General features: G+C 43.7%; 1 protein-coding gene and 2 long non-coding RNA genes across 4 annotated transcripts; 2 read left to right on the top strand and 1 right to left on the bottom strand.

The window, feature by feature from the left end:
- The first annotated feature begins 4,277 nt into the window (after window positions 1–4,277).
- LOC144411405 (uncharacterized) lies at window positions 4,278–6,178 on the top strand. The gene is made up of 3 exons (XR_013468565.1): window positions 4,278–4,414; window positions 4,649–4,672; window positions 5,267–6,178. It is a non-coding gene; the product is annotated as an uncharacterized LOC144411405 (long non-coding RNA).
- Window positions 6,179–36,410: 30,232 nt separating this feature from the next.
- Window positions 36,411–42,296, top strand: LOC120824073 (protein shisa-like-2A). The gene is made up of 3 exons (XM_078107564.1): window positions 36,411–36,729; window positions 38,837–38,967; window positions 40,001–42,296. Exons 1-3 carry the CDS (start codon window positions 36,548–36,550, stop codon window positions 40,186–40,188), a joined length of 501 nt encoding a protein of 166 aa, XP_077963690.1. The 5' UTR covers window positions 36,411–36,547; the 3' UTR covers window positions 40,189–42,296.
- A 1,854-nt stretch (window positions 42,297–44,150) lies between these two features.
- LOC144411349 (uncharacterized) lies at window positions 44,151–50,509 on the bottom strand. Of its 2 annotated transcripts, XR_013468496.1 has the most exons (3): window positions 46,565–50,509; window positions 44,662–44,864; window positions 44,151–44,503 (listed from the first exon to the last, which is right to left on the bottom strand). It is a non-coding gene; the product is annotated as an uncharacterized LOC144411349 (long non-coding RNA). The 2 variants fall into 2 exon arrangements; XR_013468495.1 differs by having other exon boundaries at window positions 44,662–50,509.
- Between the last annotated feature and the right edge of the window lie 10,778 nt (window positions 50,510–61,287).

Below are 61,287 nucleotides of genomic sequence, written 5' to 3'. Positions count from 1 at the left end.
TCTCTATCGCTCTCTCTGTCTGTCTGTCTCTGTTTCTCTCCCCCGCTCTCTCTCTCTCTGTGTCTCTCTCTCTCTCTCTCTCTCTCTCTCTCTCTCTATCTCTATCTATGTGTCTCTATATATCTCTGTCTGTCTCTCTCTCTCTCTGTGTCAATCTATGTGTCTGTCTCTCTCTCTCTCTATCTATGTTTCTCTATTGCTCTCTCTGTCTGTCTGTCTCTGTTTCTCTCCCCCGCTCTCTCTCTCTGTGTCTCTCTCTCTCTTTGTGTCTATGTGTCTGTCTCTCTCTCTCTCTCTGTCTATCTCTATCTATGTGTCTCTATCGCTCTCTGTCTGTCTGTCTCTGTTTCTCTCCCCCGCTCTCTCTCTCTCTCTGTGTGTCTCTCTCTCTTTGTGTCTATGTGTCTCTATGTGTCTGTCTCTCTCTCTCTCTCTCTCTGTCTATCTATGTGTCTCTATCGCTCTCTCTGTCTCTCTCTCTCTGTTTCTCTCTCTGTATCTATGTGTCTCTATCTCTATCTCTGTCTGTCTATCTCTATCTATGTGTCTCTATCACTCTCTCTGTCTGTCTGTCTCTGTTTCTCTCCCCCCTCTCTCTCTGTGTCTCTCTCTCTTTGTGTTGCTTACCTGCTGCAGAGTGACGTTCCGCAGCGGAAAGACCTCCCTTTCTTTAGAGATCGGTTTTATCGTGGACAGCTAGAGAAGATGGATTTGTGGGTTAATTCACATTTTATACCATGATCCACAAATTCCTACAATTTGATGTAATGTAAACTTCACTTACTTCGATCACTTCCCCCTCCACGGTCAGAAACCCCTTGGCGTTCCTGCAGGTGCTGAGGGGCGTCAGTGGTGAGAGTGGACGGATGAGGGCCTCCGCCTGCTCTTTTAATTCTTCGGATAGTGCTATAGGAGCACTTCTAAAGAACATAGTGTCCTTATTAACCACTATAATATAGGGTGGAGAGTTCCCTCTCAGGGAATGCCCCTTTATAAAATAATGGCCACCCTCTTTAAATTTCCCCCCGAACTCTTCGTAGGAAGCCAGTTTTCCCACTGACTCCCCATCTGAGACTGCGGCCAGAATATTTTTTTTGGTTGTAACTGGCCTTGCACCTGCGGGATCAAAGTCCCAGACCACCACCTTGCTCTGCTCCACCATCCCCACGACACACAGGTGGATCGGTGGGGGTCGGAAATAAGGGGTGGGGGGCTTTGTCCACAAGAGTGCATGTAACGCCATTCTGAAATAATACAATAAACACAAAGTAAGGATAAATTAAAGAATAGGACAGTATTAAAAAAGGCTTACGCTTCTCTTATATATTATCTTTAGCGTAATAGTGTTATAAACTATATAATGTCCTTTTAAGAGTGCCTTGAATTGACTTAAAACAGGAGAGTGATTGGAAATAACAAGATATATAACTTAGCAATCTTTAAAATGATTATTTGTTAGCAATTTCATGTTTTTTGTAATTAAAATATATATGGACTTAATTAATTTGAGGTATTCTTAATAGTGTTCAAGTTATTATCACATTAGAAAGGAAAAACCCTCTTGAAAGTATTCTAATTATCATCATTATCATTTGAGAGGAAAAACGCTTACCTTTCTCTTATCTTGTCGTACGTTCAATGAAAATCTAAAATGTCAGCGGTGGTGTGAGGCTCACTAAAGCCTTTTGATCTCACCGCTTCGGACGTAGTAACCAGTGAGTGAAGGCTCATCATTGGAGAGAAATGTGCAATGTGACAGTGATTGGCCGACAAACAACAACAACTTACACTCGCGGGTGAGATGAAAGCGCTCGGTGAGGCGCAGATCCTCTCCGCAAACAATGGCTGATGACGCTTAGTATTTGTTCAACCTGATACAATTTGCAAGAGGTGACTCTAAAACTATAAACTATACTTTATTGAGCGATATTAACCCTCCTCTCACATTTGTTTCTCCCACTTTACTTAAGTGTTCCATCTGTTTTAACTGCTCTTATATTAACACAAAAATCGTTACTGATCACCCCATTTAGTATAACATCTTTTTAATTTAAGCTGCAAACAATGTCTCAGACTAGTGGTTTTTACACTTTTCAGCTCACCTGTTTATATTTGTTTATTTATTGGATCTATGTACTGGATTTATATTATCTAGATGTTTTTATTAATAATCCATTGAGCTTTCTGACTGAATTCCACTTTGTGCTTGGTGTGACATTGATTGATTGTTGCAGAAATAGACATGATTTTCTTTTGCGTTCGACTTCTGAATTTCCGAGTGCCCCCTGAACGCCTCAGTGAACACTACAACTGAACTGCGCATGCGCACCCTTCGGTCCTGCCGTCTTCTCTGGTAAGTAATTGTGAGCCGCTAACGGAGAATGATTTAATCGATATAAATACAATATAAGGTTTTAAAAAGCCGTTGAGGTTAGTTGGTAACTCATAGAGTTTATAACTACATGGATGAAAGTGAAATATTACCCATGTATTGCATATGCTGACGCTTGCTTAACACTAGCATAGCAGCTATTGTGACTTTAGCATGTTAAGTTAACGTTACATATGAGTTGGGGGTATGCCACGTTTTTAGTTAACGTTAACTGACGCGGTAGTTAGCTAACTAAGTCACCGGTTAGCTAGCTAACGTTACTATTATCAGTTAACGTGGCTAAAGTCAGTGCTAGCCGATATGCTAGTGTTAGCTGACCGTTAACGTCATGACGCCATGTTCACACCCAACGTGGCGCAAATTTCTTGTGCTATTGTTAAAGCGTAACCTACAACATGACGCGTTTATAGGCTGCTCTTGTTCTTACTATATTGTAGCTTCTTTGTTCACATAGAGCTCTATGAGACATGTTGGTACAGAACGAATTAAACTATGTGCATACCACTATGGTGTATATAATGACGCCGTACGAGTGTTGGTGGAGCTGCTACAATGTTAGCTTAGGCTAGCACTGCTCCATCCAGGCTCCATTCAGAAAACGAGCATTTTAAAGTTCGGTGCTCTTCCGTCTTGCCGACAGAAGTAACAAAACATGAACAAAAAAATCGACATAATTCTGTTATTTCGCTTGTTATTCGTTTATTGCAATTAAGTAAAATCTCTTTATTCTGGGCTCTTACTGCTGCACTGTAACCAGTCGCCATGATCTATACCGTGCTTACGTGTGATAGTGCAGCTCGATCGTCTACGGATGTCGTTACCATCCGTAAAGACCTGGCAAATGTGGGCCTTCCACATCACGTAAAACGCAGAAATTTAGTTAATTTGTCCATAGCTGATCCCCCTCCAGTGCGTCATGACGCCAAAACCCACAAATATTCCCACAGAGAATATCCAGCTCCTCCGGTCATGTTATATAGTTACAGGAAGGAGTTACACACCAATGTCATGCCTTTTAAACCGCCAACACATTAGTAAAAACGTCAGTAGGAACAAGCTAATTTCTAACATGAATACTGTTAATGCTCCTTAGGTCGTTTACCAGCAGTTTAAGCTGTTACCAGCATGTAGTAACATTTATGGCAAGAATAGTGGTATATATGATGAGCAAGAGGCTAGATATTATTATAATTATTATTATGATGTATATTGCATTTGAAATCCTGGCTTGTTTCTTTTAACCAGAGGCTACACACACACAAACTAATGAAGACTTAAACAATGCATGACAACGGTTGAGTTAATTCTTGATTTCCCATATGATGCTGGTAGTAATAAAGAGTAGTATTCTACCTCTGTAATGTATGTATTGAATAGATAATATATTGAATAGACAGGGTTTTTTTTTGTGTGTTTGGCTTGAAGCTTTAACCCGCTTACTGTCTTTTTGTCATATTGTTTCCTCTGGCAGACAACAGAACATCGATCCATATCTCCATTTTGGTTGGTAAGTATAGAAATGCTGTCATTAAATTGAAAACAGACCACAGAACTTCAATGTGAATCACTGTTTAGCATATGTAGATCTTTTTTGTTAAAAAAAAATATGAGTTTCAATATGTATTTCTTTCTATTGTGGATGTATTGTTTTAGCCAGAAATCAGATCTGTTCAATCAGAAAACATTAACATTTAAAAAGCTTGCATAATCTGTAACTAATAATTGATGGTGGCAGCGTTAATGTTGTGTCCTATGCTATAGAACCAGCTGCATTTCTTAAAGTCCTTGACAGGCAATAACACATATTGAAGGGATACGATTGTATGTTGTTGACAACAGTCGGTATCCCCACAGTCACACACACACTTTTATGTCCATTTTAAATTATACATTGATAATAAATAAGGAACCTGAAAGTACTTAAAATGAGCTTTAGGTTGGTTTTCTGAAGTGAATTGAAAATGTCTTTTTCTCTCTTTTCATCCCTCACCTCCTTCCTCTCCTGCAGGCTGACTCTGAAGTGTAAGTTCACACACATTGTTAATGTTAATGCTATAAGTAAATTGATATTACATTGGCTTTTAAATGTCCTCCCATCATAATAATCTGTCTTATCTGTACGTAACAATAATCACCCGACCGTAAGAACAGTTCTGGAGTCAAATGGGATGTGATACACTGGTTTTCTGAGAAGAATGTAAATGTAATGTATTTCTCTCCCGACTCTTCCTGTTTCCTCTCTGTCTTTAACTACAGACCATCACTGCTGGTGACTTCACAGTAAGTTCACACATGAGTGAAAACTGAATACACTTTGTTAAAACACATGGTGAAGTTGTTATGAAAAACTCCAAGCCGCACCTCCTGTGTGAGTCTGAGTCTCTTTTCGAGATTCCTGTCCAGGAATCCCCTTATTAACAAAAGGCTTTTATTCTGAAATAGTTTCAGAACAGTGAACAGGAAAAGGCAGTGACTCTCACGGCTGCATGAATTCAGAGTATCATCTTTTAATTGTGGATTGTTAACATCGTATGAATAAACTCCAATGCTTCTTAAACATTTTATATTTAAAATAAATAAGATGATTTATATAAACAATACTTCAGAATAAAATGAAAACTGGTAATCATTAAAGGCAAACCCTGTAAAAGGAGAGGTGGCAGCAGCGACGCTGTGAAACAACTTGGGAGAGAGACGCAAGCTGTGAGACATCTGAACCAGTCTACTCAATGATCCATTTATGGTCAACATTGTTTTTCATATAAATAAGTGAGGTATTATCGAGGTAGAATGGTTGATATTCTGGTCATTTAGATGTTCCTTAAATTGATCTTCAAACTGCTGTCTAAAGTGTCTTTGTATTGTGTCTTCCAGGTGTCCTGCTGTGCAGCATCTCTCCTCTATCACGTTGGCTCTCTATCTCTCCTATACCTTGTATCCACTCTGTCTACAAGTTGGCTCTCTATCTATCCTGTACCTTGTATCCACTCTGTCTACAAGTTGGCTCTCTATCTATCCTGTCACATCTACCGCTCTGTCTTTTGCATATGGCAACTCACACTTTGTGTCCCCCTCTATCCCACTCTCACGTTGGTAATCTTTGGCAATGGAATGGAACAAACTCTGGAAACCTTTCTCTGAACTGAACTGAATTTTGGACTAAGCTCTGTTGGCTCGACTTGGGTTACTGGTACCTAATCTATCTGACTTGAATACTCTGAGAGACTCTCTTCTCTCACCCTCACCTCTTACCTCTCCTATCTACAACTTATACACTTATCTCTAGAACACTATTGCTGTTTTTGCAACTCGGACAAAGCATTTATACTATTTCCGAGACTTTTTCCCAACACATTGGTTAAACAAAACTGAAAAGTTAATTCAGAAACTGAAAGAAACCACACATAACCTACATATTTTGTTGTAATTGATAAAAAGTACCTTTTATCATTTAGAATTGAATGGTACATTTTCAAATATATATTTCGAGTAAATCATTACATTAACATAATTCAAGAAAGTTGCTCCCTTGTTACTTTACATAAAAACAATTGTAGTAAAAGTCTATATCATATAAAAGGAATAGTTAATTTCCTGATCGTTGTTGCTTTGGAGCTCCGCTGGTTTGTACCCAAAGCTTTGTTTTGGTAGCAGTACTCTAGAAATCTGTAATAACAATTTCCTGTATAAACGTACATTATTTCAAACATTCAGTGTATTTGTGTGTTTAGTTGTTTCACTTTGTTCATACTGAAATAAAACAAAGCCATCTATAAGGAGGAAGTGGATTCATTGGGAGTTGCTGCCTTCTGTCTGCAGGCCCGACGTTCAGAAGCTTTCATCCATCATCACGTTGCCACGACAACGCTTCCTGATTTAATATAAACCCAAGTATTATAAGTTGTTCTCTTGGTGTTCTTGATCAGTAAAAGCAGACAAAGGTTTAATCTATTTTCACATTCTGCTTTGTTAAGTTACTTTTACCATTAATATTGTGTTTAGTACCTTGGTTGTGTACAATACAAGTAAAACAATAACATTTGTGGTTTTGAAACACAACAATGCCCAGAAAGAGTAAGAGGTCACAAGCTCAGAGCCAGCGCTGGCAGCGGACCAAAGAGAATCCCTGTGCAACAACGACTGAAGGAGCAGAATGTGTTGGTCCTGAGAGCAGTGAAGAGGTAAAGATGTCTGCAGAGTCTCATGCTGGAAGTGTGAAACAGGGAGTTCCAAGTGAGTCACAGGTATCATATGCAGACGCAGTAAAGAGTGGACGTCACAGTGAGGATCCATGTACAGCAGGACCTTCTAATGTCAGGCAGGTAAACCTTAGAGGTCAAGGTGATGAGTCATGTGTACCACAGGTATCAGATACTGTAAAGAGAGGACAACCCAGTAAAGAACCATGTGCAGCAGGACCTTCTAATGCAGACCGTGTAGACCCTGGAGATCAGCCTTCTGAACAACATGTCCGTGCATCCCACAGCCAGGCTTCTATCAGATACGGCAGATCCAGAAATCGGCAGTGCACCTGTAACTCACTGACCTTTCTTGCATTCCTCCATGAGAATGAAAGCATCACCAGAGCAGACCTGGACCATGTTTTGGATAAAGGTAACACGATGTATAGAGAGACCAGGAAACAAGTCACTAATCACATCTATCTGACCACCGACGAGCTCACTGATGAAGTTCCTGCACGCAGCGCTACACACCATGCAGACATGACTCAGCTTTCAAGGTACGGCACATTAGGAGAACCTTTACCTGGAGCTGTGGACAGCTTTCTGGACCTGGAGTCAGGACTCAGCTGCTTGTTGTCAGATGTGAAGTACGCTCTGCTGTTGATGAGACTCTTGTGTATCGCAGTGTTCAGAACCAAGTCGGGCAGATACGGTTTCTTTGACCCACACTCCAGAACAGCCAGAGGTTTGCCCCTACCAGCCGGTTCACGCACACCAGGTACTGCTGTCATGGTGACATTCTCACGTCTCAGTGACATGATTGACAGACTCAAGAAGTCCCACAGAATGATGGACACACAGTCCTCCTGTAACTATGAGTTAAAGCCTGTGGAGTTCTACAACGTGAACACAGTCAACCTGAACGGTGGTCTCCCAAACACAGACTGCAGACCTACAGCTGTCCCTGTGGATGAATCAAACTCACCTACAGCCACTGATGAGACCAGTTCACCTGAAACGACTCCTCACACTCCAGCTGTAAATCAACCAGAGGTCTTCATCACAACATCATCACATGATGCTCCTCACAATGAATCAGGATCAACTATTCAAGTGATAAACCCTGTTCTCAGTGATCCATCTGACGACATATTGACAGCAGAGTCCAATGACATCATCTTTACATCATCGGTGAGACAAGAGGTCATAAACTCCAATGAACCAGAACTGTCAAGTCAATCCACTTTCCTCCCATCACATGATGCATCTCTCAATGAACCAAGTATTTCTTCCTCAGTAGAAAATACTGTTGCCAGTGATCTATCTGATGTTCTATTACACGGAATCTCATGCAAACTAACAAAGTGTGATAAAAACGAAAGGAGAAAAATGAAAAGAAGACTGATGATCTCAGTGAAAACTCAACAGAGAAAAGAGATTCAGAAAAGGAAGGAAAGGGAAAAATATGCTTCAAATAAAGCATATAAAGCAGACAAGATATCTCATGCAAAAAGCCAATATCAGAACAACCCTGAATTTAGACAAAAGAAAATAAATAATACAAGAGACAACGTTGACTTGAAGCAAAAACGGAAAGAGTACATTTCCTCCCGGTACACAGAAAATGCTGATTTTAGACAGAAAAAAAAACACATCTTTGTCACTCGTTACAGAAACAATGCTGAATTTAGAGAAAACAAAAGAAAAATCTTGGTCTCTCGTTACAGAAATAATCCTGATTTTAGAGAGAAACAAAAAGAAATCTTGGTCTCTCGCTACAGAAATAATCCTGATTTTAGAGAGAAACAAAAAGAAATCTTGGTCTCTCGCTACAGAAATAATCCTGATTTTAGAGAGAAACAAAAAGAAATCTTGGTCTCTCGCTACAGAAATAATCCTGATTTTAGAGAGAAACAAAAAGAAATCTTGGTCTCTCGCTACAGAAATAATCCTGATTTTAGAGAGAAACAAAAAGAAATCTTGGTCTCTCGCTACAGAAATAATCCTGATTTTAGAGAGAAACAAAAAGAAATCTTGGTCTCTCGCTACAGAAATAATCCTGATTTTAGAGAGAAACAAAAAGAAATCTTGGTCTCTCGTTACAGAAATAATCCAGAATTTAGAGAGAAACAAAAACAGCACTTTACGGACCGCTACCGAGACAATGCTGAGTTTAGAAAGGAAAAAAAAATGTATTTCACTGCTTTTTATAAAAACAGCATTGATTTTAGAGAAAGGAAGAGATCTCACATTATTCAGCGTTACGCTCATGACCAGGCGTTCAGGCTGAGACACAAACAACTAATGAAACAACGAATGAAAGACAGATACAAAAACAATCCTACATATAAGAGTATGCGGAACATGAGATGTGCCATGAAAATAAAAAGGAAATACAGAGGGATAAATAAACCAACAGAAGAAAGTGACAACAGTTTGATCAAAGAGGCCATATCTGTTTTCAGGTCACAAATAAAGTCCGGTCCCACTTATGTTTGCACCGTCAGTCACAAAGCATCATTTCCAAACCAAGTGAAACCCTGTAAACGGTTAAACTATGTACGAAATCCAGACGTGGTTGCAGCATGCCTGACAGGAAAGTACGTCCATGTGTGTGATGATGAGTGCAGAGATGAACAGCAGTGCAATGTGCCTGATGAGAGAAAGGAAGAGTGGATCTGTCACACCTGCCACAATCATCTTAAAGATGGAGTCATGCCGACACTCGCTGTAGCCAACAACTTGGAGCTCGCTGACATTCCACCTGAACTGTGTGACCTCAACATATTGGAGCGACATCTCATAGCCAAGTGCATAGCGTTTGCAAAGATCGTTCCTCTTCCCAAAGGACGCCAGAGAGCGATACATGGCAACGTGGTTTGTGTCCCGTCTGAGGTGCAGGAAACAGTGGAAGCGTTACCCAGACTGAGAAGTGAGTCCCAAGTGATGAGAGTAAAGCTGAAGAGACGATTGTGTTACAGAGGACATCAGCTGTTCCAGACTGTCACCTGGTCTAAACTAGTGCAGGCGCTGCATAAACTCAAACGCATTCATCCACAATATCAGGACATCACTATCAGAGATGAGGCCGAGCTTTGTGACCCAACACTTCCTGATGAAGATGATGATGATGATGATGAGGATGCCACTATGGATGACAACGACTATGATGATGCTGATTTAAAGGAAATTGACATGTGTGAGAAAAGTGCACTGTGTGAGACAGAAACTGAGCTTGATGGAGAGCAGGATGTTGACATGTTGTCTTGTGATGGTGAACAACCAGAGCAGCAAAGAGACGATAAAGAACAGGAAGGTGACATGCCTAACGGTGGTTTTGCTCTAGAATCATGTCTTCAGCCGTGTGATGTTTCAGAGGAGATCTTATGTTTCAGTGAAGGAATCTACTCGGTTGCCCCTGCAGAAAGTAACAGTCCAGTTGGTTTCTTCAAAACTCCTAAACTTGAGGCGATGGCTTTCCCTGTGCAGTTCCCTACAGGCCAAAACACACTGGATGAAGGGAGACGTATGAAAGTAACACCCAGCAGTTATTTCAAAGCGAGGCTTTTCTGTGTTGATGATCGTTTTGCCAGAGATACAAACTACTTGTTCTTTGCTCAGTTTGTGACTGAAATACACTTGGCCACATCCAGCATGACGATACAGTTGAGGAAAGGAAAGCCAATGACTCGAGATGGACGAAAAATAACGTCTGGTATGCTGCAAAACAAACGAGAGGTAGAGAAACTGGTGAGGAACAAAGATGCAGTCAGATTCATGCAGCCGCTGAGAGGAACACCAGCCTACTGGGAGAAAACCACACGAGACCTTTTTGCCATGATCAGACAGTTGGGAACTCCCACATTCTTTTGTACATTTTCTGCAGCTGAGATGCGTTGGCCTGAAGTGATTGAGGCAATAAAAAGACAGCAAGGTGAGGAGGTGAACTTTGAAGGGCTCGACTGGTCAGCAAAGTGTGACATTCTGAGAAGCAATCCCGTGACAACAATGCGCATGTTTGATAAGCGTGTTGAGGCCTTATTCAGAGATGTGCTCTTATCTCCTGCACAGCCTCTTGGCAAAGTCGTTGACTACTTTTACCGAGTTGAGTTTCAGCACAGAGGAAGTCCACACATTCACTGTCTCATATGGGTAGAAGGTGCACCTGTGTTTGAGGAGGATGATGATCACACTGTGTCAGCTTTTGTGTCTAAATACATCACAGCTCAGCTACCTGACCAACTCACACAACCTGAACTGTACAAGAAGGTCACAGAGGTGCAAATACACAGCAAAAAACACTCACGGACATGTTTCAGAAGCCCCAGCTCGGGTTGCAGATTTGGATTTCCTAAACCACCTTCCAGAAAGACAATAATATCGAGACCTGGTGAGGGCGTTGCTCCACTGCAACTGCAAATAGCAAAGTCCAAGCTCCAACCACTGAACTTGTTGCTGAATGAACCTGAAACTGCCTCACTCAGTTTGCAGCAGCTCCTTGCTAAATGCAACTTAACACTCCAAGAGTATGAAGGATGCCTCAATGTCATCAACAAATCCAGTGCAGTGATCCTGAAACGTGAGCCAAAGGACTGCTGGGTAAATGGATATAATGCACATCTACTGGAAGCCTGGGATGCCAATATTGATGTCAGTTATATTCTCAATGCATATTCATGCATCATGTATCTCACCAGCTACATCACCAAAAAGGAATCTGGACTTTCTGAGTACCTCAAAACAGTCATTGAAAACTCCACCAAAGACCACGTCAATGAATGTGATGAAATGAGGGAAATCATGCAGGCGTACTCTAAAAAGAGAGAGGTCAGTGCTCAGGAGTGTGTGACTCGCGCATGTGGAATAAACATGAAGAAGTGTTCACGTGGTGTCATATTCGTACCAACAGATGACAACGCACTGAAAATGAGTCGGCCCATGTCTTACCTGGAGAACACAACATTAGAAAGTGTAAATGTGTGGATGACGTCTTTGACTGACAAATACAAATCCAGACCAGAAACACCAGAGTTTGAGCAGATGTGTTTGGCTGATTTCGCAGCTACTTGCAGAATTGTCTACGGCCAGCAGAAAAAAGGAAAAGATGTGTTGCCTCTCCTCAATGACATGGGATTTGTGCAAAAGCGTAAAAACGATAAGCCTGCCATCATCAGATTTTACCGCTGCTCACAGGAAAAATATCCAGAGAAGTTCTATGGCACATTACTGAAACTGTACATTCCTCACCGATCAGACCTGGAACTGAAAAGACGGCATTTCCCCACGTACGAGTCCTTCTACAAGAGTGGTTGTGTCCAACTACCAGGTTCTGACCATCCTGAGTATGTCCGTCACATTGTGAAACGAAACAAAGACAAATATGAGAAAAACAGTGAGGACATTGAGAATGCAGTGGAAGAATTTGAACAGAACAGAGGAGTGATTGATGAATGGTGCAATCTGGCTCCAGAATCTGAAGTGGAAAGGTTGGAATGTATAGAAGAACTCGAGGCAAGAGAGCCAGATCATGAAAATGTTCAAGAAAATGTTCCAGAATACACTAATCAAGGTAATGCTGCAACAGAAGCCAGAGCCATCAGAGAGCCTCCGGCCTTTGACCCCACACTGCTACGACAAATGTATCAGAACCTGAACCAGAAACAAGCATGTGTGTTCTATGCAGTTAGAGACTGGTGCGTAAAGCGTGTTTGTGGCCTAAATCCTGAGCAGTTTTTCTTTTATGTCAATGGTGGTGCTGGAACAGGAAAGTCACATCTCATTAAATGCATCTACTCAGAAGCATCTAAGATACTGTGCAAACTGCCCAGCCATTCTGAGGAGGTCGACATATCAAACCCCACGGTCCTGTTGACAGCTTTCACTGGAACTGCAGCCTTCAATATATCAGGATCAACACTGCACTCTCTGCTCAAGCTTCCACGAAGTCTGAAACCTCCATTTCAAGGACTTGGTAACCAACTGGATGAAGTCCGATCAGAACTTTTAAATGCTGAAATCCTCATCATTGATGAAGTGTCTATGGTGTCAAAGCCCCTGTTTGCTTATGTGGATGCAAGACTGAAACAGATCAAAGGTAGTACCAAACCCTTTGGAGGAATGTCAGTAATAGCTGTGGGAGACTTTTATCAGCTACCACCAGTGCGACAGTCCAAGACCCTCTGTGTGTACGAGCCATGTGAGATTGACCTATGGCAGGAACACTTTCAGACAATCACCCTGACTGAGATTATGCGGCAGAAGGATGATGTTGCCTTTGCAGAGATGTTGAACCGGATCCGTGTGAAAGGAAAGTCAGATGAGTTGTCTCAAGCAGACAGAGCCTTGTTGTCACAGACCATCACTGAACCATCACTTTGTCCACCTGATGTCCTGCACATCTTTGCGACTAATAAACAGGTTGATTCACACAACTCAGTAACATTAGCTCTGCTCCATTCTAATATCACCAACATCGATGCAGATGACTACAAGAAGGACCCACGAACTGGAAGAATGGCTCGACAAGCCCAACCATACAAAGGAAACAGAAATGAGTTACCAGACACACTAAACGTAGCTGAAGGTGCTCGAGTCATGCTCACCAGGAACATAGACGTGTCTCAGGGATTGGTGAATGGATCGTTTGCTACACTAGTCAGGGTAATAACCGCAGAACAGAGTGGTGTTGCACATGTCACTATGCTCGGGCTCAAGATGGATGATCAAACTGCTGGAAGGAATTACCGTAATAGAGCACCGGGCGGCCCTGATGATGTGGTGTACATAGAGCGAGCAGAGGACAATCTGAAACAGAAAGGAGTTGTACGCAGACAGTTTCCTGTTAGACTTGCCTTTGCCTGCACGATACACAAGGTTCAGGGTATGACCAGGACATCAGCTGTAGTGTCACTGAAACACATTTTTGAACCTGGCATGGCTTACGTAGCCATCAGTAGAGTGACCTCTCTCAGTGGATTGCACATGCTGGATCTGGATGAGAGTAAAATCTATGCCAACCCAGAAATCACTGGAGCCCTCGAGACCATGAGACAAGTCAACTTGGACGACATGATGCCTCTTCTTCGTATCAAAGAGGCCTCGAGCAGACACGACACTCTGACCATTGTTCACCATAACACTGAAGGTTTGCCATCGCACATCATTGACATCAGGAGCCATCATGAACTGTGTCTTGCAGATGTTTTGTGTCTCACAGAAACTCACCTTCAAGGCTCCTTTGTTGCAGAGAGTCTCCATTTAGAGGGCTACAACATGTTCAAACGCAACAGACACCTGTCCTACACAAATGTTCCACAAATAGCCAACAGAGGTGGTGGTGGAGTTGCTGTTTATGTGAAAAGCCACATTCAGGTGCGTGAGAAACAGTACGTACATAATGTGACCGATCTTGAGTTTGTGGCTCTGAAGGTAGAAGCCCCAGTGAGAGCCCTGATTGCAGCTGTGTACAGACCTCCAGACTACAGTGTGAGATCATTCCTGTCCAACCTGGGGAGCCTGCTGGACTCATTGGAGATCATGGACTGTCAGCCCATCATTGTCTGTGGTGATTTCAACGAGAATCTCTTCTCCAACACTGGTAAGCCAATCCTTGAGCTCTTCCAGTCCAGAGGATTTGCACAAGTCATCACTAATGCAACCACTGACAAGAACACACTGCTGGACCTCATTTTCATCTCTCAACCACAACGCTGTCTCCACTCTGGTGTGATGAGAACTTATTACAGTTATCACAACCCTGTTTACTGTGTCATGTCATCTAACAGTCCATAAAGGTATCAGGTGAGTTTTAAAGAAAAATGCAATGTACTTGTATATACATTGATTTAATACAATGCATGATTATACAGAGGAGGGGGATCCGCCATACAGCCGTTTCCATATTTCCACCACAGCAGGGCCTCCACTCTGGTACAGTAAAAAACATGTCACTTGTCACAATCATGTTTTCTGTCTACATTCCTCCAACAGGTCTTAAAATTGTCAGCTAAGACCAAAATCTACTGAGAATCATATACTTTTTTTAAACAATACCACATTGTAATTAGTCTGGGATTATGTAATCTTCAATGTAAAGAAAACTGAACTGAATCATCTGGTCAAACTAGTTGTTGCACTGCAATAAGATTGTAGAATGGGCTAATTTTAAGTGTTCACAATATTGGATAATATTATGGGTCATATAGTTTTCCAGGTAACCATGTTAATTTTAGCAATATTTCTAACACATTCTGGCCTGTGCATTTATCAGGGTGGGTTTGGGTCAGGGTTGATAAATGCACAGGCCAAAACTCTTTCAGCAGCTGTGTACAATGTAAAATTCATTGTACACAGCTGCTGACATTTAGTTTAGCAGACGCACATCAGAAAGTATGTGTTCTAGATGTAACACATACTTTCTGATGCACCTACCAGCTGAAACCCCACACTTCCATCCCCATTAATTTTATTTTAATTACCCTGTGTTTTCTGTAGTGTTACGTTTCCTTTGTATTGAAAGCAGTCACAATTGTCATGTTTCCTATGTAGTGTTAAGTTTCCTTTGTATTGAAAGCAGACACAATTGTAATGTTTCCTATGTAGTGTTAAGTTTCCTTTGTATTGAAAGCAGTCATAATTGTCATGTTTCCTATGTAGTGTTAAGTTTCCTTTGTATTGAAAGCAGACACAATTGTCATGTTTCCTGTGTAGTGTTAAGTTTCCTTTGTAATGGACAGAAGACACAGTCCTCCTGTGTCCTCTATAGTGTTACGTTTCCTTTCCGATGGACAAGAGACAAAGTTCTCATGTGTCTTTGTAGTGTTAAGTTTCCTTTCTGATGGACAGGAGACACAGTCCTCCCTTTTCCTCTGTAAAGACACCTTCCAGTCTTGGCCTCACCTCCTTCTGCACTGTGAGGATCAGCTCACAGCATCTAAGACATGACAAAGACTGCAGCACCAACTGAACTGTCAATCAACCGAGGACCCATCACAGTTAGACCCCATAGGGACACATTTGACTTCCTGCCTGTCCCCGTCATTCTTCAAAGCAAAGGATGAGAAAACACCTGCCTGTCTTTGCCTCACTTCCTGTCTGGCTCTGAGATTCGGGATCAGCTCATACCGACCAGGACATCCTGCCACCACTGCAGCAGCAGAGCAGATGTTGAAGCACCGTGTTAACTGTTCATCATCAGTGGACACTTGCTGGACCACAGAGAGACGTGTTCTCCCTGCCAGTGTTGAGGTTTCTTCACAAAAGATAATAAGGTATTGTGTTCTTATTTCATATGTGATTTCTAATGTTTTGTTTTAATTTTGTTATCATTCACGTATTACTTTTATATGAATGCAATATTCTTAATAACACTAATTGTACATTCAATATAACTTTCTAATTTTATATCCACTTCTTCCTTCAGGTCTTCCTCCTCTGTGATTCCTCCACTTCACAGTGAAGACACTCAGGACTGCAGAGAGGGCTGGACACATAAAAGAAGCTGAACATCATGCAGCGTATTCAGTTTCACTGGACGTATATGTTGATCTGCTCTGCAGCAGAGTTCAAGGTATTTCATTACTGTGAATTATAAACCTTTTTAGAAAGTTGAGTTTCTAACAATAACTTCCTGTTTTATTTTTGTCGGGATCAGGTGTGTGACTGCAAGGAAGAGTCATCAGTCAGTCATCACTGTCCGAGTGACAGCCCCACCTTTATGCAGCTTCAAGCTCCTCCCTAAACCAGCTGTAAAGGTAACAACTAGGATTAGATCTTTTTAAAAATATATCTCTGACCACAACAAAACAATCCCCTGGTAGTCTTACTACTTGCATGTGCTGTTTACATTTTTAACAACATGAATACATTTTCTCCTGTTTCTGTCTTTAAGGCCTCTCCTCCTCCATGTAGCTATAGTAACACTATCCTGACGTGATGACTGGAGCAGTGGATCTACAGCCGCTGCACAGGTCAAAGGTCATAATGTTACAGGTCTTCAAAGCATACACTACTAACTCATGAACAGTATTACTACAGGACACCTGTCTATTTTGTTTGTTTCATTTCTACCGTATTTGATCTAACAATATACGTTTTCCTTATGTTTCATCGCATTTTTTTTGTTGATTGTATTTATTTATTTATTATTTTTTTATTTGTCATTCGTCCCTTTTCAGTCAGATTTATGAGAAAATTAAGGATGAAAATGTTTGTTTGATTGCCTCGTGCATATGAACAAATTAACCTTGAAGAAATGACATATTTGTATCACAATGAGTCATTAGTATGGGGTTTCAGCTGGTAGGTATATTCAAGGTTTTTCACATATGTACACCGATCCTTAGGATAACCTAAACTCTACTGAGACTGCCCAGTGTTAAATTGTAAGACTGTGAAATCCATCAAGTGTTTCATCTTCAGATGGCTAAAACATGACTTGGTGCAAAGAGCCTTGTCAAAAGATTTAATAGGAAAACAAATCCTACAAAGCTTGGGTCCTAACCTTGAGTCAACAAGTGACTCTAACCCAATGTTCCATCAAAGTAAGGAGAACCCAGTGTGTCTGTGAGCCTCAGTAAACTGAGCTTAACGCTGGGATAGTCTAAACGACAATGTTGACAAGACTTGAAGTCTTGAACTGAGTATTAACCTAAGTCTGGAAACGATGTGAAAAACCTTTGATTGTAGGAAATGAACCATATTGTTAACTATTGAAACTATAGTAAATGTATTCATGAATAACACAGAGACCAATGTTCACAAAACTGTGTTGATACATTTCTCACTCTAAGATGTTATCTTTCACGAAATACTCACTCACAAAATAATTATGACCAATACAACAGTACTTGTGCACTGTACTCATCTATATTATTTCTTTATATTTCGATAGAAGATAATGAGTCAAAAAAGAATGTAAAGACGGGATCTTCTTTTGTGTTGTATTTCAACTCTTAGCTTTGTTAAATGCTGCACTTCATCTTCCACACTGCCAATTTTGAAATTAAAATATTATGTTTTCCTGCTGTGCTGGTCTTCACTTTTTGGCATTAACACTTATTCAGCAAAGCCATTGGAAATTTCAATATTTTCAGAAATTGAACTTAATTTCATCTTTGAGCTTGCTGGTAAATTGTCATTTTTATATCATGAGCATTTTTTTTTAAATTCATTTCAGTTTTTCGGCTTGTTGGTACATTTTCGGATTTCTGTATTTTCAGCCGTTTTTGAAATTCATTTTAGCTATTTTTTGCAAGATTTCACATTTATTTCAGCTGTTTTCATTTCTGCTTTTTCAGCAAATCTATTGAAATTCCTTTCAGCTTCTCCCATTTCTGTATTTTCAGCAATTTCAAATTGATTTCAGCTTTTCTAATATCTGTAATTTCAGATGTATTCAAATTCCCTTCAACTTTCTGTATTTTCAGCTATTTTCAAATATTCAGTGCAGCTTTCAGCTTTTTGCATTCCAACGCATTTTCAGCAGGAAATGCCTTTTCTAGTTTCAGCTATTCTTATGCCTCTATCAACAGCAATTTTTCACTATTCATTTCTGTATTTTTTTGCAATATTTCAAATTTATTTCAGCTGTTTTCATTTCTGCTTTTTCAGCAAATCTATTGAAATTCCTTTCAGCTTCTCCCATTTCTGTATTTTCAGCAATTTCAAATTCATTTCAGCTTTTCTAATATCTATAATTTCAGCAAATGTATTCAAATTCCCTTCAACTTTCTGTATTTTCAGCTATTTTAAAAAGTTCATTTCAGCTTTCAGCTTTTTGCATTCCAACGCATTTTCAGCAGGAAATGCATTTTCTAGTTGTTGGAATGCATTAACGATGCATTCCAAGTATTGTTCTTCGAATCTTTATTGTTGGAATGCATTAACGATGCATTCCAAGTATTGTTCTTCGAATCTTTATTCTTCATCTTCTATTTCTTCCGCGGCACCTTTCAACTCCTTCACACTTTCAGCTATTAAAACCGTTCAAATATTAAAATGTTCAGCTCCTTTCTGGCTTGAGGGCTATGACTTTTCAGCTTTCTACCTCTTATGCTTGAATTTATATAAATCAATAATCATTAATATTTTAACATGGTTTTCAAATGGAGTTTGTATTCAAATCCTCCTAAACTTCTTCAACTTTCAGATTTTTCAGCTTCGCAAATCTTTCAGCTACAGACACCATTTAAACTTTCAAATGTTGACACAAGTCTTAACTATTTTATGAAAAAAACTGCTTCTTGATATCTATTGTACTTTTTTCATAATCACTGATTATGTTTCACTAGTTCTTCGCTCCGTTTCTGACTTTTACATGAGTGTGTATTGCGTCTGCTAGAGTGGAGAGCTCGACGGCTAGAGTGTGGGGCATCGCAGGAATCTGGTTAAAAAAAGATGGAACTTCTGTCCTTGCAGCCAAAGTATACACTCTAGAGGCTTCATTTCTTCAGATTAATGAGGGTATGGTTGTGCTGATTGGATTAATGTGTTCATGGAATCCCAGAGTTTTTTAGTTTTGGCGCAAGGAGTGTTTGAGTGACACAACCTCTGCCAAAAGCCCCATAGGCTCCAATACAAATCTGCCGACATATTTCTCACAAAAATCCACAAGGTACACGTTCTGTCAACGGCCATAGGAGCCGTATTCATTACCGGACAGACATAAAAACACATCCACGCGTTCGGTAGAGTCTTGGGTCTCATACAAACGTAGTATTTTTTAGATAGCTGTTATAGTTTTGCGCTGGTTCCCATTTGTTTGAGGTGTGGATTCTGTGTAACTCGCTGTCCTGTGTCTGCACTTTTGCAGCCGCACAGGTGCGTCGTTGTCGTGGTTACGAGCACTCACATGCTGCAGGATCTGTCTGTGGCTCACAGCTGCTCGCTCCTATGACCTGATTAGTGGAGTCACATGACGCAGCTATGCTTTCTGTCAACAGACCAATATGATAAAGACACTCGCCCCCCTCCCCCCTCCACCCTGACCTCTACTTACTGTTAATCACTGTCAGTCAGTCAGTCAGTCTAATTCTCCTCCCCTCTCCCTCTCTTCCTCACCACCATTCCCTTCCTCACCCTCTCACCCTCCCTCCCTCTATCTACACCCCCCCACCCCACCCAATCCAATAGGTGCGCCGTTGCCGTGGTTACTCGTAAACACGCTGCAGTATCTCTGTGTGTGACTCACAGCTGCTCCAATGACGTGATTAGTGGAGTCACATGACGCAGCTATGCTTTCTGTCAACAGACCAATATGATAAAGACACTAGCCCCCCCTCCCCCCTCCCCCCTGACCTCTACTTACTGTTAATCACTCTCAGTCAGTCAGTCAGTCTAATTCTCCTCCCCTCTCCCTCTCTTCCTCACCACCATTCCCTTCCTCACCCTCTCACCCTCCCTCCCTCTATCTACACCCCCCCACCCCACCCAATGCAATAGGTGCGCCGTTGCCGTGGTTACTCGTAAACACGCTGCAGTATCTCTGTGTGTGACTCACAGCTGCTCCAATGACGTGATTAGTGGAGTCACATGACGCAGCTATGCTTTCTGTCAACAGACCAATATGATAAAGACACTCGCCCCCCCTCCCCCCTCCACCCTGACCTCTACTTACTGTTAATCACTCTCAGTCAGTCAGTATGTCTGTCTATTTCTCCTCCTCTCTCTCTCCCTCTATCTCTTCCTCACCACCCCTCCCTTCCTCACCCTCTCACCCTCCCTCCCTCTATCTACACCCCCCCAACCCACCCAATCCAATAATTTCAAAATAAAAGCCACATGGAGGGAATTTTTACTGTAATGTTTGTGATGAGGCCTATTAATTAAAAACTTCTTAGTTTGAATAACAAACATTCTGTCTCCCACTACGAATATTACTCGTACTTCTAGTACTACAACTGATACTTCTACTACCATACTACTAGTATTTCTACTGCTATTAATACTACAACTACTACTAATGTTATTACAAATACGACTATGGCTAATAGTATTACAGCTGTTTCTACTGCTATTGATACTAAACCTACTATTACTGCTAGTACTACTAATACCACAATTATAACTAATACTACTACTAATATTACTACAAACAATTTTAAACAAATTTAAGCTCCTGCAACTTCTGTTTTTAGAAAATCTATTGAAATTCAGCTTCCCCACTTCCTGTATTTTCAGCAGTTCTTTAAAATAATTTCAGCTATTCTTATGCCTCTATCAACAGCAATTTTTCAATATTCATTTCTGTATTTTTTTGCAATATTTCAAATTTATTTCAGCTGTTTTCATTTCTGCTTTTTCAGCAAATCTATTGAAATTCCTTTCAGCTTCTCCCATTTCTGTATTTTCAGCAATTTCAAATTCATTTCAGCTTTTCTAATATCTATAATTTCAGCAAATGTATTCAAATTCCCTTCAACTTTCTGTATTTTCAGCTATTTTAAAAAGTTCATTTCAGCTTTCAGCTTTTTGCATTCCAACGCATTTTCAGCAGGAAATGCATTTTCTAGTTCAACTTATTATTATTGTTGGAATGCATTGAGATGCATTCCAAGTATTGTTCTTCGAATCTTTATTCTTCAGCTTCTTCTATTTCTTCCGCGGCACCTTTCAACTCCTTCACACTTTCAGCTATTAAAACCGTTCAAATATTAAAATGTTCAGCTCCTTTCTGGCTTGAGGGCTATGACTTTTCAGCTTTCTACCTCTTATGCTTGAATTTATATAAATCAATAATCATTAATATTTTAACATGGTTTTCAAATGGAGTTTGCTTTCAAATCCTCCTAAACTTCTTCAACTTTCAGATTTTTCAGCTTCGCAAATCTTTCAGCTACAGACACCATTTAAACTTTCAAATGTTGACACAGGTCTAAACTATTTTATGAAAAAAACTGCTTGTGGATATCTATTGTACTTTTTTCATAATCACTGATTATGTTTCACTAGTTCTTCGCTCCGTTTCTGACTTTTACATGAGTGTGTATTGCGTCTGCTACAGTGGAGAGCTCGAGGCTAGAGTGTGGGGCATCGCAGGAATCTGGTTAAAAAAATATGGAACTTCTGTCCTTGCAGCCAAAGTATACACTCTAGAGGCTTCATTTCTTCAGATTAATGAGGGTATGGTTGTGCTGATTGGATTAATGTGTTCATGGAATCCCAGAGTTTTTTAGTTTTGGCGCAAGGAGTGTTTGAGTGACACAACCTCTGCCAAAAGCCCCATAGGCTCCAATACAAATCTGCCGACATATTTCTCACAAAAATCCACAAGGTACACGTTCTGTCAACGGCCATAGGAGCCGTATTCATTACCGGACAGACATAAAAGCACATCCACGCGTTCGGTAGAGTCTTGGGTCTCATACAAACGCCGTATTTTTTAGATAGCTGTTATAGTTTTGCGCTGGTTCTCATTTGTTTGAGGTGTGGATTCTGTGTAACTCGCTGTCCTGTGTCTGCACTTTTGCAGCCGCACAGGTGCGTCGTTGTCGTGGTTACGAGCACTCACACGCTGCAGGATCTGTCTGTGGCTCACAGCTGCTCCTTGTGACGTGATTAGTGGAGTCACATGACGCAGCTATGCTTTCTGTCAACAGACCAATATGATAAAGACACTAGCCCCCCTCCACCCTGACCTCTACTTACTGTTAATCACTGTCAGTCAGTCAGTCAGTCTAATTCTCCTCCCCTCTCCCTCTCTTCCTCACCACCATTCCCTTCCTCACCCTCTCACCCTCCCTCCCTCTATCTACACCCCCCCACCCCACCCAATCCAATAGGTGCGCCGTTGCCGTGGTTACTCGTAAACACGCTGCAGTATCTCTGTGTGTGACTCACAGCTGCTCCAATGACGTGATTAGTGGAGTCACATGACGCAGCTATGCTTTCTGTCAACAGACCAATATGATAAAGACACTAGCCCCCCCTCCCCCCTCCCCCCTGACCTCTACTTACTGTTAATCACTCTCAGTCAGTCAGTCAGTCTAATTCTCCTCCCCTCTCCCTCTCTTCCTCACCACCATTCCCTTCCTCACCCTCTCACCCTCCCTCCCTCTATCTACACCCCCCCACCCCACCCAATCCAATAGGTGCGCCGTTGCCGTGGTTACTCGTAAACACGCTGCAGTATCTCTGTGTGTGACTCACAGCTGCTCCAATGACGTGATTAGTGGAGTCACATGACGCAGCTATGCTTTCTGTCAACAGACCAATATGATAAAGACACTAGCCCCCCCTCCCCCCTCCCCCCTGACCTCTACTTACTGTTAATCACTCTCAGTCAGTCAGTCAGTCTAATTCTCCTCCCCTCTCCCTCTCTTCCTCACCACCATTCCCTTCCTCACCCTCTCACCCTCCCTCCCTCTATCTACACCCCCCCACCCCACCCAATCCAATAGGTGCGCCGTTGCCGTGGTTACTCGTAAACACGCTGCAGTATCTCTGTGTGTGACTCACAGCTGCTCCAATGACGTGATTAGTGGAGTCACATGACGCAGCTATGCTTTCTGTCAACAGACCAATATGATAAAGACACTCGCCCCCCCTCCCCCCTCCACCCTGACCTCTTCTCACTGTTAATCACTCAGTCAGTCAGTATGTCTGTCTATTTCTCCTCCTCTCTCTCTCCCTCTATCTCTTCCTCACCACCCCTCCCTTCCTCACCCTCTCACCCTCCCTCCCTCTATCTACACCCCCCCAACCCACCCAATCCAATCATTTCAAAATAAAAGCCACATGGAGGGAATTTTTACTGTAATGTTTGTGATGAGGCCTATTAATTAAAAACTTCTTAGTTTGAATAACAAACATTCTGTCTCCCACTACGAATATTACTCGTACTTCTAGTACTACAACTGATACTTCTACTACCATACTACTAGTATTTCTACTGCTATTAATACTACAACTACTACTAATGTTATTACAAATACGACTATGGCTAATAGTATTACAGCTGTTTCTACTGCTATTGATACTAAACCTACTATTACTGCTAGTACTACTAATACCACAATTATAACTAATACTACTACTAATATTACTACAAACAATTTTAAACAAATTTAAGCTCCTGCAACTTCTGTTTTTAGAAAATCTATTGAAATTCAGCTTCCCCACTTCCTGTATTTTCAGCAGTTCTTTAAAATAATTTCAGCTATTCTTATGCCTCTATCAACAGCAATTTTTCACTATTCATTTCTGTATTTTTTTGCAATATTTCAAATTTATTTCAGCTGTTTTCATTTCTGCTTTTTCAGCAAATCTATTGAAATTCCTTTCAGCTTCTCCCATTTCTGTATTTTCAGCAATTTCAAATTCATTTCAGCTTTTCTAATATCTATAATTTCAGCAAATGTATTCAAATTCCCTTCAACTTTCTGTATTTTCAGCTATTTTAAAAAGTTCATTTCAGCTTTCAGCTTTTTGCATTCCAACGCATTTTCAGCAGGAAATGCATTTTCTAGTTCTTCTATTTCTTCCGTGGCACCTTTCAACTCCTTCACACTTTCAGCTATTAAAATCCTTCAAATATTAAAATGTTCAGCTTCTTTCTGGCTTCCAGGCTATGACTTTTCAGCTTTCTACCTCTTAAGCTTGAATTTATATAAATCAATAATCGTTAATATTTTAACATGGTTTTCAAATGGAGTTTGCTTTTCAAATCCTCTTCAACTTCTTCAACTTTCAGATTTTTCAGCTTCGCCAATCTTTCAGCTACAGACACCATTTCAACTCTCAAATGTTGACACAAGTCTCAACTATTTTATGAAAAAAACTGCTTCTTGATATCTATTGTACTTTTTTCATAATCACTGATTATGTTTCACTAGTTCTTCGCTCCGTTTCTGACTTTTACATGAGTGTGTATTGCGTCTGCTAGAGTGGAGAGCTCGAGGCTAGAGTGTGGGGCATCGCAGGAATCTGGTTAAAAAAATATGGAACTTTTGTCCTTGCAGCCAAAGTATACACTCTAGAGGCTTCATTTCTTCAGATTAATGAGGGTATGGTTGTGCTGATTGGATTAATGTGTTCATGGAATCCCAGAGTTCTTTAGTTTTGGCGCAAGGTGTGTTTGAGTGACACAACCTCTGCCAAAAGCCCCATAGGCTCCAATACAAATCTGCCGACATATTTCTCACAAAAATCCACAAGGTACACGTTTTGTCAACGGCCATAGGAGCCGTATTTATTACCGGACAGACATAAAAACACATCCACGCGTTCGGTAGAGTCTTGGGTCTCATACAAACGCCGTATTTTTTAGATAGCTGTTATAGTTTTGCGCTGGTTCCCATTTGTTTGAGGTGTGGATTCTGTGTAACTTGCTGCCATGTCTCTGTCTTTTGCAGTAGATCGTTAATGATCACAGGTGCGCCGTTGTCGTGGTTACGAGCACTCACACGCTGCAGGATCTGTCTGTGACTCACAGCTGCTCCTATGACCTGATTAGTGGAGTCACATGACGCAGCTATGCTTTCTGTCAACAGACCAATATGATAAAGACACTCGCCCCCCCCTCCCCCCTCCACCCTGACCTCTGCTCACTGTTAATCACTCTCAGTCAGTCCATCCATCCATCCATTGTCAAACCGCTTATCCTGCACACAGGGTCGCGGGGGGGCTGGAGTCCATCCCAGCCAACTTCGGGCGATAGACAGGGTACACCCTGGATTGGTCGCCAGCCAATCGCAGGGCAACACAGAGACACACAACCATTCACACTCACACAGCTACGGGCAATTTAGAGTCACCAATTAACCTGATCCCCAGAGCATGTCTTTGGACTGTGGGAGGAAGCCGGAGAACCCGGAGAGAACCCACGCAGACACGGGGAGAACATGCAGACTCCACACAGAAAGGCCACTGGGTGGAATCGAACCCAGGACCTTCTTGCTGTGAGGCAACAGTGCTAACCACCACGCCACCGTGCCGCCCCTCTCTCAGTCAGTATGTCTGTCTATTTGTTGGAATGCATTGAGATGCATTCCAAGTATTGTTCTTCGAATCTTTATTCTTCAGCTTCTTCTATTTCTTCCGCGGCACCTTTCAACTCCTTCACACTTTCAGCTATTAAAACCGTTCAAATATTAAAATGTTCAGCTCCTTTCTGGCTTGAGGGCTATGACTTTTCAGCTTTCTACCTCTTATGCTTGAATTTATATAAATCAATAATCATTAATATTTTAACATGGTTTTCAAATGGAGTTTGCTTTCAAATCCTCCTAAACTTCTTCAACTTTCAGATTTTTCAGCTTCGCAAATCTTTCAGCTACAGACACCATTTAAACTTTCAAATGTTGACACAGGTCTAAACTATTTTATGAAAAAAACTGCTTGTGGATATCTATTGTACTTTTTTCATAATCACTGATTATGTTTCACTAGTTCTTCGCTCCGTTTCTGACTTTTACATGAGTGTGTATTGCGTCTGCTACAGTGGAGAGCTCGAGGCTAGAGTGTGGGGCATCGCAGGAATCTGGTTAAAAAAATATGGAACTTCTGTCCTTGCAGCCAAAGTATACACTCTAGAGGCTTCATTTCTTCAGATTAATGAGGGTATGGTTGTGCTGATTGGATTAATGTGTTCATGGAATCCCAGAGTTTTTTAGTTTTGGCGCAAGGAGTGTTTGAGTGACACAACCTCTGCCAAAAGCCCCATAGGCTCCAATACAAATCTGCCGACATATTTCTCACAAAAATCCACAAGGTACACGTTCTGTCAACGGCCATAGGAGCCGTATTCATTACCGGACAGACATAAAAGCACATCCACGCGTTCGGTAGAGTCTTGGGTCTCATACAAACGCCGTATTTTTTAGATAGCTGTTATAGTTTTGCGCTGGTTCTCATTTGTTTGAGGTGTGGATTCTGTGTAACTCGCTGTCCTGTGTCTGCACTTTTGCAGCCGCACAGGTGCGTCGTTGTCGTGGTTACGAGCACTCACACGCTGCAGGATCTGTCTGTGGCTCACAGCTGCTCCTTGTGACCTGATTAGTGGAGTCACATGACGCAGCTATGCTTTCTGTCAACAGACCAATATGATAAAGACACTAGCCCCCCTCCCCCCTCCACCCTGACCTCTACTTACTGTTAATCACTGTCAGTCAGTCAGTCAGTCTAATTCTCCTCCCCTCTCCCTCTCTTCCTCACCACCATTCCCTTCCTCACCCTCTCACCCTCCCTCCCTCTATCTACACCCCCCCACCCCACCCAATCCAATAGGTGCGCCGTTGCCGTGGTTACTCGTAAACACGCTGCAGTATCTCTGTGTGTGACTCACAGCTGCTCCAATGACGTGATTAGTGGAGTCACATGACGCAGCTATGCTTTCTGTCAACAGACCAATATGATAAAGACACTAGCCCCCCCTCCCCCCTCCCCCCTGACCTCTACTTACTGTTAATCACTGTCAGTCAGTCAGTCAGTCTAATTCTCCTCCCCTCTCCCTCTCTTCCTCACCACCATTCCCTTCCTCACCCTCTCACCCTCCCTCCCTCTATCTACACCCCCCCACCCCACCCAATCCAATAGGTGCGCCGTTGCCGTGGTTACTCGTAAACACGCTGCAGTATCTCTGTGTGTGACTCACAGCTGCTCCAATGACGTGATTAGTGGAGTCACATGACGCAGCTATGCTTTCTGTCAACAGACCAATATGATAAAGACACTAGCCCCCCCTCCCCCCTCCCCCCTGACCTCTACTTACTGTTAATCACTCTCAGTCAGTCAGTCAGTCTAATTCTCCTCCCCTCTCCCTCTCTTCCTCACCACCATTCCCTTCCTCACCCTCTCACCCTCCCTCCCTCTATCTACACCCCCCCACCCCACCCAATCCAATAGGTGCGCCGTTGCCGTGGTTACTCGTAAACACGCTGCAGTATCTCTGTGTGTGACTCACAGCTGCTCCAATGACGTGATTAGTGGAGTCACATGACGCAGCTATGCTTTCTGTCAACAGACCAATATGATAAAGACACTCGCCCCCCCTCCCCCCTCCACCCTGACCTCTTCTCACTGTTAATCACTCAGTCAGTCAGTATGTCTGTCTATTTCTCCTCCTCTCTCTCTCCCTCTATCTCTTCCTCACCACCCCTCCCTTCCTCACCCTCTCACCCTCCCTCCCTCTATCTACACCCCCCCAACCCACCCAATCCAATCATTTCAAAATAAAAGCCACATGGAGGGAATTTTTACTGTAATGTTTGTGATGAGGCCTATTAATTAAAAACTTCTTAGTTTGAATAACAAACATTCTGTCTCCCACTACGAATATTACTCGTACTTCTAGTACTACAACTGATACTTCTACTACCATACTACTAGTATTTCTACTGCTATTAATACTACAACTACTACTAATGTTATTACAAATACGACTATGGCTAATAGTATTACAGCTGTTTCTACTGCTATTGATACTAAACCTACTATTACTGCTAGTACTACTAATACCACAATTATAACTAATACTACTACTAATATTACTACAAACAATTTTAAACAAATTTAAGCTCCTGCAACTTCTGTTTTTAGAAAATCTATTGAAATTCAGCTTCCCCACTTCCTGTATTTTCAGCAGTTCTTTAAAATAATTTCAGCTATTCTTATGCCTCTATCAACAGCAATTTTTCACTATTCATTTCTGTATTTTTTTGCAATATTTCAAATTTATTTCAGCTGTTTTCATTTCTGCTTTTTCAGCAAATCTATTGAAATTCCTTTCAGCTTCTCCCATTTCTGTATTTTCAGCAATTTCAAATTCATTTCAGCTTTTCTAATATCTATAATTTCAGCAAATGTATTCAAATTCCCTTCAACTTTCTGTATTTTCAGCTATTTTAAAAAGTTCATTTCAGCTTTCAGCTTTTTGCATTCCAACGCATTTTCAGCAGGAAATGCCTTTTCTATTTCTCCTCTCTCTCTCTCTCTCTCTCCCTCTATCTCTTCCTCACCACCCCTCCCTTCCTCACCCTCTCACCCTCCCTCCCTCTATCTACTCCCCCCCACCCAATCCAATAATTTCAAAATAAAAGCCCCATGGAGGGAATTTTTACTGTAATGTCTGTGATGAGGCCTATTAATTAAAAACTTTTAAGTGTGAATAACAAACATTCTGTCTCCCACTACGAATATTACTCGTACTTCTAGTACTACAACTGATACTTCTACTACCATACTACTAGTATTTCTACTGCTATTAATACTACAACTACTACTAATGTTATTACAAATACTACTATGGCTAATAGTATTCCAGCTGTTTCTACTGCTATTGATACTAAACCTACTATTACTGCTTATACTGCTAGTACTACTAATACCACAATTATAACTAATACTACTACTAATATTACTACAAACAATTTGAAACAAATTTAAGCTCCTGCAACTTCTGTTTTCAGAAAATCTATTGAAATTCAGCTTCCCCACTTCCTGTATTTTCAGCAGTTCTTTAAAATAATTTCAGCTATTCTTATGCCTCTATCAACAGCAATTTTTTAATATTCATTTCTGTATTTTTTTGCAATATTTCAAATTTATTTCAGCTGTTTTCATTTCTGCTTTTTCAGCAAATCTATTGATTCCTTTCAGCTTCTCCCATTTCTGTATTTTCAGCAATTTCAAATTCATTTCAGCTTTTCAGCAAATGTATTCAAATTCCCTTCAACTTTCTGTATTTTCAGCTATTTTCAAATATTCAGTGCAGCTTTCAGCTTTTTGCATTCCAACGCATTTTCAGCAGGAAATGCCTTTTCTAGTTATTGTTGGAATGCATTGAGATGCATTCCAAGTATTGTTCTTCGAATCTTTATTCTTCATCTTCTATTTCTTCCGCGGCACCTTTCAACTCCTTCACACTTTCAGCTATTAAAACCGTTCAAATATTAAAATGTTCAGCTCCTTTCTGGCTTGAGGGCTATGACTTTTCAGCTTTCTACCTCTTATGCTTGAATTTATATAAATCAATAATCATTAATATTTTAACATGGTTTTCAAATGGAGTTTGCTTTCAAATCCTCCTAAACTTCTTCAACTTTCAGATTTTTCAGCTTCGCAAATCTTTCAGCTACAGACACCATTTAAACTTTCAAATGTTGACACAGGTCTAAACTATTTCATGAAAAAAACTGCTTGTGGATATCTATTGTACTTTTTTCATAATCACTGATTATGTTTCACTAGTTTTTCGCTCCGTTTCTGACTTTTACATGAGTGTGTATTGCGTCTGCTACAGTGGAGAGCTCGAGGCTAGAGTGTGGGGCATCGCAGGAATCTGGTTAAAAAAATATGGAACTTCTGTCCTTGCAGCCAAAGTATACACTCTAGAGGCTTCATTTCTTCAGATTAATGAGGGTATGGTTGTGCTGATTGGATTAATGTGTTCATGGAATCCCAGAGTTTTTTAGTTTTGGCGCAAGGAGTGTTTGAGTGACACAACCTCTGCCAAAAGCCCCATAGGCTCCAATACAAATCTGCCGACATATTTCTCACAAAAATCCACAAGGTACACGTTTTGTAAACGGCCATAGGAGCCGTATTTATTACCGGACAGACATAAAAACACATCCACGCGTTCGGTAGAGTCTTGGGTCTCATACAAACGCCGTATTTTTTAGATAGCTGTTATAGTTTTGCGCTGGTTCTCATTTGTTTGAGGTGTGGATTCTGTGTAACTCGCTGTCCTGTGTCTGCACTTTTGCAGCCGCACAGGTGCGCCGTTGTCGTGGTTACGAGCACTCACACGCTGCAGGATCTGTCTGTGGCTCACAGCTGCTCCTTGTGACCTGATTAGTGGAGTCACATGACGCAGCTATGCTTTCTGTCAACAGACCAATATGATAAAGACACTCGCCCCCCCTCCCCCCTCCACCCTGACCTCTACTCACTGTTAATCACTCAGTCAGTCAGTATGTCTAATTCTCCTCCCCTCTCCCTCTATCTCTTCCTCACCACCATTCCCTTCCTCACCCTCTCACCCTCCCTCCCTCTATCTACACCCCCCACCCCACCCAATCCAATAATTTCAAAATAAAAGCCCCATGGAGGGAATTTTTACTGTAATGTCTGTGATGAGGCCTATTAATTAAAAACTTTTAACTGTGAATAACAAACATTCTGTCTCCCACTACGAATATTACTCGTACTTCTAAGTACTACAACTGATACTTCTACTACCATACTACTAGTATTTCTACTGCTATTAATACTACAACTACTACTAATGTTATTACAAATACTACTATGGCTAATAGTATTCCAGCTGTTTCTACTGCTATTGATACTAAACCTACCATTACTGCTTATACTGCTAGTACTACTAACACCACAATTATAACTAATACTACTACTAATATTACTACAAACAATTTTAAACAAATTTAAGCTCCTGCAACTTCTGTTTTTAGAAAATCTATTGAAATTCAGCTTCCCCACTTCCTGTATTTTCAGCAGTTCTTTAAAATAATTTCAGCTATTCTTATGCCTCTATCAACAGCAATTTTTTAATATTCATTTCTGTATTTTTTTGCAATATTTCAAATGTATTTCAGCTGTTTTCATTTCTGCTTTTTCAGCAAATCTATTGAAATTCCTTTCAGCTTCTCCCATTTCTGTATTTTCAGCAATTTCAAATTCATTTCAGCTTTTCAGCAAATGTATTCAAATTCCCTTCAACTTTCTGTATTTTCAGCTATTTTTAAATATTCAGTGCAGCGTTCAGCTTTTTGCATTCCAACGCATTTTCAGCAGGAAATGCCTTTTCTAGTTACAAATAGTGTTATAAAGTGTACTCAAATGCTCATCTTCACAGGATGATGGGGATGAAGAAACAGTTTCTGCTGCCACAGAGATGCCTACAGAGGTAATGTTAATATTATGTGTCTATCAAACAATCTACACATTCACATTTCTTCACCTTTTTTATGTGGAGTAGCCTATAGAATCTAAGTATAAACAGGTATTTTTATCTCTCCCCAGAGTGTGGAAGAACAGCAAGAGGATGGTCCATCAACTTCTGGTGCACAGATGAACACAGTTCAGTGATTTTTTTTTTTTCAGTAAATGCCACAGTTTAATATTGTAGAATTTTAGAACTACATGATGTAACTGTAATCTACTGTATTTTCAGTTGCCAGTTAAGGAGTTATATAGACTTCTTATTAAAAAGATAGAAAAAAACAGCAAAGAACTTGTATACTTGGACCGCGAGATCCAAAAGGCAGATCTGGAAATTGAGATTCTGAAACTAAAGCTAGAGGTGAGTGCATGGTCACAGGTGAATTCTAAGTATTGAAAATATATTAAATTCTATTTTTTTTTTTTATGTTTAGGAAATAAAGAACACCATATAAATTGCTGTGATTTTGTGTTTATTCATTTTTATTTTATTTTGTGGTTGGTTGGTTGTGGTGGTGGATATAATGTGTATTAATCTGTGAAGACATTTCGGCATATCATATCCCGGACTACCCTTCCCTCCTGGAAATCTGCCGGGTTGATGGGGTCTTCCTCTGGGTCTTGTATTTGTAGGGCAGGGTGTTGCTCCCCTCTAATTATGGCAATATTATGGAGAACAACACATGCCACAATGTCGCAGGCCCTTTCAGGGGTTACCCTGAGGTGACGTAGGCACTGGAAACGTGCTTTCAACAGGCCTATGGTCATCTCCACCCGGGCTCTCGTCCTGCAGTGTGCCACATTGAAGCGGCGCTGGGGGCCTGGTTCAGGTTCTGGGTAAGGGGTAATTAGTGTTGGTCGGCATGGGTAACCCCTATCTCCCAGCAGAAAGCCATCAATTTCTCCTGTAAGAAAGTTCACATTGCTTTAGAGCTGCATAGAAGTTCCCCAGTAAGTGTGTAGTGCATACATTGAAATACATGCATTTACTTACCAGTTTCCAGTCTGTTGCTCAGCGTTGACTCACGATACATTCGTGAGTCATGAACAGAACCGGGCCACTTGGCCTCCACATTTGTAATGAGATGTGCAGCATCACATATGATCTTGACAATGCAAAGAATGAGACATGTTATAGTATTGTGATGTAGTCTTTGACCATTAGAAACAGTAGGCTTTCAGTGTACCTGCACATTAATACTGTGGATGGACCTCCTGTTGACATAGTCCGCTTCATTTTCGGAAGGTGCAATGATGGGAATATGTGTGCCATCAATGCATCCAACCACATTCGGAAATCCTAAAAGGAATTCTATTATTAGTTTACTTCCAGGGGTCGCAGCAATATGCTCTTAACTGAACGTCATTTATCAGGTTAGCCTCATTTAAACCGATTTATACATCACTGACCTGCAATCCTGTGAAACTCCTCTTTGATGGCTCTCACGGGTTTGTGCCCAGGAAACAGCACAAAAATTCGGAGAAAGCGCTTAAGAGCGAGGCACACTTTCCTTACAACTCTGCAAACAGTAGCCTTACTGATATGTTCTGCATCCCCAATGTTATACAGAAAACTACCATTTGCAAAGAAACGTAATGCAACGCAAAGCATCTGCTCGGATGTTAGAGCACGGCCGCGATGGCTGATGTTTCTGATGTAAGGATGGATGAGATTATGGATGTATCTTATTGACTGTAAAGAAAAACGGTACCGCTCAAATAAAAATGAAAATGGATATGACAAAAAATCCACTCTGGGTCTCAAAATCCTCTCCCGACGTAAATGCAACTCCCTACGGATTAATGCAGCCTCTTCATCCACAGGATCGTCCATAAAAGGACATGCCATTTCATTCACTTGATTTGATGCGCTCTGCGTGACTGAAATGTGCGCAATGAATGAATACCAAAAGAATGAATGAGGTGATTAAATACCACTTCCTCTTTAAAAAAGGGGAGGAGACGAAATAAACTCTGGGTTTCCCGAAGAAAAACTGCTCCCGACCAGGTTAGGTTCACAGAGTAAGTTGCCATGGTAACTGACTCTGAGTATAAGTTACCTCTCTTTCTGAAACAGGCTTGACTTACTCTGCTTTCTCAGGTTTAACATACCTCCCATTCTGAAACAGAAAACTCAGAGTTTCCCTCATTTCAGGGTTAACATACTCAGAGTTTTCACTTAACCTCCTTTCTGAAACAGGCCCCTGGTCTAAGGTAAAATCCCAAACACACTGCAGAAAGACCACACAGAATAATAACAGGACAGCTTTGCTTGGCTTCTCAGGTCAAGTAATGGGAGTCCCCGCTGCAACTGTGGAGTCTCCATGAACACGAGGCACAGCAGGACCCAGTGCAGGTGTGAATTCATTCAGTCATTTTATTTTTACTGTGACCTTACTTTCCTACATGGGACAATGCAACATGAACCTGCCCTTATCTAACATTAAGTTCTTTTGTATATTATTAATAATGTGGGGAAGGTTCATTCAAAAGTGCACGTATCAGAAGCATAGTGTAACTGACAGAGAGGCCTGGACATGTGGATTCTTATTAGTCTGCATATCATGAGCACTTTCTAAAATGTTGGGATCAAACGAGGAACAGTGTTTTAGAGAGGTCATTATACATCCAGGCTCTTTGTTCCCTATATATGAATTCATCGGCTCTTTGGGATTGGAATCCATCTCTTTCTGATGCCATAGCTGTTCATATTCATCCAGAATCCAAGGAACTTATAAAACAAGTGATATTTACCACACGGTTCTAAAAAAGGAATAACTAACTGAAAATGACTCCGTCCTGTAGAAATGCCTGGATTTCCCTGCCATTCCCCACTGTCTCCATAGCTGTGTCCCCGGCAATAGACCAGGTCCCCCTGTACCTCCTGGTCTCTGCATTTGGGACCGACACCACATACCGTAACAATTTTAATACTTTGTCTATTTGGTGACATTGAGAGTGTACTGTTGACAGAGCTGCTTAATTTCTATCTTCCCATAATCCCACCACTGTTTTAGAGAAATAAAATCATGTTTCCTACTCTTGAAACCACTCCAAAGAACTTAAACACGTCCTTAAAAAGTGTATCCTCTAAAAGAGCGGTGTTGAAATGCCAGTATGCACTCTTTGCTTTGCAGTTATTTATAAAAACTTTTCAAAAAACCAGGGCGTGATCAGTAAAAACCCACAAGCACCATCCTGCACACTTTGTAGATGTTAAAATGGTGTCTAAAACAATAAAACCTGTCCAGTCTGGCTAAGGAAATGACACTCCCTCTGGAGTGGGCCCAAGTATACTGCCTCTCGTTCCCGTTCAAACGCCTCCACACATCCACGACCTCGTGTTCTACTATCAGCTGCTTCAGAGCTCGCTGTGACGGACCGTGAGGCTCTATGTGGTTCCTGTCTAAAAGATCATTTTCCGTGGAGTTAAAATCCCCTCCCAAAAATAAAAACGCTTCATCACTCACACTTCCCAAAACAGTGCTTAAAGCCTGTAAAAAAAACCACTCGATCAGGTCCTGAAACAGGAGCATAGACATTCACAAAAACGCAGGTAATGTGTTCAAACGTTGCTTTCACCACCAACAGTCTTCCCTCCACCACACCCTTTACCTCCATTGACTGTGGCGTAAAGGTTTTTGAAAAGCCCCCACTGGTTGTGGTGTTGTGACTAAGCACAATGTCGCCCCCCCATTCCCTTTTCCAGTCTGTCTCATTGGACTTATCGCTGTGCGTTTCTTGTAAGAACAAGACATCGATGCCTTTAACTTTCATCAACTGATACAGCAAGGACCTTTTTTGCCCGCTGGGCTACATTCAACCCCCCATCCACTCCGACATTCATCCCCTCTGACCCCTCACCCACCTGACCGACCGGCTGGCCCTCACCCAATCCCACACTCACCCCCTCACCCATCCCCACAGTCACTCCCTCACCCACCTGACCGACAGGCTGACCCTCACCCGTTGCCACACTTACCCCCTCAGCGACCGGTTGGGCTTCACCTATCGCCACACTCACCCCCTCACCCGTCCCTACTGTCACCCCCTCATCCACCTGACCGACCGGCTCGGCCTCACCCCCTCCCACACTCGCCCCCACATCCAGCGGAGCGGACGAGGGGTTCCTCCTCGGGCAACCCCTCGCCAGGTGTCCCTCTCCGCCGCAACAGAAACACCTCCCATCGTCCGATGTGGCGAACATGGCGTAGTCAAACCCCTCGATCCTCGCCTTAATCACCAGGTGGAGGGCCTGGGGTTTGGTGAGGACCATGTGGAGTTGCCTCCTGTGAGACACCACGTGCCTCATTAAAGGCGACTTGCAGCCCGAGGACAGCTTTTTAAGCGGGGACACCACCTTCCCATGTTTGGCCAGCTCCTCCAGCAGCACTCCGTCAGGGACGAACGGCGGAACGTTCGCTACCGTCACCCTGACGGCGGCACCGCGAGCGGAAGAACGGGCACGTGCGCCCCGCGGACCACCACGCCGCTCGCCACCACCTCGCGCGCCTTCTCCACGCTGTCTACAAAAATGACCACCGCGCGGTTCATCCACGCGGCGGACTTCACACTCCCGTGCCCAACCAACCCCCCCACGGCCAGACCGCAGTCCTCCATGGAGCACGCGAAGCCCGGCGCGAGCTTCACGCCGTGCTTCCGCGTCAGCCCCGTGAGGTCCGACATGCCGACCGGCTACAAACGCAGACAAACTAACACATAAAAAGAAAGAAAAGTCACACGTACACACCAACACGCATTCACCCCACGAACCACACCAGAAACCACGGCGAAAAATACACGAGATAACAGATAGGAAACACATCCAAACAATTCACCTCACGCTCCGCACACTCAGCACTCCTTCCGCTCAGAGAGAGAGAGAGAGAGAGAGAGAGAGAGAGAGAGAGAGAGAGAGAGAGCGAGCGAGCGAGCGAGAGAGAGAGAGAGAGAGAGAGAGAGAGAGAGAGAGAGAGAGAGAGAGAGAGAGAGAGAGAGAGAGAGATATACAGCAGGTCCGCAGCGCCTCCAGGATCAGTCCCTCTGTCGTTGGTGATCTGATCTGTCTGCTGATATGAGCTCCGTGTGTGGAAGTTACTACGGTGAGGACGGCGTGTTCGTGGCGGGCTTCACGTGTCCCAAAGCGGACAGTGACGCTGCGGCACTTTTCTGCTGCGGGTTCAACGACTTGAAGTATTGTTGTGATGATCCCAACAGCTTCTTCCCCGACGAGTATGGATACGTGTTGTGGTTAAGGTGAGGAGATAAACGCATCCTTTTTCTGTGTCAGAATGTGTGTGTGTGTGTGTGTGTGTGTGTGTGTGTGTGTGTGTGTGTGTGTGTGTGTGTGTGTGCAGAAGCCAACCTGTTGCTGTCTCTCCGTTTGTGACTACAGTTAAGCTATTTGTCGTAAACAGTCTGAACTAATTGAGCACATTTGATTAAAAAACACTAACAGCTACTTATTTATCCTCTAATCTTAAACACACCTTTAAGTACCACATCTGTAAGTGACCTACCATTTGGGATAATGCTGCCTCTAAATTAAATTAATTAAATGACTGGTTCAGGGATACATTGATCCAACATCTTCTCTGTAATCCACTGAACTGTGAGAAGTTTTTAAATGGACAATATTTTCTTGTCAGTCCCCTGAAAAATGTTATTAGTGAGGTGTGAAGACATAATCTATGGCAAACCCACTCATCGTGGGCGAGGTCATTACCCAGCTCCATATTGTTATTTGTCATTATGTGTAAGTAGGGAAAACTTTAGTGCTTTTAAGGAGTTTTTCTTTCAAAGCACATAATTGGCGTCCAGAATTCATCACTCAAGCGTCTGCTGCTCATATTTGAAGCAAAAGGGTAGAAAATACCAGCTAACACACATGTGCACAGATGGTGGTGCTCAACCTGCCCTTTTGCCCTGGAGGAGAAAAGTGCCCCTTCTGCTGGAGCCCAATTTATTCTTCATTCAACAATACTCAAGAATAAAAATGACTCTCTCCGTCATCCATTCCCCCCAGATGTGTTTTGATATCTGACCCCCGACAGGCTCCATGCGCTCACAAGCATTATGTGATAATGTTAAATGTACCAAAACTGAGCAGGATTCTCGAACGTGCGACATTTTACAAACGGCGCCCCATAGACAGTCTGGTGAGGTATATTGTGGTATATTAGTGTAACGCTGCTTATGCTTCAACTCTGTCACAAAACAGTACAAAAATATGTGTGTGTGTGTGTGCTGTCAGCTTTATTATGTAAATTACTCTTATTATGCATAACATTGATTTATCTCATTTACTAAATTTGCAGCATAATGCCAAGAAAATAGAGACTCCAAAAGCAGAAGGACAGGAAAAATATCCTGCTGTGTTTTTATTTATTTATTCATTCATTAGTATTTTTAATTTCATGAATCATTTTGGCGATGGGTGCATTTGTTTTGGTTTGACCACCTGCCCCCACAATGTCTGCAAGTGCCTGATAGCAAACATTGCTGACATCTAGTTTGTGACACGGATGAAACATGTATGTCTGCAGTCATCAAATCAATAACACGCTCTTTGAATAGAATTACTGTGATACGGTGTGTTAATTGTATATTTGGCTGGTTCATTAAAGTTGTAGCCGCAAGTATACCTTCTTTTTTTTTTATTTGTTGAAAATGTCTTTCACACACACACGCACACGCTTCTCATCATCATCATCAACATCATCATCATCATCATCATCATCCTCCTCTCTTCCCCTCACCTGTTCCTGCTTCCTCTAATTAGACACATTTCCAGTCTGCCTCTTGCCCGTGTTCTCCGGCAGAGCATTAGCGATGCACCCGACGTACCTGAGCTTGCGGTCCCGTGTCTCCTTGTCGTGTCCTGACGGTTCCTGACTTCCATGTTTTCCTTGGCCATCCTGAGTTCATTAAGACAGACTTCACCTTCCCTTGCATGTGGGTCCTCTCTCCTTCACACCCACAACAGAAAAGGTCTGCTTGGACTAAAGGAGATGAACTGATTAGAACTTGGAGGTCAAAGGTCATTGTGACCACAACTGAAAACTAAATATGGTAATCCAGATCAGAATCACAAAAAGAGTGATGGCATGTTGGACAGACATGATGGTGAACTGCAACATAACTGGCTGAGGCATACAACTGCAAAGTATCAAAAGCCCTTATGGACTAAAATACACGTTGACAACGTGGGTGTGAAAACACATCTAATCAATATCTGTTCAATCCACACAGCTGGAACCATTCATACATGAACTGTATCATATTTCCCTTCTGTTGTGCAACATGCTGAGAGGCAGGAATCTGTAATAATCCGTCTCTCTTTTCCTCTGTTTCACGGTTTCAGAGCTCTTGTTCCTCTCTCCATAGCAGTCATGGTTGTTCTTGCCCTCCTTCTCTCTCGATGTATCCTCTGCTATTTGATCAGCACCACTGCACCCATAGATTTGGACAATGGGCTGGAGCTCCAAGCAACAGGTAACAACTGCGTCTCCGTATCGACGCAGCTGGAAATTTGCTGCGGAGCCACAGGAGACGTGTTGCTGGTATGATTTGATGGCCCGTAACAAGAGTGTAATCTGTGAGGTTGTTTCAAAGACTGGTTTAACTGCTGGAAATTACACAATCACATTTAAAAGAGCAACACACCCTCACATGTATTTTCTTCTCCTCAGTCCAGCTTCGCTCAAATCTCTCACGCTCATTTACCAGCTGTTGAGGCTGGAGAACCTCATCAGTACAAGATGTATGATGACTGATGGAAATTATTCCTTGAGTTGTCAAAGTTAAACAATATCTTTACATTACTTGTCATACTGTCTGTGTTGTGTCGATTGGGAAGGGTTGAATACTTTTGTCTGGTTTATAAACGTTATAGCCACAAGAAATAAGAATCAAATATAATGGCTGTTGTGCTAGAAAAAAACTAATAATAACCAAAGATAAGGGAACACCACCATTAATATACAGAGTTAGTTATTAAAACACACAGGGAAGGAACACAGGCGTTAATAAGCATTTTGCGGCAACATACTGCGTAAAACATCCTTGAGCTTTTTTCCCTGCTTTTCTAGCACGACTGATCTGCTGTTTCCAATGTTTGCGTCTCCTCACAGAGACCCTCAACTTGGGAAAACTTGTCTTCAAGCATCCAAAGTCAATGTCAGCACGAGCTGCATGTTTTGCTCATATGTTTTCTGGCGGATTACAGACATGCGCTGCCTACGACACGGACCTCTAACCAATCCATACTGTGGCCGAGTTTATTAACTCCCAACCAGGTGTTGGAAAATTGAGTGTTGGCACCTAATTAGTTTTTTCTGCCAATTTTCAGATGTTGGTTGGTTTGAGCATTTAACATCAACACAGCGAATGTAAAACGGATCCTGAGATAATACTAACAGGTCCATTAGTGGTGAGCTGCATCTCGGACAGCCTAAAGATGTCTAAAGATGTCATCCTTCATCACAGCCGGTCTGTGTGGTCCAAAACTGATTCTTTTGTCTTCTAGGCTCTACATTGAGTCCACAAAGACCAGGACCAAGCCCTTTGAGTGCGCCCGCTGGTCCTCAAGGCTTGAAGAAACCCTTCCTGAGGGGCAAAGTGGATTGTGACAACCAGCACCAGGACCCTGAGCGCCTCCTCCAACCTTGTTTCGTGTCCACTGTGACATCTATCAATGTCGAGGGTCCTGCTTAGACTGGCAGACTATTTTACTTTTGGCTTGTGTAGTTGCTCAAAGGAAGCTAAATGGCGGCTCCTCTGAAACGTCTTGTGTGGCTTTCCGTATGTGACATGAAATCCATGCGTTATATTTGAATCATGCTCTGTAACTTTAAACACATTTACATTCCATCGCCTATATTTAATACACTACTCAAACACTGCATCAAACATGGCCACCCTGAACGAGCCGCTGTCAGGTTAGGAATGACAACTTATAGAGAGTTACCTGTTGCATGGCAACCAGTGGCATCACGCGAATGACAGGAATTATATATACAGTATGTCAACGAGACCTATCTGCCCAACAGAAAAGTTGAAAAGTAGTGAGGGAGTAACACAGGGAGGCACTCAGTGTGTTTACATGGTGGTATAATTCGAATCTTTGCTTAGTCGGACTATGCTATCTTTCGGGGCAAGTGCTATTATCCCAATATACATGGCAGTGAATAAATCGAATCATTGGCCGAAAGCATGTCATATCCGATACGATAGGTAGCGCTGTTTTCATTACAAGTAGTTGTGATACAGCCATTTCCCCTTGACCGCTTCACTACTACCAACAACAACCAACAACAACAACATCAACATTACGAGAAAGATGGCGAACGGAGAGCAAGGTGAAGCTACATGCCTCTACTATTTGGGCATGATGTTAATATGAGTACAGCGAATGCGAATGGCGCTATTGGCCGATTTGATAACTGAGAGAAGACGCCGTCGGGATCTCAAGCATGCGCAAAGACGCAAAGTCCAGTTCCTTATCCGATTCACCGTTACATGCCGCAATAGTCAAACTATCAACTGGATCGGATCGAGTTATCCAGGGTTGTTAGTCGGATCGTAGTCGGACCGCACGTAGTCGGACAAAGGTGTTTACATGAAACGGATAATTCGATTTCAGTCCGACTAAGCCAGTTATTCGAATCCATGTAACCACGCTGATTGTGGGAGCTCGTGAAACTGCATAGAGTAGTGATGGACTGCTGGGTGAAAGAGATTGACTTGCTGAGAACCCCTCTTAAGTACTGATGCTTTGAGATGGATGGTTTTAATTGGCTTTGGATTAAAGTTAGAATACATTTCTATTTCCCCAGAAAAAGTCCAGAGGCTGTTCTATGTCGTCCTTACTGAACGCCAGAGAAAGTGTTTCACGCTGGATACCTTCCTTCAGTATTTTATGACAAGAGTCACCTGTTAACGGACAGACACACATGAAGTCACTTCCCCTGAACCTGCCCCCTAGTGCAGGAAGCGCTGTGACTTCTGTCCCACCCGCAGTGGACCTGCGTCCAGAAGAGGACATGACACCAGTGGCCCTTTAGCTTGCCGCAGAAAGGACACAAGCTGCATCTCATACCCAACCATCAGTGTGATGCTCACATCCTGCACCGGTCCGTGTTTCACTTGATGTTGCTGGAGCTTCTATGTTGTAGCTGCAGATTCACACGTCGTGCCGTGACGGTTTGGCTCCTTTCAAGAATATTTGTGTAATATGGCCATCTCTGTTCCCTGACAAATTCTTGAGGTAATTGAAGACCTCAGTAGCACAGCCACATATGTTTACTGTCATTGCATTTATACAATGGTATTGGAGAGCTCAAGTTAAATTTATATTTTCCAAAAGTATTAAAGCTATACACTTAGTTGTGTGTTGTCTGTTAAATTTGATATTTTTCTGCACACTGTTGAGAGGATAGCATGATATAAAAAATTGATAATGTTAATGTCTTTTTAAGGACGAAGAACTGTTAAGGGTTTAGGATAAGAAAAGGGGACGCATAAATCCGAAGTGCCTATTTATTTATCTTATAAGTACGACCAAATACTTTTTTATAAAAGATAATCAGCCATATTATGCAGTACGCATAAAAGAGATGCTCTGTAGATTTACCAAAGCTTAACCTCGGTATTATAAGAGGCATAAAGTCATACTTATTGACACACCTATATATGTGCAGCTGTTCTTGGTTTTTCTTATGTTTTATGTGCATGTCATCTAAAACTGTACAACGCAAAATATGCATGTTGGTGTTATATTCTGGATGTTTGTTCTGAAGTAAATAAAACCGAGTTCGCTCTGAGCCTTTGAAGTTTTTTGAAAAGTTTCTTCATTGAGGCCCACCGGCCTCCGGCGAGGGGGCCGAGCGGAGGACTCCGGTGGGCCGCTGGGTCACGTGAGGTAAATCCACTACGGAGACTCGCACCCACTCAGTCCACACCTCATAACACACGGGGAGGGACAGAGACGTCTTCAGGAGCTCCGCTCCAGGCCGGGCCGGTCCCGTGTAGCTTGGAAAAGATGTACAGCGGAGTCTAAAATTATCTTCTGTATTTCCGAGCCCGAGATAAGATCTAATTTATAGATCTAGTAGTCGCGCGGTCTGTGTTCGCTGGTCGTGCACGGTAAAAGGACAAGAAAAACGCCTGGTGACGCGTAGATTAGAAAACAAGTCAGTTCTCAATGTGAAAAAAACATGCTGTATAGGCTATTTATGATGACATAGGTAGTACATGAGTGTTCATTTAACTTATGTTGTCAGTGTAATTGACAGGCTGCTTAACTGGTTAACTCTTAAATTCAACATATTTTTTCAGGCAGTGAGAGGACAGGCAATGATGCAGAGAGCACAGGGAGAGAAACACCAGGTCCAATAGAGAGAGAAGCACAGAGGAGCCATGAACCCCAGAACGCGTGTTCTGGGGTTCATGGCTCCTCTGTGCAAGGCAGGACCTGACGTGGAGGACAAGGAGGCCCTCTGGGCACTACTGTGAAAAGGAGACTCCGTATGTAGATAGTTCTTAATCTGCAATTGTGTTGTTGTGTTGACATACTTTTCCTTACTGTTTTCTTAAATTTAATAAACTACAAACTACTAACACATTTATTCATTGTCATTGATTGTATATGACTTTTACTGATAACATAATGCAATATAGCCAGGACAGCCTTTCAGAGTCACGACACTTTGTGTTGCGTTGCTTCGCATCGCGTCGAGGTCTGTATGATCACAAAATTCAGAGTTTACCCACCTCTAATTTTACCACTACAGCACTGGCCGTCGTGATTAGTGACGTGTGAAAAATTCCTGAAGAGAGTTCTCTAAGTTGACCATAGAGGTTGAGAAAAATAACCCGTAGGCTGACTTGTAAGCGGACTGACGACCCGTGCGCCGGGTTTTCTAAGCAACGCTCCCCCCGTACCCTCTTTCCTCTTTACTCGCAGTCCGGTGGAGCGGAGACATCTGCCGGTGCTGAGGTGAAAGGTGCAGCGCGACTGGGCTGCTGAGTTTCATACACTTCTCAGGGTTTCCACTAGGAGATCTCGTGAGGAGTGTTTTTCCGCCTTACGAGAAGTTAAAGTGGAAACACCGTCCGTCCGAGTAAAACAAAATAAGGGGATCTAACTAAAGAACAGCGTGAGATCAGTAAGTCGCGTTACAATCTGAATCCCATCATATACATTCAAAAAGTTGGACACATGAGAGTATATAATTAGATAAGTTATCCAATGTTTCCTATTCATTATATTTTCTAAGCAGTGTGCAGCAATAAGCATTATTAAATGATTATTAAATGGAGCGGAGTTGAAGTCTACTCAGTCTTTCCTTGTACAGCTTGGAGTCCTCAGGTGACAAACATCTGCGCTCCCTCCTCAGTGGATCAGGTCCCACCGGTCACCTCCACATCACAGAGGAGAGAGCATTGTCATTCATGATCGGAGGAGGTAGAAGAGAAGCTTCTGTTTACACCTAAGCAATAAAACTTCACAACACAAGTTCCTTTGGAAAATATCCAGATCCTGCTTCACAAATCATTATTTTATATTTCTTCTCAGAACACACTAATTTGAAAATCAGATACTTTTCAAGCTTTTAAACCACTGGGGAGTCACTATAAGTGTTGTGTGGGTGGAGGAGAGAGGACCCAAACGCAAGGGCAGATAAAGTCTGTTTTAATAAACTTAGAATGTCCAAGGCAAAAAGGAACTACGGTGGCCACAAGGTGGTCTCAAAAACAACAATGGCACTAAAGGCTTAACAGAAGAGGCGCGGGCGCTTGGCCGGAGATAGGGAATTCCAGAGAGTACAGTGAACAAACTCCAGGGCGAGGGAAGAGCACTCCAGACAGCAGGCCACCCACGTCAAACGGGAGGCTGGGTGGGACAGAGGTTTGGACTCGGGCCACACCGTAAGGCACGAACCGTTAGGACACGATAAGCCAGGGCAGGAGAAACGAGACAGCAGCTACAGGTACGTCGGGTGCTAGAAATAGACTAGAAATAGAGAGTCTAATTGCAGAAGGTAGGAACGGGTGAGGGGAAGAGAGGATGACGAGATGAGAAGCAGCTGGGAATGAATGAGCAGTTCTAAGTGTGTGTGTGTGTGTGTGTGTGTGTGTGTGTGTGTGTAAGTGAAGAAAGGGTTGGAAAGGAAAAGAGGAGGATACCCGGTTCATGACAGTACCCCCCTCCTCACGGAGCGCCTCCTGGCGCAACAGAGGAAAGGGACTGGCGAGAACGGTAGAAGACATCAATCAGCGAGCGGTCCGAGACGTCCCGGGCTGGAATCCAACTTCTCTCCTCAGGACCGTATCCCTCCCAATCGACCAAAAACCGATGACCGCGACAATGAGGACGGACGTCAAGTAACCTGCGGACTCCATAAATAGGTAAGCTCTCGACACGTACAGGGGAAGTCACAGTTCAAGGAGGTGCGTGAATGGCAGGCTTGATACACGATACATGGAAGACAGGGTGTACGCGCCGGAGATCGGAGGACAATCTGAGCCTTACTGAGACAGGACTAAGGACCTTTACAATGCGGAATGGGCCGATGAACCTGGCGGTCAACTTACGCGACACAGATTGCAGCGGGAGGTTGAGGGTGAAAAGCCAAACACTCTGTCCGACGCGGTAGCGGGGGATCTTATCACGCAGCCGGTTTGCGGCACGTTGGGTGCGGGAACGGAACTTGCCTAAAGCAGCCCTAACCCCTCTCCAAGTCCGCTTAGCGCGCTGAATAAACGCCTCGACGGAAGGGACGTTGGGGGTTGGTAACCAAGGCAACATTCAAAAGGCGACAACCCGGTAGCAGAGGAGGGAGCAGAGTTATGGGCGTATTCTGCCCAGGGCAGCTGCTTGGACCAAGAGGCGGGGCACCGGAATGTGAGACTGCGACCAACAATCTGGTTGGTGCGCTCGGTTTGACCGTTTGTTTGGGGATGGAAACCGGAGGAGAGGCTGGCAGAGGCTCCGATAAGGTGACAGAACTCCTTCCAAAACAAGGACGAGAACTGAGGACCCCTATCGGAGATGATGTCAGAGGGGAGACCATGGACCTTAAATATCCGGTCGACTACAACTTGGGCCGTCTCCTTCGCGGACGGGAGTTTGGGAAGAAGGATAAAGTGGGCGGACTTAGAAAAGCGGTCGACGACAGTAAGGATTACCGTGTTCCCCTCCGACGGGGGGAGGCCAGTAATAAAATCCAAGCCGATGTGTGACCACGGGCGAGACGGTAATGGAAGGGGTCGAAGGAGCCCAGCGGGGGGCGTGTTACTGGTCTTAGTCTGAGCGCAGACAGAGCAAGAAGCAACAAAGCGTCGGATGTCGCTTTCACGGGTGGGCCACCAAAATCTCTGACAGATAGAGGCCATGGTGCCCCTAACACCGGGATGAGCGAGTAATTTGGAGAGTGGCCCCATTGTAGTACGGCAAGACGAGCGGACGGGGGAATGTACAAAAGGTCCTTGGGGCAAAGACTGGGAGTGACTGTGTGAGGGCGCGTTTGACACGCTGTTCTACTCCCCAGACAGCTGCGCCCACCACCATGCCCTGGGGAAGAATCCCCTCCTTGGTGGGGAGAATGTATTCTAGGTTTCTATGGTCGGTCCAGACTATAACGGACTAACGGAACCGGCGCTCCGTCCAACGAGTGTCGCCACTCTCCGAGTGCTAAACGAATGGCCAGTAACTCGCGATTGCCTACATCATAGTTACGTTCAGCAGGTGACAGCCGATGAGAAAAGAAGGCACAGGGATGCAGCTTCTAATTAGAGGGTGAATGGCTCCCACGCCCACCTCTGAAGCGTCAACCTCGACGACAAACTGTCTGGTGGCGTCCGGAGTAATAAGAATGGGAGCGGATGTCAATAGGGCCTTAAGACGATCAAAGGCATTCTGAGCTGTCTCAGACCACGAGAAACGTGTCTTTGTCGACGTGAGAGCAGAGAGAGGGGTGGCGACTTGACTAAAATTACGAATGAACCGACGATAAAAATTGGTAAACCCCAGAAAACGTTGGAGAGCGACACGCGAATCGGGAACGGGCCATTCCGTGACGGCACGTACCTTGGAGGGGTCCATCCTAATGCCCTCAGCGGAGATTACCGAGCCAAGGAACGTGACGGACGGTACATGAAAGGTACACTTCTTGGCTTTAACGAACAGACGGTTCTCGAGAAGGCGCTGGAGGACCTGGCGAACACGCTGGACGTGAACTTCGGGAGAAGGAGAGAAAATCAGGATGTCATCAAGATACACAATATATTTATATATATAATATACACAAAAATATTCAACATGTCTTTGAGAACGTCGTTAATCAAGGCTTGAAAAACTGGAGCGGCATTGGCCAGACCGAGCGGAAGAACGCGGTATTCGAAGTGCCCTAAGGGGGTATTAAACGCCGTCTTCCACTTGTGCCCCTTCTTAATACGGACTAGATGGTAAGCATTACGATGGTCTAGTTTTGTGAAGACCTTAGCCCCCTGCAGGAGCTCAAAGGCGGACGACATGAGGGGCAAGGGGTAACGGTTCTTCACCGTGACGTCATTCAGACCGCGGTAATCAATACAGGGACGTAAGGAACCATCCTTCTTCTTAACAAAAAAGAAACCAGCACCAGCAGGAGAGCAGGATGGAACTATGGTACCAGCGTCTAAAGAGTCAGAAAGATACTTCTCAAGTGCCTCGCGTTCAGGTGCAGACATGGAGTATAGTCGCCCCCCCGGGGGGGAGTGGCGCCCGGCAGGAGATCAATACTACAGTCATACGGTCGATGAGGAGGGAGAGAAGTGGCCCGGGAACGACTGAAAACCGCCCGCAGATCATGGTACTCCTCCGGAACTCCGGACAAATTGCCGGGCTCCTCAGCTGAAAAACTCCTGAAACACAGAGACAGAAGACACAGAGGGAATGGCCGAAGTTAAACATTTCACATGACTGTCGTGGTGTGATTTTTGATACTTGTTGTTTTTTGTGTTCTTCCATTTTCCTGGCAGTAGGAGACGGCGGAGGGCGAGGTTGGTGCTGAACGAGACACACCTGGTTCCCATCCCACTTAATCACTTGTGCCATAAAGACAGGCTCTGCTCGTCACTCCAGTGCCAGAGTATCCCCGCTCGTACCCGCTGCAACTCGTGGCTCCCGGCTCTCTTCTCCCGTGCTCGACTCCAGCCCAGCCAGCTCAACCTCCGTCGTCTCCTCCGTTTCCAGCGCCTTGTGTTTTTTGTGTATCCTGCTGTGAGGATTAAACCCTTTGAAGACCATCTCGTCTCCTGTCTCTGCATTTTGGGGTCCACCGAGAACCGCACCGTGACAATGACAAGACAGATTCCAAGAAAGGATGGAACCACTGGACCAATCTATCTGGGGATTATGTTCAACTAACCAGGGATGGCCTAAAACAACAGGGGTATAGGGAGAATGAAAAATAAAAAAGGAGATTGTCTCTCGATGGTTGCCAGAGACAGTGAGACTCACCAGAACCGTGGCACGGCGCACCCTTGCAAGGACGCGGCCGTCGAGGGCATAGACAGGGGTAGACTCTCTAAGATCAATGAGAGGGATACCTTGTTCACGAGCCCAGGCCTCACCCACAAAACTTCCTTCGGCACCAGAGTCAATCAAAGCTAGGCAGGAGATGGCGAAGCCCGGCCAGCGTAGATGGACGGAAAAGGTAGTGCGGGTGCGTGACGGGGGGTCTAAGGAGGATGCGCTCACTAGTAACCCCCTCTCTACTGGTGAGCTCTGGCTTTTACCGGGAAGGCTGAGACGAGATGGGAAGGTGATCCACAATACATACAAAGACGTCCGGTGATGCGGCGTTGCATGTTTTACCATTTCTGTGAGCCTTAGATCTTTAAGTGTCAGTTTTGACGTCGGGAACAAGCCCGTTCATGAAGGCGTTCTTGAGATGAGTTCCCCCCCCCGGTCATGTTGGTTATGTCTGTGGGCTCCTCGAGGCCGCTGTGAATCTGAAAAGCAGCCACAAGACGCTGATAGTAAGATGTTACATCTTCGATCCTACCTTGTTTTGTGCTATTGATGAGGGCCATGTTTACTGTTGTCGGAAAAGCTGTAGCAACAGCTGCACATACGGGGGTGACAAATGCTCTGTAGGCGACGTTATCCCCAGTCGGGTGCCTCGTGGCGGGAGTCACAGCCCTGACGAGCGACCACCGCTCTGATTTTACTGAATTTACTCGGGCCCACACGTTTGACCAGAAGACGATGGATCTCGGGTCCGGTGGGCATGAATTCTTTACAGAAGGCCAGGAACTCTTTTCCAAAGGCTGCACCGTTTTTGATGTCGGGCAGGTGAGAGGTTGCCTGTTGAATATCAGTCGCTGTCCAGGGTTGAAACACGACACTACAATGCCCATCCTGTCCTGGGACCTGAATCATGGGGGCCTGGATGAGGGAGCCATCAAAATTACCGTCCGTACTGTCCATATCAGGGTTTGACCATTGGCAGGCCAGGGGCTTTGGGGTGGATTGGACTATGGGGTAATGCGAGAAGGGGTTGGTCGGGGACATTGGTGTTGCTGGACCGCCCTGGTTCTGGAGTCTGGTGACGCTGCGGGTCTGGTATGGAGGTGGCGGTGGTACTGCTTGTTGAGCCGGTTGAGGTGGGGGAGTTTGGTAGCATGTGTTCAGGAGAGGACAGCTTGCCCCTGTCAGGTATGGATACAGTGGAGAAGACGCAAGTGGATTATTCTGTTTTTCTATGTCAGGCTTTTCAGGTTTTAGACAAGCCATTTGCTTTATCATTTGTTTTCTCTCCCTACATTTACATTCCGTTTCCCAGTATGCCAGACATGTCTTAAACTTTGATCTTTTTACCACTTTTCACATTTTTTTAACCTTGCTTCCATATGCCCTCGTAACATTTTAAGTTTAACGGCACTCAACGAGACGTTTTTTGGAAACCCAAACTATTTTGTCCAGTATGGGAGACCCAAGGGGTCCGTTTGCTTTGCGTTCTGGCCACCCATCTTTAACCGGTTATCTTATTACAATACAGTCGTTACCGTAAGGCGTAGTTTCTTTACTCAAGGAAAAACTTTACAAAAACCCAACTCAAAATTCACGTTAGGTTATTACCACAATCTTATTCTAGAGTTAATTCAGTAGAATTCACGTTTGGTGAAAAAACAACGGTCTCATTTTACCTGCTTCAGTGTAAAACTCACGTGTGTGTTATTTCCACGGTCTTATTCCACAGGTGGAATTCACATTTGGTCAATAACAACGGTCTTATTTTAACTGGGTAGTCAAGCGTTACGATCTCTGAGAATTTGTTCCGAGTGAAATCTTTACCGTAAGCAAGTCTTCTACTTGTAGTCCAGCGATCTGCGTTACGATCTTGGAGAATTTGTTTCAGAGTGAAATCCTAATCGTACACAATCCTATCTACAACCACAAGAAGTGATGCTTTGGAAATATCCCGGAATCATGTACAACACTTCAAAATAAAAAAATAATTCCCTAAACTATCACAACCACTTGATCAGTCATCTGTGTCCGTTATGTTCAACCTTAAAAGTACTTTATAATTGGAATTTCAACTTCTTACCCGAGTTTGTAGAAATTAATTATTTTTCGCTGGATACACGTGACGTCAGTCAGGACTCCTCTGGTTTCCGCCGGTCCTTTCTCTCTTGTCTAAGGAGGTATGAGGCAGGATCATCAGTTGGTGATCCTGGAAAAGGCCTTTTCCCCGGACGGTCCCTTGGAGCCTGACGGACGGTCAGCGTATCCTGTTCGTGACGCCAAATTGTTGTGGAATATTTCAATAAAACTTTTTCGGGAGAAGAGAATGAATTTCAATGAATTTCAATGTCTTTCAATGTTTATCTAATTAAAAACAGAGTCTTGATGAATGATCAAAGTTGCAAAAAGTCCATTCATTGCTTGCAAGCAAGAGGTCAAATACACAAGCACGTATCACAGTGCTCTGTGGAGATGGCGTCTCCGAGCAGTAAAAATGCTGAGTTTTTAACACATAGGAAGGCCATCCTCAGTGGCAGGTACGAGAAGTTAAACCAAGTCCAGATAAGAACCAAGGTTAACACACACTGCTCCTTTGTTCAAGCGCCTGTGAGAGCAAGTTAATTCACTTTTTTCCAAAGCGACTTACATTACACTTTAAACACATGGCTTTTTCACATTTTTGCCCGGGGAGCAATTAGGGGTTAGGTGTCTTGCTCAGGGAGACTTCGACATGGAACATGGGGGAGCCTGGAATCGAACCACCAACCTTGTGCTTCCTAGCACACCTTCTCTAACCCCTGCGCCACGACGATGGCTGTAATAGATATTTATTTAATAATCCTTGTCCTACCACACTTACCACAGGACTGGAAAGGTCCACCAGGTAGCTCACAATGCTAACCAGTAGTTCAGGTACACCTCGTGTCCGGACAAAAACCTGACATAAAGAAGGTCACAATAGCAAAGAAATTGTAATTAAATATCACAACAACAACAGTAACATGTTCAGCTTTTTTGCTGCGTGAAGCTCATTCCTGTAGTGGGAGGTTTGGGGATGCTCTCAGCTGTGTTATCGCTTGTGCTCCCTACCGGCCGGGGACCACTAGTAGTATTAGGTATAAAACCATAGCTTTGGACGGACGGAGATGCACATTCACTCATGCACTCACTCTGTCAGTACTTGCACATGCAGCGTACAAACCTGCGACTGAGGGCATCATCTTCCTGGAAGTAATTAGATTCAATTAACCTTGATTATTTACTTAAGACTAATCCCTCAATTTAGTTCATGAAGCAGAATATATAACGTTTATGCATTTCACAATATAATCAAGTATTTCAAAAATATTACTTGCTCTAAATAGTACGCCTGCCCATTTGTGTAGTTTGTATAATTCATGTGTTCTAACGACTAGTCATGTTTGGTGCTCTTGACAGCGCCTACAGCCTGAAGGACGTAGCATCAGTGACTACAGGAAAAACATGCAAAGGGTTTTTCAGCTGATCCCAGCCAACCCTCCTCTTGAAGCATCCAGCCCCGGCCTCTGCAGGACTTGTGCTGTGGTGGGAAACTCTCGAAATTTGTTAAAATCCCATTACGGCCCTTTGATAGATTTCCAGAAGTACGTCATAAGGTAAATGAGTTGAGCTGAGCTGAACTTGGAGCAGTTCAGGAATCATCAGCATCAACGTGTCGAGATTTATGACAAATCCGATGACTGACAAGTACCTGCAAAAGAAAAATCTCCTCTGTCATGTGGAGGTGACCGGTGGGAGCTGATCCACTGAGGGGGCGCAGATGTTTGTCACCATGACTCCAAGCAGTAGAAGGAAAGACTGAGTAGACTTTAACTCTGCATCATTTAATAATGCTTATTGCTGCACGCTGCTTAGAAAATAGAATGAATAGGAAACATTGGATAACTTATCTAATTATTTACTCACCAACTTTTTGAATGTAAATGATGGGATTTAGGTTGTAACGCGACTTCCAGACCTCACGCTATTCTTAGTTAGATCCCCTTATTTTGTTTTACTCGGACGGACGGTGTTTCCACTTTAACTTCTCGTAAGGCGGAAAAACACTCCTGACGAGATCTCCTAGTGGAAACCCTGAGAAGTGTATGAAACTCAGCATCCAGGTCAATGCACCTGTCACCTCAGCACCGGCGGATGTCTCCACCGGACTGCGAGTAAAGAGGAAAGAGGGTACAGGGGGAGCGTTGCTTAGAAAACCCGGCGCACGGGTCGTCAGTGCGCTTACAAGTCAGCCTACGGGTTATTTTTCTCAACCTCTATGGTCAACTTAGAGAACTCTCTTCAGGATTTTTTCAATCGTCACTAATCACGACGGCCACAAAGCGAATACCACCGGAACGCATTTACCCTCCCTGTAAGAGCCATTTTTGTTATTGTGTGATTGTTAGCTCCACTTTCTAGGTGGTGGGAGGTGTTTGTGTTTCAAATAGGTCGCAGGTGGATTACCTGGCACAGGTGTTTGTGGGTTGAAGCTAAATAGTTTTTTTGAGCGTGACGGGTGGAAGAGACATGTATTAAGATAACTTGATGTTTTCACCAACGAACAAAATAAAGAACAATTAACAGACAAGTGGAAATGTCTCAATAAGTATTTAAACGCGTCCAAACAAACTCGAAACACCAACCAAGGGGACCTCACTTTGATAGGCAAAGAGGGTCTCTACACTCCCAATAAATTAGATCTCATCTCGGGCTCAGAAATACAGAAGATAATTTTAGACTCCGCTGTACATCTTTTCCAAGCTACACGGGACCGGCCCGGCCTGGAGCGGAGCTCCTGAAGACGTCTCTGTCCCTCCCTGTGTGTTATGAGCTGTGGACTGAGTGGGTGCGAGTCTCCGTAGTGGATTTACCTCACGTGACCGGAGTCCTCCGCTCGGCCCCCTCGCCGGAGGCCGGTGGGCCTCAATAAAGAAACTTTTCAAAAAACTTCAAAGGCTCAGAGTGAACTCGGTTTTATTTACTTCAGAACAAACATCCAGAATATAACACCAACATGCATATTTTGCGTTGTACAGTTTTAGATGACATGCACATAGAACATAAGAAAAACCAAGAACAGCTGCACATATATAGGTGTGTCAATAAGTATGACTTTATGCCTCTTATAATACAGAGGTTAAGCTTTGGTAAATCTACAGAGCATCTTTTATGCGTACTGCATAATATGGCTGATTATCTTATATAAAAAAGTATTTGGTCGTACTTATAATAAATAAATAGGCACTTCGGATTTATGTGTCCCCTTTTCTTATCCTAAACCCTTAACAGTTCTTAGTCCTTAAAAAGTTATTAACATTATCAATTTTGCATATCATGCTATCCTCTCAACAGGGTGCAGAAGAATATCAAATTTAACAGACAACACACAACCAAGTGTATAGCTTTAATAATAATTTTGGAAAATATAAATAAATGAGATGTATAGCCCAAAACTGCAAATTACACATTTTCCTCAGAGGGCTTTACAGTCTGTACACATGCGACATCTTCTGTCCCGAAACCCTCACATCAGCACAGAGATCCAGTTCTCAGCAGGAGGAAGACTTTGATGTGGCCACCACCGTTTCTAGCGGGCCGCTGCCACCTAGTGGTCAAACTGCTGTACTTATTCATGAACACTTCAACGCTTTTTCTCTCTGCAGACAATAATCTTGCGCTGAGGACGCAAAAAAATAAAGTCAGAAGAACGTTCACAGTGTCTCCATCCCAGGGGGACGGATGCTCCTGTCTCTCTAGAGGTTTCTTCTCTTTATTCTCCGCATCGAATGCTTTTGCATTTTTGGGGGAGTTTTTCCTGTGATGTGAATTATTCAGATAAACCTAGGATAAGTCCCCATTACTTAATTTAAATGACACATTTCACTAAGTACAGCAAAGCATGAACAAACAATAAATCATACTGTCCTACCAGTTGCGTCTCTGGGAGATTAGGAGCCGTGGCCACAGTGTCTTTTTCCTCAGGGCCGAGTGAGAGGGCCATCCGAGCTCTCCACAAACATTTTATGCCATGCGCTTCCTGTTCGTACGCAGGCACTTCCTGTGAGTGGAATCTCCATTAGCCGCATCGTCGCCCCCTGCAGTCTGGGTGCGCTCCGACTGTCCGGGGTGGATATGGGCCTTGAGTTTTCTGTGCGGCTTGTGACCGGAGATTGACGCAACACCTCCCACTTGACCTCCTGGTTCCTCAACCCAAGGAGGTCACACCAGTACCTATGTAGTGTCAGATTTAATTACTCCACTTTTGATCCTGTTGCTACTGCTGCTCTTCAACTGGGAGTAGGACAACTATCCGCCGGACATCCCTGTGAAGAATTGTTGCAGGTATCTTGCTTGAGCGTTTTTTTTCCTTTTTAGTGAGTTTCACAGTTGCGACTGGGTAGCTGGGAAAGGATCGGAGATATACATCCCTCACAATTCCCTTCCTGTCAGTGCTGACGTCAATGACCCTGGCAAGCCTGAACTGACCCCTCAAGGCATTCTGGTCGGCCAGCCAGACGACATCTCCAATTGCCACATTCCTGTGAGCTGTGTGCCACTTAGTCCGGACAAACAAGTTTGGTCCGGCTAACTGGCTCCATTTCCTCCAGAACCTGTCAACTTCTGTTTGGATGGTTCTTAATCTGTTGCAAGAGTAGCCTTCAAAGTCAAAGGTCCCTGGATCCCCTCTGGATCCAGTTCTTCCAAGCAGAAGTGCATTTGGGCTAATGTATTCAATACAGTCCTCTCGGCTCTGAGTCCTGGCATCGATAGGTCGTTCATTGGCAAGGTTGGAAGCCATGTAGAGGAAAGTTTGAAACTCACCCCATGTGAAGACTCCACCTCCCAGATTGTGCAAAGCCCGCTTCACAGTCCGGACAGCAGCCTCAGCAGCTCCGTTTCTGTGAGGTGAGTTTGCTGGATGGATCTTCCAGCTCCACTCTGTGCCATGCTTGGAACAGTCATTTCCAAGCTCTGATTTTTCCACTCGGTCCAGAAACGTGTGGAGCTCTTTGAGGGCAGGTTTGGCTCCGATAAAGTTCTTCCCAGGATCCGACCACAATTTCCTTGGGTGTCCTCTCAGTGCCGTAAATCTTTGATAGGCTAGCAGGAAGCCTTCAGCCGACTGGTCACTGACTAGGTCTGTGTGCATAGCTCTGGACGCCATGCAACAGAAGACGATTCCCCACACCTTGAGTTTCACTTTCTTTCTTACCTCATCCTTCACTTCATATGGTCCAAATAAGTCCACCGTTGTGTACTCAAATGGATTGGCTGGTGTTATTCGCTCCGATGGAAGGTCACTCATGATCTGTTGGCACCTTCGGGCCTTAAGTCTCCTGCATATCACACAGATATCAACGATCTTCTGAGCTAGTTTCCGGCCTCTCACCACCCATGCTTTCCTTCTCATCCGGAGGAGTGTGCCTGCAATTTCTTCATGGTTTGCCTTGTGGGCTTCTTGAGCCAGAAGAGTGGATACCCATGATGTGCAGGGCAAGACTGGTACTGCAGTTTTTTCTTTATTAAAGATTTGGAATCTTCCTCCACAGAGCAATAGTCCAGTGTTTTCCTCCCTGACCACGGCAAGCCTGCTGAGTGTGGTGTCTGGCAAGACTACCTCCATTTGAGCTGCAAGGAAGAGATCCCTGAGCGCATCCTCACACTCCATGACGGTAAGTGTAGCTTCCTTGACTCTGGACTTGATCTCAAGAGTTGAAAGAATCTCCTTCCTCTTTGGCTTGCTTCTGGTTGGGGTCTTGGCCAGCATTTCTTTCCACTTTGTGGCAGCTCTCCACACCCAGGCAATGACTCTTATCAACCTGGTTAAACAGCTGAACTTACTGATGTTAAGTAATTTCCTCACTGAAGAACCAGAAGGTGGCCTCCGGACTTGGATTTGGATTTGCAAGTCGTCCTTGTTTTGGTTTGACGGTGGGGGCATTGCAGTGGCAGGTGGAGCATATCGCTTTTTTTTCCAACTGCGCTCGGGTCAGTGCTGCTGTAAAACATTTCCTTTGGAGCCGGTTTATACCTTCTTTAGCATCCGCAGCGACGTCTTTGGCTGACTTTGTCGGCCACTCTTCCACAGGTTGTTTCAGAAACTCTGGGCCATTCTGCCACACAGAGTTTTCTTTGAGGTCTTCTGGCGTTGCTCCTCTTGTAACAAGGTCAGCAATGTTTTGTTCACCTGGAATCCATCTCCAATCTCCAACTGATGTGGACTTCTGGATCTCTCCCACTCTGTTCGCAAAAAAGGTTTGGTACCCATAACTGTCCCTTTGGATGGCACCCAGCACAGTTTGACTGTCCAGCAGATGGAGCCACCGTTTGACTTGTATCCGACTGTGCTTTTCAATGTATTTTCTCAGTCTTGCCGCAAATACAGCACCACAGACCTCAGCCTTCACTGCTTCTCCCTTTTGGTCAAGTGGTGTGAGCTTGGCTTTGGACTCAATGAGCCGGACCAGAATGCCTTGCTTGGTCTCCCACCTGAAGTATGCAACAGCTCCATAGCTCTGGTCGCTACCATCTGAGAGTGTTATTCCCCAGGGTTCTCCAATCCTTCTGACTGGTGTGAGGCTTCTATGGAAGGTAATTTGGTTGAGGCGTGTGTATTCCTCAAACAGGTGGATGGCATCTTCCCTGAGTCTTTCAGACAGCGGTGTGTCCCATGTGTCTCGTAGAAGATTCTTGCCTCCCGTTTCTTGAAATGCTTTCCTGACCAGAATGGCTCCTTTCTGTTTGGCAGGTGTTGCAAGGCCTATTGGATCATATAAACTAGCTACTTGGCTAAGCAGTTGTCTTCTAGTCAATGGGTTTGGAGTTTTTCTCCTCACCTCTTCCTCGACGAGATTTTGACCGATTCTCATCTTCTTTTTTCTCTTTGAGAAGTTTATTGAGGTCGTGAGGTATAGTTTGTCTGGTTCGACCAGGTAACCAACTCCCAGGGCTTTGTTCCCTTCCCTCATTTGGTTGGGGAGAATGAAGACTTCCTCGAACGATGCTGGACGTTCTGATGTGGACGTCTGCCTCCCACTTTGGCCTGATCGGACCCATGGCTTTAGGAAGAATCCACCTGCCTTCAGAATTTCTTCGACCTTTTTGGTGATTCTGTCTAGCTTTTCCAGGTCATTGTGGGATGTCAGAATGTCATCTACATAGGAATCCTCCTCAAGGACTCTCCGTTCCTCTTCCAGGTGAGTGAACATGGGCAGCCTTGCTGTCTCTCTCATGGCCAGTTGTGCGATGCACCCTGCCGGTCGATCGCCCATGTTGACCCTGGTGATGGCAAATTCCTCAATTTCTTCATCTTCGCTGTTTCTCCAGAGAAATCTATGGAGGTGCATCTCCAGGTTTTCGAGCCACACAGAATTGTACATCTTTTTGATGTCGCCGAGGGCAGCATGGACTCCTCTCCTGAACCTTAGTAGCACTGCTCGAATGGGATTAAGCACATCAGGCCCTTTCAGGAGAAGGTCATTCATGCTGATTCCTCTAAACTTTTGGCTGCTGTTCCATACCAGTCGGACAGGTGTCGTTACAGAGTTCGGGTTTGGCGCCACCAAGTGACTGACGTACCATACTGGTCCTTTCCAGTCAGCAATGGTCTCTCTAGTGAGTTTCTTCGCTGCCCTCCTTTCGACCATCTCATGGACTTGAGTTGAGTATGCTGTACGCCACTCTGGTTCTTTCTTGAGCCGTTTCTCAGTCCTCAGAAACGTGGCTTCCACTGCGCTTCTGTTGTTGGGCAGGGAACTTGGATCTTCAATCCACGGGTATTTTGCATCCCAGTGAGGCTCTCGACTATGCGCATCTGACTTCACATAGCTGAGGCCCTGCCTGATCATCTCAAGCTCTCTTTCTTCACTCAGAGTCATGTCTTTGCCTCCTGGCTGACAGTTACCACACCGGCATCCTCCACACATGGGTTCGCAAGCCGCACCAATGCTGTCCCACTTCCACCAGTCCAAGAATTCCCTGCCAATAACAGTGGCTTTGGTTTGAGCTCTGGATTCTTGCATCTTGGCAATTTCCTGGTACTTCACTGCTGTGACCCTCATTGACCGTGCAAAGTGAGTCTCAGAATTGTGCAGGGCCATACCCACTACTTCACAGAGGTCTGGATGTGCTCCGCCAGCAGTTTTTCCTAAGGGGCCTTCCCACAGGACGAGATCTCCTACTACTTTTATTCTCTGTGGAGCAAGTCTTCCTTCACGGTGGCTTATGAGAAGCTCAACATGTTCCGGTCTGTGAAGATCTTCCAGGTTGGTCTCAGGGAAGAACTTCTTGAGTTGCTGTGCTTTGATTACTCTGTGAACATTTGCAATTTCATCCAACCCATAACAGATTAACTCATGAGCTCTATCCGTGCCTCTGGGTGTCTTGACTCTTACCTTGAGTAAGTATCTTTTGGTCTCCACCTTCATGGCCATGCCTCCAACTCCATGGACGACAAGCGTGATATTTTCACTTTGAAGCTTCAGTCTCTTGGCGGCAACATGAGTGATGTAGTTGGTATCTGATGCCAAGTCAATGAGAGTTCCAATTTTCTGTCCTGCGTTGGTAGTTACTTCGAGAAGCATAAGAATAACTGGTAACTCACATGTCCTTGAGTCCATCACTACAGGGAGGCTTCTTCCAGTGCATTGTGATTTTGCAGCCATGTTGGAGAAGGCTCTCCTGACTTTTCCTGCCATGTCTGGGGTCAGCTCGGATATCAATTTCTCTTGTTCCTCCGTGAATCTTTGCCTCCTGGTGCTGGGTTTTCCCACTTTCGCAGGATTTTTCCCCTTGAATCCTCCTTTCAGGCAGAGAAAGAAATGGTGATCTGAAGAGCCTCCTCTTATGCAGTCTCTGTTCCTGCACAGGTAAGTGTCGGTGCATTCACCATCATCTGCGTGACATCGGAGGCATCTTCTGCATGCTCCCAGCCTTTCAATAACATTCAGCTTTTCATTAGGTTCCAGTTCTTTAAACTGCTTACAAAAGAAGATCTTGTCACGATGCTTCTCCTCTCCACAGACAACACATCCTCCTTTCCTTGTTGACTTTGTGAAGGCATACCTCTTCTCCAGGTACGTAACTTTCTTTTCAGGTTTTTCACCTACGCCCAATTGGTCTAGCCTCTCTAGAATCTCCTCTTGTGTCTTTAAGAATGTTAGAAGGCTGTCAAAGTGATTATCATGGGTGACTCCATTTCTTGGATTGACCATGAACGCCAGCCAGTCCCTCTTTATATTATCCGGGAGCTTGCTCTCTATGGATCTGATCACAAGGGGATTCTTTATGGCTCCTGTGCTTTGGAGCTCCGTGAGGTCATTCAGGGCCTTTTCCACAGCCTGAATTAGGTCAATTACCTTCCTTGGCTGGTGTGACTTTAAGGGAGGGATCCTCTCTAGGTCCTCAATTACCTCCAAAGCAATCGTTTGCTTATTTCCATACCTGTTTTGAAGTACTCTAAAAATGTCTTCAGCACTGTTGTATGTTGACAAACCCAGGTCTTTACATATCCTCTCCTCCACACTGTCAAGGAGTTGGAACTTCTTCACTTCCACCGATCCAGTCGGCTCTCCCTGCTTTTGCAGACTTTCCCAGTCTCTCTGCCATCTATGGAAATTTCTCCTAATCCCAGTGAATTTGGGTAGACATGTTGGCTTTATTCTCACCACAGGCTGTGGGACTGCTGTTGGTTGAAGCGGTTGGTCCGGACCTCTTCTTTCGTCTTCTGCAATTCTTTGTGCGGTGAGGAATTCTGCTCTCCTGGCCTCAAGGTTGCTCCCAAATATTCTCAGGTCTGCTGCCTGAACATGTGGGATCCATTTTTCCCAGTCTTTCAGGCTTATAGTTGTATTATGGATCAGCCTCCTCGCTCTCTCCAGCTGTAGTTCATAGCCGTCCCGATTGATAGCAGTGATGGGGCTTGCTTGGGCTCTGTCACAGGCTTTTTCCGCTTCTTGGATTGCAAAGTCTACCTCCACTTTACCATATCTTAGCCAGAGGTTGGATTGGACTGCCTCACGGATGTTCCCCAGTCTCATGTCGCACTCTTCCATTGTCCTTTCAAGCTCAGCCTGCTGGTGCTCGTTGAGCTTTACTTCCTCGTCCTCTTCAGTTCCTACTTCAGCCAGTAGTCTAGCCCTGTAGTCTTCATTAGCATCGCTGACATGCCTTGCCAAGGAACTGAGCTTGCTGAACTCTTCTAGAAGTTCATGTTTAATCATCCCATCTGAAGCTTTGTTCAGGTAGTTTGCTTGCTTAGTGAAAGCAGATTTAGCCAAGGTTCGCTCTTGCTTCAGTTGCTTGACCGTTTTCCCAAGAGTTTCCTTTGCCATGGTGAAAACGTTTCCAGTCAATTCTTCCTTTGCGTCGACAGCTTGACTTCAGGCCTTTGATCCTTGTTCTTGCTGCCACGGTGGTTATCAACTGTCAAGTTTCGTGTGTTTTTTCTGATTAATCACGGCTCTGCCCAAACTTGAAAAGAGCTTTCTCTCCGGTGGACACAAAGGACAACTCGAGAACTGTTTATTTTATGATCCTTTATTCCTCTTAAGGGTGGTTTGGTGGATCAGACAAAGAACAGAGCAGGTTGATAACCTTTCAAACAAAGCAAAACCCATGAATTAGTCGAGTACATTTCGATAATCACTTTCTTAAAGTAATAATAAATAAATGCGACTGAATTCCCAAACCAAACCCAAATTATTCAGATAAACCTAGGATAAGTCCCCATTACTTAATTTAAATGACACATTTCACTAAGTAAAGCAAAGCATGAACAAACAATAAATCATACTGTCCTACCAGTTGCGTCTCTGGGAGATTAGGAGCCGTGGCCACAGTGTCTTTTTCCTCAGGGCCGAGTGAGAGGGCCATCCGAGCTCTCCACAAACATTTTATGCCATGCGCTTCCTGTTCGTACGCAGGCACTTCCTGTGAGTGGAATCTCCATTAGCCGCATCGTCGCCCCCTGCCGTCTGGGTGCGCTCCGACTGTCCGGGGTGGATATGGGCCTTGAGTTTTCTGTGCGGCTTGTGACCGGAGATTGACGCAACAGTGTGTCTGTGTTTACATCTACATGTTAGTGTGTCTGTGTTTACATCTAAATATTAGTGTGTCTGTTTGTACATTTTAATGTTAGTGTGTCTGTGTGTACATCTACATGTTAGTGTGTCTGTGTGTATATCTTAATATTAGTGTGTCTGTGTGTACATATTAATGTTAGTGTGTCTGTGTGTACATCTTAATGTTAGTGTGTCTGTGTGTACATCTTAATGTTA

Source organism: Gasterosteus aculeatus, chromosome 8, assembly GCF_964276395.1.
Source record: "Gasterosteus aculeatus chromosome 8, fGasAcu3.hap1.1, whole genome shotgun sequence".
Classification (NCBI taxonomy): Eukaryota; Metazoa; Chordata; class Actinopteri; order Perciformes; family Gasterosteidae; genus Gasterosteus; species Gasterosteus aculeatus.
The sequence above is the reverse complement of the archived record's forward strand: the minus strand, read 5'-3'. Positions and strand labels throughout refer to the sequence as shown.

Excerpts from the sequence above, each read along its gene's own strand:
- LOC120824073 (XM_078107564.1), top strand. The coding sequence starts at position 36,548 with ATGAGCTCCGTGTGTGGAAGTTACTACGGTGAGGACGGCGTGTTCGTG. Across the intron at positions 36,730-38,836 it reads GGATACGTGTTGTGGTTAAG|AGCTCTTGTTCCTCTCTCCA; the intron begins GTGAGGAGATAA and ends TCACGGTTTCAG. Across the intron at positions 38,968-40,000 it reads GCTGGAGCTCCAAGCAACAG|GCTCTACATTGAGTCCACAA; the intron begins GTAACAACTGCG and ends TTTGTCTTCTAG.